Below are 59,308 nucleotides of genomic sequence, written 5' to 3' on the forward strand. Positions count from 1 at the left end.
GTAGGAGGGACAAAGAAGTCTGTACAAGCCCTGTTCTGGTCCAAAGGGTGAGGAAAAGTTTGGTCCCTGCTCTCCCCCCTAGCTCAGAAACAGATGGAGGAGACAGCAGCTAGAAACACTGGCACCCATGAGCTATTTGCTCTCTCATCACTTGCAAGGCTTTTGGGGGAAAAAAACACAAGGAGGAATCATCAAGGAGGGGCTTCTGAGGTGGGGACCTCTGGGGAGCACAGCTGCTGCTTACACTCAACATCCGCTCCCTGGGGAAGAGGCCATTCCCTCCCACCCGGCATCCTCGTCGCCTCCAGCCTTTCTGTCCCTAACTTCACACCCAGCAAGCCCCTTCCCAGTGTGTTTCTACATAGAGGATTTAAATAAAGAAACAAAAGGAAAGTACGTTTGTGGTGCTGATGTGAAACTCACAGCCCGTGCAACAACAATTCTGCTTGCACCTTGATTCGTTCCTCCCTTACCTTTGCCTACACACAGCAAAGGGTCTGGCTCTCCTATGCACTGTACAGGGACTGGTACAATGGGACCCAGCCTCAGCTGGCTGCTCTGCTCTTCGGTGATGAAGACAATTAATAATATGAGCAAAGAAGGGAGAGTTTGCCCAGAAGGAGGAAGCCAGCATGAGCAGGACCTGGTGAGCAATATCACAGAGACTTGTTTCGGCAAAGAGTAAGTTATAGGCTAGCACAGGTCTGTGTTTTACATAAATTTTATTGTGTTTTGGAGAAGACAGTGTACAGTCATTCAGGTTACTCCAGCAGCGGGTAGTATGTTTAGTATGTGTGGTCTGGTCTTTTTCCTTCCAGCTACTCAGCATAATTCTTAGGAGGATTTTATGCTCTAAAGGGTAACTAAAACTACCAGCATCTGTGGGGACATCTCTTCCTATTGGCATTAATGACATTTTGGGGAAAATTCCTAACTATATTCTGAAATAAAGAAGAGCCATCCTGCGTTTTTGTGAAAATTCAATAATATCTCTCTATCATTTTCTAATACAAGTATCTAAAAATGTTTTCCGTAGACAAAATGTACCGCCAGTGTTGGAGAACATTTTCTTCAACACAGAGCTTTTTATTTGTTGTAGTTCTTGTCATACATCACCATCTCAAGTCTTTTTATGAATAACAATTGAGTGGTTTTGAGTAGACAGGTTTTTTTATTCTGAAAAGAGCTCTGGATTTGCAAGAGAAAAAAACTCCTAATGGAGCTGCAATTGCTTTAACAAAGTAAATTTAAAAAAAAAACCTGATGGCTGAAGATTAATCATCTGACAGTGAGGAGAGTATTGCTTAAGGAAGGAACACAGACATTGTGCTTGTGAGTGCTGGCTTAAGATACATCTATCTCCATGTACTTCGCATCGCCTCCATACCATGGCACACTGCTCCCAGCCTTGTGCCAGCAGAACTATCCTCTTGTTACATTATGGTTCTGGGAGCTAAGATGGCTTTTAGATTAAAAATAGTGGGTTGAGTTATTTTCCTGGCAAAGGAGACCCCCTACTCTTTTAAATTGTGGCAACACCTAGGGCAGTGCCGGCAGAGCAAGGGCACATGTGCTATGGTATGGAGGCAGGAAGAAGCAGCTGCAGAGGTGCTATAAATTGGAGTGGCTGCTGAAGACTTCTTTTGAAGTCATGGTCTTACTTTCTAGTTTTCTGCATCAGTTTTTAGCCAATGCTTTTTCTCTGATGTCAGTGCAGTTATATACCTATTTTCCATAGGCAGAACTCCACTGACAAGCAAACATGTTTTTTGGGGAGTCCCTTTGCCCACAACTGTCTGCAATTTCCCCTGTAATTCAAAATAAGAACTTCAGTTCCAGATTACCTTCTTGTCTGTTACAACCCCAGGTTATCATTTGTACAATTATTATACTCAGACCTAACATTAAAACTAGGAATTGAAAAAAGCCCTATATAAACATAACACAGAATCCATATTTCAGTCATTAAAAAACAAAAGGAATCAAGGCTTTCCTTGATTTTGGATAGTCCGTAAATGTCTTGAGATAGTACCTGAAAGAAAATAAGCAAGAGAGTGAACCTGCACATACAAGGAAACTGCACAGTTTCAATACAGCTCAGCTGAGGAACCTTAAAACTCCTCCAAACTTCCTTGCTTTGTAACCTCTGTGTGTTACTCTGCAAAAGAGCGTTCTGAAACTATTTACACCAGGTTATTTAATTAAGTGAAAGCTGATAATACTGTTAAGGTTCTAACAGACCTAAAGCAGAAACTTGAGGAATTCAGAGCAGAGGACCATACCTACTCCAAAGGACTGCAGAGGTTGCAAAGGAACCCTTAGGAAAGGTTCACATTTACAAGGCTCAATAAAAAGAGGCTTTAACACAGCGGAAACAGTGATGTAACTCACGTCAGATTAAATGACTGTCAGGCCCACTTAACTCAACATGGGCTCCAGCCAACTGCCTTACTTTCACCCAGTCACAAATAAACAGATACACTTCATGTACATCATATTAAATTTCAATTTTATCTTGAGTCCTGGCTCTGTTCCTCTGTCCTTCCCTGGTATTTTGCAAACAGCACTCCAAGAGCAAGCAGCAGCATATGGCAAGAAACAGTTTGATACCTGTGATGGTGATAAGCACGTGGCCCAATGCAGCAAAGAGTAAAAAAGGCAAAGGCGAAGGCTGGTAGGGACCAGGTTGCTATGGCAAAACCAAACCATTCCACAATTTCTCCAAAGTAGTTGGCGCCAGAAATGTAGGTGAACAGTCCCCCTGCATCAACAGACAAAATATGTAATTTTTAGTCATCTCATGCACACGGAAAGTTCTTTCCCATAAAGTCAGCAGCACAATATGCTACCTTTCTTATTCATAGCCCATAACAGCAACCTAAACCCACTGCCCTGAAGCCAGTGGGGCCATGCCAAATGAGGATCTTGTACAAGATTTGTGTACAAGTACAAGAATCAAAGGTGACTGTAACCCAGAGGCTTTCAGCACTTTCACAATCATTTATTTTTATTTGAAAAAGGACTTAAGAAATCCCATTATTAGATTTAAATTAAAATTATTAACATTAGTCAGTTCTCTTCAGGCCCCCAAAATATTTTGCAACTCCACTACCTTTGCGGAATGCAAAATCTGGATCTCAGTTTTGCAGCTTAGCTTGCAAATCACATCTACAAGAGGCAGGTAAGGATCGGAAGTGAGAAACTCTGGGGGAGAGATATTACCATCTGTAACAAGCCAGCAGAAGGAGTCAACACGAAAACCAGGAAACTCCTGGATCCCCGTCCATATTGCTCTACAGAGCTAGACATTTCCTGGTTCACGGCTCTGGCCCACAGCTACTCTTCCTCACCAAGCCCCACCTTGAAGGAGATGGAAAGGAAATTCTGCACCTTGCATCCTTAGTGTTATTTTTTCCCCAATTTTTACAATTTGAATCTCCCTTTTGCAGTGTAAGAAGTCCACTACTTCTTCCTGGGCATGGAGAAGAATATTTCCTTCTTTGCAGTTGCCATTTACAAGGCTAAAATCCTCTTCCTATGTCCCACTTCAATCTTCTCTAAATTACCCAGCCCATTTCCTAAAACCTCTCCTCACAGCTCGTGTTTTCCAGATACTCTTGTTGCTTCTCATGGACTGTCTGCAGCCAGCTCACACTAGTCCTCGCAGCTCAGAGGGGCACCTGAACTGAGTACCTGTGCCATACTGGCATCTCTGCTATTGTTGTTGCTTTGCTGTGAATTCAGTCAGAAAACATTATCTAATCTGCTGCCCTACTTTCTCCAAGGAGGTGGGGGATAAGAAGAATATACCTTGAGGAATCTTGTAAGTGACTTCCCCAGGTTTCCTCAGCTGGCGCAGCAGGAGATCACTGTGAATGTTGATCCCCATTCCCAGCAGAAATAAGAGGAGGCCTAAGAAACAAACAAGAAATGGATTAGAAAGACAGCTCTGCCTAGTTATCCCTACTCAAGCACATATGTGAGGTTTATCTTTGGAGCAGGCAGATAGGAGACCTAATGTGAAGTGGGTGGATTCTTTTTCAAGTCAAAAGATGCGCTGCTACTGAGAAGGCTACTGAACAGGAGAAGCATATGCGACTGGTGACAAATTACCCTGTATCTCTGTGTCAGTTTGGGGATCACAGTCCTGTCCTCTGGGAGCACCTGCATTGGATAGCTTCAGTGTGGGGAGCAACTCTGGACAAAATGATGACCATCCTGAGCACACTGTTTTGCTGGTGAGATCAGAGCACTTCCAGCTGGTGTGAGAAAAAGCTGAACTTCCCAGCTGGCCATAGTCACCATTTATTGAACATCAATGGAGGGGACAAAGTACCCAACTGACACTGCTGGCTGAGGCCAGCCCGCCACAGTTGTGGACATTACTGCAGAGTAACCACTGAGCTGTAGTCAAGTACCATTACTCCCATTTTACAGCTGGGCAAAGAGGAGCACAGGGAACACAAACTTATCCAGCACATCACTGGAGCCAGGAAGGGAACCTACATCTCAGCGCAGCTCAGTCCACTGCCAGCAAGGCTGCTTGGACAGAGCTATGGGCAGGCACATGGAGCAGTTACTCGCTGAAGGATGCTGACAGCTTCTGGCCAGAATAATTCATTGACCATACTCCATTTAGCTGAAAAACGAGAGGCATTTGATTGAGAAACTCTGCAGGTGACATGCCCTACATTTAACGCCACATTAGGCTCTGAGAAAACCACCTCTGATAATGACTGGGAAGCACGGAAAGAAATAGAGCTGGTATGTGCTATGAAGTATAGAAAAAAGATTAAGTGCTGATAAAACCTCAACAATTCCAGTAGCAACAGAAAGTTGGTAAGAGTGTAGAGCAAGAATATACTGTTTGCTTTTTCTTTAATATTTCAAGTACTGCTAATGCTGATTTCCTTTTTTTTTTCATTAAATACATATTTTATTTATCATGCAAATTATGTGATGTGGTGTTTTCTTTGTTGGGTATGGGAGCTCTTCCTAAACAATGTCCAGGATTTTTAATATGTGATGCTGTCTGAAAAGACTGAACTTGCATCCACAGCCTGAAACAGGGTACAGAAAGTACCTTGGTTATTTTGTACTTGTCATATCCAAAACATTTCCTCAGACCTCCATGTGAATCTTAATTTCTATATGTGCATTTAAAAAACATTCTCTGTGCTGCACCAAATGTGTAATGCCACCTAGCTGCTCTTGCTCAGTTATTCTCTCAGGGATTTTACAGGGTGAAATTCAGCTAGGCTATTAAGGAATATAAAGGAACCATATTAGCATACAACGAGGCTGTGCGTGATCTCTAATCTTCCCATGTGCCTCACATGAGAAAAAAGAGCCCTTTGTCTCTAAAGCCTCATTTATGCTGGGGTTTTGCCCTTCCTTTCACTCTCAGTCGAAATAGCTGCATCAAGTGCAAAGCTCCCTGGCAAGGAAAAGAAAGCCACAGTTTGCCCTTGCACATGGCCACTGCTGGGTGGACACTTCTGGCTGAGCAAGGGCACATCCCCATTCAGCTGAGGCCTGAGATCGCATCTCTGCAGCCTGTAGCAGCAGGAGACTCTGGAGCGGTGTGAGTAAAACAAGGCTGGTGATTTGAGACTAACACATAACATCATAAGCCTTCAATGGTGGCTGCCTAGCAAAAAAAAAAAGTCACTGCACATTTATTTGTTTTATCTGGGCCAGCAGGCAGGTTTTATGCTGATTTCCATCACAATTGATTTGACTCACATGTTCAGTAAAGATTAGGACATAGTTCAAAATGCTTACAAATTGCTTGGAGATTAGATCTTGGGAATCCTGCAGCTGTAATTACCTGATGTAAATCTGATGTCAGTGCACCAATCGTTTGGATATTCAGCACAGTAAATCAGGTAGTACCCCTGGAGGAAGCCATTATAGATACAGAATAACATGCCAAAGAAAAGCAATTGCAGTGGGAAAGGTCTGCCTCTAGTGAAGAACGGGTAAATAAATGTCCTAAGGTAAATAAGAAAACAAAGTCAGCACATTACTCATGATAACATTGTATTTGCAATTTCTCTGCTGTAGGAAAAAAACTTTAACAAAACACAAAATATAAAAAAGGTCAATAAAGATTAAAAAAAAAAAAAGAAAACAACTGTAACAAAGTAAGATCAGCAACTAATGGGAACAAATAATACTGCAGATACCCACATACTTCTGGTCCTTCAGGACTGAACACAAGGGGGGAAGCTAGAAATCTCATCCAGAGTCACTGCTGCCTTGGAAATGTCTCTCTGCCTTCCTTCTCCCTTGTTGGCAAAATGAGGAACTTCTGCCCACAAACAGCATTTTTGTTTTAAGACCTTGGCTGCCTTTTGCTGTAATGCTGCAGAGGGCAGAGCAAAGGATGCTGTGGAGGCACATGCGCATGCTGATGTTCAAACCAAAGTATTTCAGGGCAGTACTAATTGTAATATTGATTCCCCAAATGAGCACTGCTATGCCACAAGCACTGTGGAGGAGTTTTGTTATGGAGAAGACATTTCTGCTCCCACTACAAGGACCAATCCCTGAGGGCTTTAGCCCACGGTGCCAGAAGGAGTTGAAGGCAGTGTTGAGAGCCCTCTGGCTCTCTCATCCCCTGCAGTGTATAGCCTGAGGTGTAATCCCCTTTCCCAGACTCTCCTGCTCCACTCAGAGACCTCTGCTCATCCCCAACACATAGCTGCTCTGTCCTGCTCCGCTTGGACACCTCAATGCAGAGGCAGAGCAATGTTGTTGGCTGCTTGGAGGAGCTGCTTTGCTTCCAGTCCCTGCCTCTCCTCCATGCTTTCAAACTTTTCTTTAAAATAAGAAGAGCTAAAAACCTAAGTTTAATATGGTAAACACCAAGATTTCCATGCTGTTCCAGCACCTAGGGCTTCCTTAGACAAAAGCTGTGCTAACACTAGCATTAACATGTGTAGGAGCAAATAGTTTGTGCTTGTATAGTTTTAATTTTCACATATCTTTGCTTCAGGTGGGTGTATCCCTCTTGACACATTGGACATTCCATATCATCCCTGGGAGAGCGAAATGGAAAAGTTATATTTATATTTGTTAGGTGTTTTCTTATCTGGCCAATTAAGTTCTGCATGTTATAAAATCTACACTCTTAATTTCTTTCTTTTGCCCTGTTGGGCTTTGGATGGTGCTCATCATATCAGTATGTAAGCACTGTTGATAAGTAATCCACATTCCGGGTTGCCAATATCAACTTAAGCAAGCTGAGGCATAAAATTTCATCACATTATAAATCTAGATTAAATCGTACTGAGTGTGTCTGAAAGTGAGTAAGCAGAGTACAAGCAACAACATGTTAATGTATTCACTGCTTTCCAAAGCAAGGTAAGCCAGATTTCCAGCAATTAAGGCAGTTGTGATGCAGAAGTTATAAATACTTCTAAATATAGTGAAATCTAAGAGGTATGCAAAAATATTTTTTAGACAGTGGTATCACATTTGTCATATTTATTACAGTATAGAAAGGAATGCTCTTTGGAGTAATGTTTCCAACAATTATCGGTTTTGCCCTTCGGGAATGGGATGCTGGAGTTACAAGTAGGCGAGGCCAGCTTTAGGAGTCCAACCTGCCTGTTGAAGTAATATTGACAAATTGGACCTGAACAGCCATGAGAAAAAGTGGGAAACTTGCTTATGGAAGCTTGGAAAAAGCAAATTGTATAGAAGAGAGAATAATATCAAACCGCACAAGGTTAATTTAGGAGGAAAATTTATACAGCAGATTGGAGTGGGACTCGCCCTGCTTTATCCTTTGTCAAAAACAGTTATGTTTGAGAGTCTCTTCATTTTTACAGTTGATGCAAACAGAAGTTTCTAGCATGAGCTGGCATTTCTCAGCTCCCAGCAAAGTTGATTATTGCTGTGGTGCTTCCCAGTGCTGCTGTTGCAGGATAAATGTTATAGGCCCTTGAAAGGTGACTTGTCCTGCAGTAACAGGAGGGCAAAAATCAGCTGTAGACCTATCTACCATGGATGCAGTGGATGCAGGACAGAAAGAACCAGCATGCAAATTATAAGTACAATCGCAGGGGAGCCAGGAGGCATTGGGGGGGGGGGGGGGGTGGTGGTGTTGAGGGAGTGAAATCCTGGCATTGCTGAAATCCCGCCTCATAGCAGTTTGAAAATCCAAGTCAGGAATTCATCCAAGAATCTTTGTTGTGGAACAACTTCTCCAAGGAAATCTGCTTGGGTCTGTAAATCCAGAGGCTGGATTTGTTTCTCTGTATCCAAACAATGCCCTAAGCCTTTGTTTTAATACAGTGCTTGTCAGCTTGTACTACATAGCTACTTGAGGGTACACAAACTATTCCTGATGGGTTTTGAAAAAGCAACTGAGATGAAGCAAGGACATTTAATAGGTTTAAATATTCCATGGAGGAGTCTGCATCTCTGCTAGAATTATTTTGCAGTGTGAAAATCAGAGGGGGACTGAAGGCCACCGTTTTAGAATAACAGAACAAAAACTGGCCTTTTGGATTTAGACCAATGATAAATTTGACCTTTTTCTTTCAGTGCGGTATTGATGACTAATCCTTTATTCCTTTATTGTTTTTGCTGGCCAAAGGCACTGCATCTGACTAAACCATTGCCAACAGCTTCTTTTAAATGAGTGAATAATAAATTATTCATCTTCTTTTCCATCATTTATTTTCCAGAAGAACAGGTTTTGAAGAGAAAATCATTTGACATTGCATCAAATTTCATCTTAAAGGTATTAGTCCAGTTCCTTGAAAACTCCAGAGACCCTCACCCAGACTGGGGAAACTATAGGTTTGCTCTTCTCGCCACAGAAGGTGGAAATCTTTTCACAAATGTTACCGTAATCCACTAAGGGTGGGCTCTCAGTTCTCCTCCAACAGCCTGTTGATTGGAGATGTTTATGCTGCTGCTGTGTCTTCTCCTCTCCAGGTGCCAGATGCAGTAGTTCAGATAGTAGCAGCTCATGTTTTCCAGTCTGGAAACTCGAGGTGTTTCCAGTGCTCATGAGGTGTTTTACACCTGGAGCAACTGGGTCAAGAGCTCAGGGCTGGCAGCTGGGGATGGGGGGCGCCTGGCTCCCTCCCACCCACCCATGCACTACATCACCCTGTGGGACACCAGCCTACTGCTGTATCTGCCCATCTAGCCCTCTGCCACCAGCCCCTCTCCCGGGCCTAACTGGGATGAACTAGAGGCCAGGATTCAGAGATACTGCAATAGCAGGCAGGGCTGATGAGGTGTCTTCCCCTTTGAAGGAGGTGCTGGCCATAACCCAGCTTGTCCTACCCATGCCGGGGCACTGTCTGAATGCCCTGGCCCATCCCTTGTGACGCTGGCCAGCCTCCAGAAGAGAGTTATGGACTTCTGACCAGAGCTGCTCTGAGTCCCTGCTGGGATTTTTTCAGCTCCTCTTGGAGGACGATACCCTGGTGAGGATGAACCAATGTGCCAAATGGTGCCTGAGAACTGTTTCCACAGGGTCTGGACTCCACATGCTCCAGTTCCTCACTTGTCTCACCCAGATGCACAGAAGGGGAGGAGGGCTGGTGGTCCAAGGGGGACCAGGCAGCCAGGCCCCCCTGAGGGTGATGCCTTCAGGGCCCTCACAGCTCACGTATACGCTGAGCTGACTCCCCGGCCGGCTGGGGATGTGCATTGGAAAACGCTCCACTGAGCGGCGGGTATGGCCGCAATCATTCCAGGGGTCCTGCAGGGGGGCGAGCCGTGCCCCTCCTGTGGGGGAAAGACATCGAGAGCACATGTCACAGCCCCTTCTCTTGCTCCCCGGAACCCCCTTGCTGAGGTGCCATCTGCACTTCTCACCACTTTATTGGTTCCTTCTCAACCAAAGGCCTCTCTAAGTCAGAGGGCACCCTCCCCAGCTCCTTCCCCCTCTGTCCCTGGCCTTGCCGGCTGTCCAGGGCTCCTGGAGAGGGAAGGCTGATGGGATCCATCCTGGTGGGCACAGGCCTGATTTCCTCTCCCTGTCCTGCCTCTGTCTGGTTGCTCCTTGGTTGCTTTCAGGAAGGGATGGGTACTGTGGCGGGCACTCAGCTCTGATTTCACCTTTGGTGCTCTGTTTTTAGTTTTGACCCTTTGACTCACCCAGTCCTTTTTGTTGTCACTATTTGGGACTATTATTATTTCCTCCATCATTATTTGGCCTTTCTCTAGACTCTTTGCTGCAGCTCCCTTCTTAGGGAGATGCTTTTTCTTTTCTTTGTTCAAATATCTGTACCGCAGGAGATAGATAAGCAAAACTATGTGATTTGTGTTACACTAACTACAGACCAGTCAGACCTGAAAGGACTTCCCTGGTATGAAACAGTGGCGTTCTCTTTGATCTGTCTTGTGAACAGGTTGGAAAGATTGCTGTCCAAATCTGGGGAGATTATACCAACCTCAAAACAGTTTTATTTGCACTGACAATTAACAGCATAGGAGTCTTTGCCATAGGTCATCACAGGAATCACATTGCTGGGGAGCTGCTGGCACCCTTGGCATACCTGACCACTCAGATGAAGGCTCAAGATGTTCACAGACATGATGGACTTCTACCTGGGTGTCCTAGTTTCAGCTGGGATAGAGTTAACTGTCTTCCTAGTAGCTGGTACAGTGCTGTGTTTTGAGTTCAGTATGTGAAGAATGTTGATAACACACTGATGTTTTCAGCTGTTGCTAAGTAGTGTTTAGACTATAGTCAAGGATTTTTCAGCTTCTCATGCCCAGCCAGCGAGAAAGCTGGAGGAGCACAAGAAGTTGGCACAGGACACAGCCAGGGCACCTGACCCAAACTGGCCAACAGGGTATTCCATACCATGGGACGTCACATCTAGTATAGAAACTGGGGGGTGTGGGGGCGAGGGGATTGCCCCTCGGGGACTAGCTAGGCATCGATCGGCGGGTGGTGAGTAATTGCATTGTGCATCACTTGTATATTCTAATCCTTTTATTATTGTTGTTGTTCATTTTATCATTTATTATTTATAAATAAGGGTTATTATTTATATTATTATATATTTTTATATAATATATATTATTTATTATAAGTGTTATCATTATTAGTTTCTTCTTTTCTGTTCTATTAAACCGTTCTTATCTCAACCCACAAGTTTTACTTCTTTTCCCAATTTTCTCCTCCACCCCACTGGGTGGGGGGAGAAATGAGTGAGCAGCTGTGTGGTGCTTAGTTGCTGACCGGAGTTAAACCACGACACTGGGATATCTGTGATGTCCTGCACAAAGCCGCTAATTATTCTGAAGAATTATGGATGCCATATGACATATCCCAAAGACACCTGCTGCTGAAGAGTCTGTGCTAAAATCTGCACAAACTTTCTCTTTTTAAACCCAATCCTGTAGGCTATTTGTGGACTGCAGTCTGAGGTAATTTTTAACTTTTACTATTTTTGAGTTGTGTTACACTGACTCCCATTGAATACTTTTAGAAGACGACTGTCAAGTCTATTCTCCATGTATAGTCAACACTAGGGCACAATCTGGCACCTAATTTTCCTGTGCCTAATTCAAAATTTTTCTATTATCCCAGATTGGGTTTAAACAAATGTAACAGTTAAGATGTCAGTTCCAAGCAGTAGGCCATCTTGCTATCAGTTGAAAGGGAAAGTAAAACAAAATATCCCAATATACTTTCAAAAGTGAAACGAAGCATTTTAACGCTCACTCATCACGACATCTACAGATGACCTAGTGTCACAAAGTGACAAAGTGGGGTAGACCCTCCTCACCCCTCATATTCCTCTCCTCAAATATCTTACCCTGAGGTGCTTTGCCCTTCCCCACTTATTCTTATGAACTCTGCACTAGCCAAAAAATGTCAAGAAGCCAGGAGTATTTAAACAAGGAGAGCAAGCAGGTTATTAGTAGCCAGTTGTACTCTGCAGGATAGACCATGTCCCTCTTGCTAAGAAGGTGTGCACAGTGAGACATGCTCTGACACAGCCTCAGGAACAAAATCTCAGCTACGACCCAGGTCACACACACACCAGCAATGCTGGCAGGCAGGAATGCCAGACTGACCGTTAAGCCTCTGGTAATACCAATTGCAGGTACAGGACAGATGACAGATCTCTTGACTGCAGTATTGCAGTTGTATCTCAGCTCCTGATGTAAGGAAGGCTGTAAATTCAGGAGCTGGGCTTCTTTCTGGAGTTGATGTCTAGCTGCAGCTGCCTGCGGAGCCCACCAATGCAGAGGGTTCGCACTGGCTGTGCGTGCCCCTTGGTGACTGCCAGCTGCAGGGCACATCTTCCTCGCTGGGGTGGGGGCCGCTCTGTGCCTGGTTTCTGCATTGCTGGGAGTGTATGAAACCATCAGATAACTGTAATCACTTGCTGGTCCAAGGCCCGGTTTGTAAACTCATCTTAAATCATTGTCTAGTGACTGTGACGGGAGCAAGAGAACTCCCTTTTTATTTTAATCACACAGATTTACAGATCTAGCTATGACTTTCCAAAACACAAGCAGAACATCCTACTTCCATGTTCCTCCAAAGGTCTTTGGACAAACTTCTGATGACTATAATTTAAGGAACAAGAAAGATATACATATTACTGAAAAGCTTACAATTCAGCTGTATAAAACAATAGTAAACCTGTCATGTCAGGTTCATTTCCAAGTATTCTGTCTAAAAAAATGTGCTCAGTCTACAGTCCTTGGGGTGTTTGTGGCTCACTTATGAAATTCATCCTGAAGCCTGTTTGTAGGGACACTCTTTCTTTGTGGTCTCTTAGTAGCAGGTTCAGGGTTGGATGAAGACTTCTGGCAAGAGAAGACACTCATCTTTCCTGGGCAAAATATGCAGGCATATGTCTGATCAAGGGATGGGAAAAGGACTGAGGAAACCCTGAGACAGATGGCACCATGCTTGGGTTTGAGGAGTTCTTGAGAAGAAGGGCAATGGTGAGCAGAAAGTCTGGGCAGTACTGATTTAAGGCAAAGATGGCAGAAATGCAGAAGCATTCAGTGCCAAAATAAGAAGAGGAATGGAAGAGACTGCCATACTGAACCATTGGGGCTGCTGAATTTGGACTGGAGATTAATAAGAACAGACATATTAGAGATAAAAAATAACATACAGTAATAGAAAATAATTTATTTGGGAGAGCTGAATAGCTGTGACCAAGAGTTTTCATGATACTGAACAGAAGTAAGTTTGAATGCAATGAAAAGAAATTTCTGTTAAATGTAATACAGAAACAACATTGAAGTAAAGAGCTTGGTAGGACTGGGAGAAGAAGGGGGATAACCACAGGTTACAGACACAGGCAGGTCCTTTAATAAAGACAAGAAAAAGTCTAAAGGTTTGGAATGTGTATTCATTTTCATATTTCAGGGGATAAATTGTATTCCATTTAAGAGAGGCAGAAGGTAGCAGCTGCCCTTGGCAACTGACCACCATTTACTGCACTTTCTTTTGAATGATCTGATATCAGCTTCTGCCAAAACAGAATGCTGACTGTGAAGGACCTCTGCTCTAATCCAGGATGATAACTTCAGGGTTTCATAATGTCTCACGAGTCTTCTAACATTACACACAGACTGAACGAGTTAAAAATTACAAACTCCCTAGAACAGATAAGCAATAGCTTAACACCAGCATTTACGAGCAAAGCTCCAGGGTGATACTCACTATCCCAGGAAGGCTGACGCCATGGATGACAGCACTTGCAGAAGCCAACTTCATCAAAGACTGACAGTCAAAGGAATCAGCAACTGTGCTTGACTTCTGGCCACACAGTTAAATACAGACTTCAGATTGAATCCTTGGTGCTGGGTTGGAAAAGCTCAGTTGCTTACAACTGCATTTGAATAAAGTGAGATTATAGGAAAAAATATACAGATATTTGCAAAAGCATGTGTATCTGATGTGAATGGCTAGAAATAAAATGCTGCTTCTATATTACTGCCAATCATTGATGAAAAAAAAACCCGTGGTGCATTTGACCTTGGATAAATTTAAGGAATCTGAGCTACATAACGCTCAGTTCCAACACTATAAACACCTGAAGTCAGTCATTCTGATCATCTAGTACTAGTCAGTAATGCCTCATTGATTGCTACAAATTTTAGGCATGATACACAATCAGCAAAGTAAGAAGGACAAATACAGTTTAGGGACGAAACTGAGTCCTCTTCACATTGCATAGAGGAATTACTAGATATGCTATACTTAATAAAATACAAGTTGTTGAAAAAAGGAAAGCAAAGGGAAGGGACAGGACCTAAGAATGGGTATTTGGTTTTAGTTAGTAAAGAAGAACTGTGTAGGCTTGACTGCAAGGCAAAAATTTTTGGTTTTCTAAATTCACTACAACAGCAGGCAGGTTTCAAAAGTGTTTTGCAAGTTTGTTTATAAATTACTTCCTTACTCCTCTTGTTCTTCTTCCATTATTTCTTACCCTGTCACTGGAAAAATCTGGTATCTCCCAGTGATCACCAGCATCCAGTTAGAGCCAACAAAGGAGAATTCTTCCTTGTCACTGGTAAAAAAGGCATTGGATTGTGAAAAGCATTGATCTTTTCTACTGGCCTTAGGAGGTATAGGAACAAAACCCTATACTGCAATTATTATGCATTTTCTAAAGGGAAATCAAGAACAAAATTGTTGAGTTTGGTGCATTAACAAGCTGCATCAGCAAGTCACAATCGTTCAGCAAGTTACACTCAATATGCATTTATATTGGTATATTTGTTTCTCAAATGTTTCAATTTTGGTGTACAATAGGTTTTAAACACCCTTAACTACAAAATATTATTTTTTTTATATTTAGAGTTAGCTAACCACTTATTTCTTCCTTTTTGTTTGTAATGTGAAAAGGAGATCTGAACGAGAGCTGAACTAAACACTGGAAAAAATTGATTGAATGCCCATAACCAAAGGCAACTAAAGCAAGAGCCTAGAACCAGCAGTTAGTGTCTTTCTTGCCATCACCTGCCAAACTGGGCAAATTCATTGGAAAGATGGGGATTTGTTTTTAAAATATTTTTCTCTTTTATAGCCAAGAAGGTAAAGTGAAGCTAATAGAGCAAAGGAGATATGTCCTCTGTACAGATCCCTGTTGAAATCAGTACCATCCCATACAGACCCACAGTTTGTCCTCAGACACTGCACAGCCAAGTATGGGAGTCCAGGATGTACAGCATGATAGACATTTTGTCTAAAAGCCAAATACTAATACTTGTAACAGCCTCCTTGACTGGGAGTGCTATATATCTGCAACAGCAGGAGGCAGGACTCATTTCTATATTTAACTTAGGTAATCCTATTTTCTTAAAATAGGTTTGTTGTGTGAAGGAATTAACATAAATTGGATATATTATAGGATAGGGACAGTAGCAGCAGCAGGTGTCCCCCGTCTTGACCTTAGTAAGATTTTTTACACTGTCTCACCTGTTATTCTTATAAGTAACTTGGGGTTTCCTGGTTTAGAGGATGTTATTTTAAGTGGCTGCAAAAGTGATTGATAAATTATATCAAGGGATAATTAACAATTGTTCATTATCAAACTAGAAGGATATTTTGAGAGGTTCTGCAAAAGACTTTTCTGATACTAGTCAGGTTTTTTTTCATGACTGATATGCCTCTGGGGAAAAAAAATATTATTCCTAATGTTTGTGGCTGGCACAAGTCTGGGAGATGCTGAGCACATCAAGAGTGAGGGCTAGAGTTTATAATAATCTTGAAATATTGGGTTTGTAGTTTTAAAACAGTACAGTTGATTCAGTAAAGACAATAGCATAATACTACACTTGGGTAAGACTGACCAAATGTAAAAGACAAGCTGGAGAACAGGCTGGATAGTAGAAGGAGTGCTGGTAGGTAGCAAACTGAGCATAAGCTAATGACATCAGGCTGTTGTTAAAAAGGCAGAGGTTAAAATGTAATGTGGGAATGGGAGTACTGTTGGAGACACCAGAAGTGATCTTTCCCCTTTGCATGGTGTTAATAGGAACTTAAATTATACTGTGTCCAGCTGAACTCTGCACTTCAAAGACAAGGACAAAGTGGAAGCAGCCCAGAGAAAAACAAATGTGGTCTAGGAAATGTGACATGTAAAAAGACTGAAGGACTCGGGGTTGTTTAAGCTAAGTGAAAACCAGTGAAAGACATTATAACAATGTACAACTGTATAAAATGTTGCTGCAAAGAAAAAAGGAGTAGAACATTCTCCTTGTCTACTGGGAACAAAATAAGAAGTAACAGGCCTAAACAGCGGTATAGAAAATGCAGCTTAGACATTAGGGAAGGGCAGAGAAGCACTGGAACATACTAGCTGAAGGGTTGGAGGAATCTCCATCAATGGCAATTGCTAAGGACAGGCCAGACAAATGTCCATCAGGAATGAGAAGAAAATTTGAGGACTACACATGGCCAGGAACTGGCTGGGAATGGGAATTTGGAGCTATCTTGGTGAGAGAGAGGCTCTGACATGAAGCCGAGGCACAGGAACAAGATCTGGAATTAGCTGAAAAAAACCCCTAGCATGAGCAAAACCTCTTGCTCAGGCTGCAGACTGAACTCAATGCCAGGCCAGCTATCTCAGTTGAAACCGTAACTAAACTTGGTCCAGATTTATACTTGTATGAGGATTAGAGGACAGGACAAGGGTCAACATGACTAGGTGGATTGTGGTGACGACAAATGTGCAGATCTCACGGTGCTTCATGATTACCTCTACTACTTGATAGTACCTGAAGGGCAGCAGTACTTAAAGATTATGAGAATATTTGTTGTTTTATCTAAGCAATGGTGTGTCAAAAGCTTAGCCAGCCAAAGCATATTTTTCAGCAAGGTATCTCACTCTTTTCTTCTCCAGAAATAACCACTTGATATTTATGAAGACAGATCATTTTGTTCCTATTGCTAAACTGTGGGTGTCTGCCAAAAGCATGAAACGTGTGCCAGAGTAACTTAACCAGACACTACGCTATGCACTTCAAAAAGCTCACTGCTCCACTGGAGCAGAGTTCAAAGAGTTCACAGAGGCCGAGAGTGTGAGGAGCACAGAAGGATGCATCTACATGAAAAATGGTACAAAATCCAAGGATGCACAAATCTGTGCTCTTACAGCTGCACTTATCAGAGAAAGGGTAATTATTTTCCAGAACTGGTCCACGTGGGGCTGAGAAATGACCAAAGGAAGCCTGACATTTGGTAAGCTCTCCCTCTCCAAAGCTAAATCTTGCTCAGACCAACAGACACTAGACTCTAGAGTTGCAAGACGCATTGCTAATAGTCTTTAAAATACTCTTAACTGGCTTTTTCTACTCCAGTAATGCCTTCTTTTCCTCTTTTATGCCTGAATTCCTACTCTGTCTCTATTTTGCTCTTCCACCCTTCCGGACTTTGTCCTTTCTTTGTCTTTCCTTCTTCAGATTCTCACATCCTTTATGGCTCTTTATGTGGTTTTTTTCCAATTAGGAGTTGTCCTTGTCACTACCCTACCACTGCACTCTGCCTCTCTTTCATTGTAGTTCTTTCACCTTTGTCCCTCTCCCTTTGCAGTTACGACTATGTATCTTTAGCAACAGGGCTCCTCTTGGGCTTCCTAACAGGTCTTTGTTCCCTCTGCAGCAGCTTTTCTGGATCCTCTAGCTGGACAGGACTCAGCAAGGACACAGGATTAGTATGGTTTATATTGACCTGTACATGAAAATACATCACACTTCCTCTACTATTAAATTCCACATTCTGTTGGCTTTGCACTGCCTCCATAGTGTCATGTTTCAATAAACTACAAACTCTTTGCACAGTTGGGACATATAACAGCATTGATCCACACAGTTGCTGCAATACAAGCTGGCTTTTTGTTCCAGAGCAATGTTGGGCACTTGTGGACGTCAGGGGAGGTGCAGACCTCCTGGGTTTCCTCTCTCCCAAGTGCCCATGCAATTGGTTTGTGTGAGGCAGGAACAGGTGAGGTACTTGGTGGTAGAGGGTTTCCAGTGCCAGTCTCTAGCTGGGGTGCATGTCCACCCTTGGGGACCTGTAAGCACTTGTTCAGGATCAGAGGCAGCATGCTCAGAGGCAGAATGCTCACTACTCCCACGCACAGTGAGCAGGCTCCCAGCCTCTTTGCTGGTCAGCCCAAGCAGCCGTGTCTGGCAGACGGGGTCACAGAGCAGGACCGATGATTTGGGGCTACAGGAGACTGAGATACACACCTAAGGACATGGGTGCATGAGGTGACAGCCAGCTACAGAAGTCTCACCCTCAACACGGGAGACTTGACACATCTGGGTTGTTTATTCTGCTACGTGAAGTAGTTTGAGATTGTAAGCTATGTGTTGCTGTAAAAAAAAAAATCTGTGAGAAAACTGAGGTTGTAAACTAAAGCAGTTTCTCTCTAGCTCTGTTTTATAGATGCTTGTGACAAAAACAGTCTTAAGTCCTGCCTCTGCTGAGAGTGCTTCTTTCACCATGCAGCAAGGTAATGGTAGAAGGATTCTTGACCATTTCACCACAGTCCACAGAGTTCAGAAGTGCATCACTGGGTCATCTTCTTCCTTATTTGTTACTGTGCAAAGAAATGCTCTAAGAAACTGAAAGATTGAGCAATAAACCTCTGCAGCAATTTAGGCCTGTTGTGTGTTGGGAAAGTCTTCTTCACAACTGAAATGGACAGAAACACTGCATACATTTTTTTCCAAAACAGTAAAAAATGTTAAAGCTGAAAATTATAATTTCTAAATCCTTAGGCTCACACTTCGAAGAACATTGGTTGAAATGTCTTACATTTGGAAAGGTAGTAATCCAAATGTCTTCTGAACCTGTATGAACTCATGGCATCCATGGTAGTACATAGACCCAGAGAGGAACAAAATTTGAATTGGCCAGGTCAGGTCCTGAGTTTGTGCTCACATTAAAATGATCAGAGGACTAAATGTCCTCTTTTTTTCTAAGGAAAACTACTACCATTGGCTGACTCTGAGTCACAGTCATCTTTGCTCCCTCCCAAAATGTGTCAAAAGATTTCCTAGCACTGAAAGTTGCTAAGTGAGACACTCAACACATAGAAAGTGTCATTATTAAAGTGTCTCTTGACGTCTGGATACTGCCCTCTCACATCATCTCCTTTTTCCTTTCATTTTTCTCACTCTTGCCCCACCTTCTGCCGTAGCTGTTTTTAACAGTTCTCCTACTTGTCCCTTCCTGTGCTACTCTCTTTCACCTGACCTTTTTATCTCTCCCCACCTTCTAGCCCTGACTGTAAGCCTCACAGTGCTTTTTACTTCTCTGCATTCAAGACAACTTGTATTTTCCTAATCCATGCTGCCAGAACTCCAGCTAGGAGGCCACTTCTTCCCTGTTGAGTACCCTACCAGCCAGAAATGCATGAAGAGTTCTGCTCTGACCCTACAGTGCCGGCCTCGACAATACTTGGCTGGATTGCAGACTCACACGCTGTGGTCCTGCTTATAGCCTCAGATGAACCAGAGGAACTCCTCTGCATGAGCAGACTCCAAAGATGTTAGCTGACAAACTTTATGTTTGAACAGATACAAATGCATTTCTCAGAAAAAACTCTGCCAAATTTAAATTGCTTTTCCTGGGAACAGCCAGAGACACATCTCTACACTTCAGTAACCTTAACCCAGGCCAAGTTTGAAAACATGAACACTTTAATGATTCCTTTTTTAAAAAAGGATTCTAAAGAGAAGAAAAAAACCACAAAGAACTCAATAGCATAATGTAAATATAACTATTTTTTCCTCTCCTTCATTGTTCTCAGGAGCCGCAAAAGTTTCAGAGATGCACATGCATTGTTCTGCCCCAGATGTGTGACAGGAGTCACTGGAAGGTTTACTTAGGACTACACTGTCCAGAGGTATTTTCATGTGCATCTCTAGCACGAGACCATGCTAATGTGACTAGACTGCTTTGAGTAGCCCAGCTAGCTTATTCAGAGCTCTCTTTAGACTTCCTGCCCCACGCCAAATGATGCCATGAAGGCCTAGCTCAGGGGGATTTAGCTTTCTAGGAAAGCCGCCCAGCCAATCTTTACCAGTACATCAAAGCGCTGCAGGTCATCACTCTGCCCCAGGATCTGCTCCAGCATAGTCCTGCCTGGGAACTGAACTGTTTCTTAACATCTTTGATAGGCAAACCCTCTTTCTCTAGTAGACAACACATCTCTTTGCAGACAACCTTGATACAGTGACATTTTCCAAAGACATTTCTGTGAGGCAGTCTTCCAGCATGGGAAGTGTTGGATTAAGTTGGTTAACTCTAGCACAGTTCTAAGCAAAACAGTATCTTATATATGGCAAAAGTTGACTGTGGGTGTTGCTACTCTATTATGTGTTTATAAAGAGTAATTAGGAAGGAGGAGCTCAAAACCAACTTCCTTCAAACGTGACCTTTTTTCATTGTTATTGCAGGTCACATTTTGATGCACCTTTCTAGGAATGGTGAAACTTTCTGCCCATCCTTAGCTATTAATATGGCAGCAATTGATGTTTCAAAAGTTCACAGCTAGATAGAATTTAGCTGGGTCTTAAAATTAATTTGGGTCTATAGAAAAATATGCACATTTTTCTTCTTATCAGTTGACTTTTCCCATCTTCCTGCACTGAATATTTTAATCCAGTTTTAATATTAAATTTTTTAGTGAAATTATTTAATTGCTATTGTTGTATATACAAGATGTTCTAAAAATAATTACAATGTCAGCTGAGTGGTCAGCAAAGATTAACACAGCTCTTCTGTTCAAATGGTGTAGATGTACATGAATTTAATTATTTGATCAAACTCACTAAGGATCACCCTACTGATCAATTCACTTGCCACATTTAAAACAACATCTAGAGGGAGAGAAGGACACTTCAAGGTGTGTAGCTTAAGAATAGTCTGTTGACTTATAGTTTGAAAGTATTTATCATAATTCTTCTTGACCAAAATGACTTCAATTTTGAAGAACATACCAAGAATATAACTTACACCGAGGGGAACAGGTACAGTGTCTGGGATGGACATTTATTTATAATTATACTACTAGGAGGTTATTTCATAAATTTTTATTCTTAACTGAGCTCCCCAAAACTGGGAAATTACCTAATTGTATAAGCTTTTGAGTACACAGAGGGGCTTGTGAAAATTTGTCCTTTTGTCAAACTATATTTATTGGCTTAGTAAAAAAGTGCTACCTCCCCCCACAATGGCTGCTTCTCTTATGATAGGAAGTCAAACAAATAGACTTGTGGACCTTGAAAGAGCAAGGTGCATAACAAATTTCCCACTGTGCATATGGAATGAACCCTAACAATTTCCCCCTGCTTTTTATATCCCACTTAAAAGAGCAACCCCAATAAGGGAATACTACAGACATCCCATGATTAAAACAAGTGATTTCCTTGTTTGGTAAAAGCATTATTATTTTTAAGTAAAAACATTTACTGAAGCTCCTGTATATAATTTAATCTTTTTTCTCTCTGTCTTAGTATAGCCCTTTATAACTCTGCTTTTCCAATACCAACAGCAGGAATCTGGTAATGCAAATCCAGATCTCTACATCCTCATCAATCTTACCAAAGCTCAGTGGAGATAGGTGCTCAGAATGTATCGTCCAACAATGCTTTAAACTCCCAGGATGTCAAGTGTTGTAACTTCCCCACTGAGCCCAAACCTCACATACGTGAGGTCAGAGGGGCCTACTTGTGCCTTGGTGACAGCCTCCTGGCTGGGACTTCAGGTCTCTGCCCAGGGACTGCAATTTGAACAGCTCTCTGCAGAGCAGCTGGGACTGAGCACCCACCAAGCCCTTCTGTATTTATCAGTGACAGGCAAATAGAAGTGACAGAGAAGTTTTGGAGCAAACATGAATACTCCTTTACCTATGGCCCTGCTCCAGGTAGCAGAGATGGAACAAAGAGAAAAAACTTCAGTGACATGCTCTGCGTGTACTGTGCAGTGTGTACTTTACTTCTGGAGGACAGAACAGACATTCCATGTATGGAGCTCAGGCCAGTGGACTGACTGCAAGACAACAAATGTCGTCTGGAATCATAAATTGTAATACTGTGCAGCACACAAGCATACAAAACCTTCTTGAACAACCACAGTAGGGAATTATGGCCTTAGGTGGCACAGTAGGAGCAGTCGGTATGATGGGGAATGGAGAGCAGGAGCATGGCACACAATAATGCTTATCTGGGAAGAAAACCTGGAGTATAAATACAAAACCAAAAAGGATTGTAAAGGTGCCTGGTAATGAAAAAGTAGCACAAATTAAGTGACATCAGATAGAAATATACTGTTAACAGGCATGTTGTCTTGAAAAGAAGTGAAGAAAGATAAAAGTCTTAAGTTATCTTGGCAGAAATTCTTCCAATCCAAAGATAAAAGGGAAAATTATGTGGGTATAGTTTGGGCTGGGCAAAAACTATAAGTTTCTGTAATGTCAGCCCACTTTCCAATGGGAAAGGAATGTAGTGCTAATAGCTAGGAAGGCAATCAGCTAGTATTCTATTTTGAGAGCATAATTAGGAAGGTATTTAATAATGCTAGAGGAGACAGCAAAGAAGCAATCTCCATACCAGCACTGGGAACATGAACATTTTACACTTCTGTGGCAAAGCATACAAAGAGATATTTTTGTTGACTATTCATACATTAATTTGAGGAACCTGGGTAAAAATAGCAATGAATCTAGTATTTTCAGTGAAGAGAAGAAATTAGATATTAGCATTTACTGAAACGCACTGGGATGAATCACAAAAAGTTAAACTCAGTGACTGGGGAGCAAGGAATGCACAAAAAAGGCAGAGCAAACGGCCAGCCTCTGTTGGGGATATCGCTACCAGACCTAGAGTTACTGCTAAGTCCAAAAGGGAGGAGAGAGGACACAAATGTATTACTGTGTAGCTGGTGAAGGCCAAAAGGAATCTGGTTAGGGTCTATTGCAAAGCATTGAGGTGAAGCAAAACAGAGAACAGTATTTGTTACTTGTCAAATACCTGCATGTTGTGCATTGGGAGATTAATGACAGAGGTTTCATGAGGCCAGTATAAAAATGTCTTTAGTTATTGACACTTAATGATGGTAACTCTCTAGGACAAAAGGATAAAATAACTATTTCTATGGGGGAGAAAAAATAATCTCTGGATTGAATCTGGTGATTATAATGTCTGATTATATTCACTATTAGCAAGGAGACTACCACTTAGAAATATATAGCTACACTTCAAACTTAATCTAATCTCTCTGTTTATCCCCTTCTTGTTTTGAAAAACATAACTAAAACTCCTCATGAACTAACATAGAACACCTCTAAAAATTATGAACAAATAAATGACTCACACATCTGGGGCCCACACCCATCTGCATTTCTCTGGAGGCTTGAGCTGCTTTTCTTACCGATCACAAGTAGGCACACCTACATAAAAAAATGACCAGCATATCCAGGTAAATGTTGCACCTGCCTGACCAAGCAGGCAGTACAGGTAGACTTAAAAAGGGACTACATTCTGCAGAGCCTGGGGAGAGGGAGTCTTTTTCTTTCTCCCCGCAACTTAATTTTGGAGAGTGGGAAACTGGACAAAAGAAGTGTAAAAAACTTATGCAGGGATATTGTTTTCAAATGCTCCTGGTTTCCCATTCTTTTGCCATGAAAGCCTGCTTTCCCTGATCTTTTTAGAAAGATGTCAATTCGTAGAAAACCAAGTACAGCTACACCAAAAGTCACCTACAACCAAAGGGGTTTGGGGATCCAGCTGTGTCTGAAAGAGCAGCCTACTTAGTGTCTGTCAGATTCACCTGAGCGCACTTCAGAAACTAAAACAGCAATTATTTTTTTATATATATACACTAACAGAGTAAAAGATCATGGTTTTGATTGGAAACAAAGTTGCAAGAGAATAAAATAAGTAACTAAATGTAATTCTAGGTGGTATTTGAAACTGAAATGCCTCTTTAAATTGCTGGTGCCTCAGCTATTATGGGCAGCAGAGCGGGGAGCAAATGCAGCATCCTGCCTTTTACATGAGTACCTTCAGCATTAGCTTTGTAGGTCAGTGAGACAAAGCCTCAGACAGGGGGGCCCCCTGCCACTGTGCATGGTGGCATCTCCTCTGCTCCCTCACCACTCCTTCTCCCTTCTAAGAGAAATGCAGCATTAAGGTTCACATGGAATTTGATTGCAATGGCTTCCTCTCATCACCTTATATTTGTTTCCCACCTTGGGTTTTTGAAGCTGGACTGCCAAAGGGAAATGCAGCAAACAGGCTTCTCCCTGCCACCTGAGGGCTTCAGCTGGCATTCTCACTGTATTCCTTAACTGGCACAGCCCCTCTAGCAGGAAAGGCTGTATTACAAACTACATTTCCAAGCAAAATACTTCGTAAGTCATTTATCACAAGAAGTATTCCTGCACATACATCTCATGACACTTGTCATTTTCAGCTCATGGCCAGCTTTTCACAGAGATTGCACGTACAGATGGCAGACTTGGCATTCAGTGGTTTTCTCACTTTCTTCCTCCTTTTCTCTGTCTACCCACCCCATCAGTGTTGGAGGCCCTACCAGCACAGGCCCTACCTTATGAAACTGAAGAAGCTATGAGCTTACCTAAACCAGATGTGACAAATTCATATTTTTATAGGATGTTTGCCTTAGCACCATAGAGCATTTGGATTTGATTAAATTCACACCATGCTCCAGTAATAAAGTGCACACTGAGACATGAAGAGCTGGCTAAGGATAGCAAAGAGGCAGGGGGTGGGATTGGGAATTCCTCCCTTTCCTCCCCGAAGCAGCAGCGGCAGCAGCAATCTGCCTTCAGCCCTTCATGAAAGCCTCAAGCAACGCACCATCTTGTGCCTGCCACAAAGAGAGAGGCTGCTGCCTAGTGGTGGCAGAGAAAGATGGAGAGCATACTGGCTGTCACAGTTCACTACAGGCTGCTGGACTGCTGCTCCTGGGCTCCTGGCTCCATCCACCTCCCTCTGGCATCCTCTCGGGCAGCAAATCCTTGTATAGGCCTGCACTAGGGCAGGGTTGGCTCTTTGGCCAGCAGTTGGTACCCAGATGACCATCTCCTTTCTCTTTCAGTAGCGGGCTGGATGAAAGCACACCACCTGCCAGACCTGGCTCACGGGGCTCCACTGGGCAAGCAGAGAGGTTCTACAAAGTCCTTGTCAATGAGAAGCCATCTGCATTAACCCAGGGAGTTTCTAGAAAAGGATTAGAGTGGTCCTTACGACACTGCAGCACATTCCTCAACAACCTGACCATAAATACAAAATTACCACTGATAAAGCTGGCATATGGCACAAATTCTACACAACTGGTGAATATCAATGTGGGTAGGAAGCATTACTGAGCACTAAGCCCATGCAGAAAAGTTACTTTAAAACCAAACAAATATAGCCATACAAACACAAACCATTCCTAAGGAGTGGTAGATTGTAACCTTGGTTACAATTGTGGTTACACCAGCTCCAGGGTGCTCAAAGTAGCCTGGAAACACAGGGCTTCCTAGTGTGACTCCAAAACAAAAAGCACTCTTCCAATCTGTAAGCATGGAATTAGCATATGACAACAGGAATGTGATGTTATCTCTAAATATGCTACAACTCTGGTATTGTATTCTACACCCAACACGCATGTCTTCATTTTAAAATGGATATAGGAAAAGAGGAGAGGAAAAAAGCCACCGAAATTATCTGAGAACTGAGGGAAAAAGTGTCTTGCATTGAGGGCCTTCAGCTGTGGTTCAGTGACATTATAAATCTGGTTTAGGATACCTCAGTTCAAATAAAAAATGTTGCAGCTACTTGACACCATGTCCAAAAGCAGGACAAATTAATTTTGCTGGTTTAAACCTGTTCCTAAATTCATAAAAAGGTAATTTTATCCTAACCAACTTCATGCTGCATGAAGTATCATGTGTCTGCACCACTCTAATGCTATGTCACATCAGGTAATGTCTGTTCCCCTCTAGCTGGCATAAATCCACCATAAAAACATAAATTCAGCATAAACACCATATCATGTGCAGTAACTAATTCATCAGAAATATGATCATGTGCTCCTATATTCTCTGGATCACACTAGTGCAGATGGAGGACGTGACAGCTCTGTAACAAGCAAATCAAAAGTTGATATGATTACTGTATAAGTGACATCATGGTAAGAAAATACTAAAGGATACCAAGGAGGGCTTTAAATTAGGACAGAGTGAGAAACAGCAAGCACCACTGGGAGAAAATCAAGGCTAGTCAAATTCAAGCAAGACATTTTAAACACATTGTTAAAGTGATAGTAAAAGAGTTCAGAATACTACACTACCAAAGAAAACAGTGGATTCTCCATAGAAAATGATGGATTCTTCATCTTCAGGGGTCTTCAGATCAAGACTTGAAGTTACTCTGAAATACATGCTTCAGTCAAACACAAGCTACTGGGGCAGCACAGCTGGTCATAACATATAGGAAGGCGGAACAGCTAGCATAGCAGTCCTTTAAAAATCTATGTTTCTCCGTTATGGACTATACTGTCCCTCTGAGCATACCTCTAACCAAAACTTCCCTTCCGCATGCATGTTTGGTATAATAGATGAGACAAAATTAGGAATGAAAAAAGCTGCCCTGTGGAGAGAAAGAAGTCACTAAATTATGCAACAATATATGAAGAAACTTTTCTCTGTTTCATACAAACATAAAGGAACACTTAAATACAGGTGTCAGATGATCAGTTGTACAAGTAGGAGTGGATTAACAAAATACATCTTTAATTAAAAGTAGAACAGCTTTATTAAAAATTTTAAAGTCAGAAAAACTGCTACATCCATTAAGTAAATGTAATTTTATTATTGATCAATTGTGTGGTTTACACATTATACTTGCAGTCAAGTTTAATCATGAAAGTATTTAAAACTTGTTAGATTATTTCTAGTAAAGATAACAAATTGAAAAAAATATCAAGATAAAGTTTGGCTGTTATAGCAAAGTACTGAACCTCTTTTCAAATACTATATGCCAGTGAAATGCCCTAACCCAGTGTGACCAGTACCCCCTGCTTCAAACCCCTGGTAATATGGTTAGCATAACCAATGCCATTTTATAAGGCAAACAGCCATAATACGTAAGCATGCTGATCACACATCACTCCCTTCTTTCTACCCCTTTTTCAACATTGCGATAAGACAGTTTGCCCACCAGCGCTGTCGCCAGGATGTGGTGGCACCTGTTATGGAGCAGGGAAGAGTAACAGCCCATGAGATATTGCCTATAAAATCCAGCAGCTGCAAGTGGGCTTAGATGGGAACCACTGCTGGACAGCAAACCTCATGATGCCCCAGTGGTCAGGGACGCCTCCATCACCATCATCTTCTTCCTCTGAGGACTGAGTAACTCATGTTCTTCTAGCTAAAGTCTGAGTCCAGATTACAATTACTGTATCACGCACTGATTATTAAGAACTTGACATGAGCTGCAGAGGTCTAGGTAGCTAAAAAGTCTAGGTAAATAAAAAATCTAGATAATAAGAAAGCTATGCAAATTATTAGAAATTCTGTTTAACTGTAAGCTACGCTAATTGCTAAAAATTCTGCGTAACAATAAGCTACGCTAACTGCTAGGAATTGTAAATAACAATAAGCTATGCTGATTGTTAAAATTTTTATGTAATAATAAAGCTCTGATTATAACCATAACCCTGTGGCCATTGGTCACTCTACCAAGGATACCTCAAAGAACCTGCCTGTCCCAATAGCTTCAGGTGACACCACAAAAAACTACTAATTTTTTATTTTTGTTGCTCTTTCACATAAAAATAGAGCACTAATATTTAATACAAAACATTTCAAATATTAATTGATTCAGTAGAATCTCAGAATAGCTTGCATGAGAAGAGACTGCACACTATAAGAATAATACTGGAGCAAGAAGCAGTATTAGAAACAAAATTGTTTGTTATACAGACTTGGTTAAAATGAGGGCTTTTATATTTACAAGGAAAAAAGTGTACTCCACCCACAGATAAGAAGACCCCCCAAATTATTTGGGAAAGGAAATGTATGAAAACACAGTGCTTCTACCTAAGTCTAGCAGTAATGTTGAAAAAGAAGCCAAATATATATATATATAACAAATATATCACTAACATAGTGGTTTAGCACATTAAATCATTCTCCGTTTTAAATTTATCTACAACAGCCTAGAGTTTCTATCCCTAAACTGTCTGTAGAGATACTGGGGCTGGATTTTCAACATAGTGATTTTGGTTGAGTTGCACATAATAACTTCTGATAAATTATTACATGAATGTCTTCTATTTCTAGGAAGCAAAATAAAAAAACAGGAATAGGAATTGGGGTAAAAAATGGCAAACCAAGTCAGAAAAAGTTTTGCCTCAGAAGCTACATAGCTCTTTACCACGTAACGGCATAACGTTGTCCCATGCACGTGCCATTTGTGAAAAGCCAGTTTTTTCCATGAACAGAGAACCAAAAGGCAAATTCCTCATGAAAGAGCTCCATAGAAGATGGAAGTGGAGCAGAAGATAAAACACACTATGTCAGAAGGTATATTCTGGTGATATACTCCAGAAGCAAGTCCCACTGACTGCAGAACCAGGGGACAATTGTAGAGCTATGTCACTTGAAAGGTATCACCAACAGTGGGTCAAAAGTCTACTTTTTCTTTGATCTCCTGATTAGTAAATACAAAATGAATTAGAGTTACAGTGTTCATTGACATCTGATATGACAAAGTTTCTAAAAAAAAAAAAAGGAAAAAGAAATGAGAGAAGAGGGAAAGGGAAAGGATAAATTGGTACTTTGGTAGTGAAGTGGGAATGACGAATTGAGCGTAAAGAACGAATTTTTGTGTTGTGGTACAGAAAACCTGCAGTGACTTTGTTTTTTTCCTGTGCTAACTGCACAGCAGTGCGGCTCGTTCAGTCCTTGCTCTCTCACTGCTGTAGTGGTTTTGCATTCGGGCCATCCTCACGCGTGTTCCCACGGCTTGCTTTGGCGGCCGGCGCTGCTCCCGGCGCTGCAAGTGCTGCGCTTCTCCTGCCCGCAATAAGCACTTCGCATGTCCCTTTACACAACATTTGGATTAGTTTCATCCAAAACTTTGCTCCATCTTAGCGAAGCCTCGTTCTATTTTTTTTTTTTTTTTTTTTAAGCTAGAAATCCAAAGCACACGCCCTCTCCCCTGCTTCGAGTACCACCTGCCCCTTCCCCCGGCGGCCAGGACGGGGCGGGGGGGAGACGCCGACCCGACCGGCCCCCACGTTTCGAGCAAAGCCCGCGGCCGCGGAGCAGCCGCTCCCGCGCCCTCCCGCCGGCGGTCATCAGAAGGACCGCGTCCGAGACGGAAGGGAGCGATGCTGCGAGCAAGACCTGCCCCAGCCCCACCGCCCAGCCGGCCGCGGCTGCGCCCGTTCCCGCAGCTTCCCCCGTTTTCCGAGGAGAGGCCGCCGCTCCCCGCGGCCGCCGCTCGCCCCCGGAGCGCCGCGGGCCGGCGGCGGGGCGGGGGCGGGGGGAGCCCTGCCCGGCGGCCGTACCTGTAGAAGTAGTGCCAGCAGAAGAGGCAGCAGAGGAGGCGGCAGCCGAGCGGCTCGAGGCGGGGCGGGCTGCGCAGCGCCAGCAGCAGCGCGGGCACCAGGAAGGAGGGCAGCTCCTGCAGGAACCAGGCGCAGCGCGCCGGCAGCCGGCCCCGCGGCCGGCACAGCCGCTCCTCGTGCTTCCCGTAGCGGGACGGCACCCGGAGGTACAGCGAGAGCTGCAGCAGCGCCAGGGCGCCCAGCAGCGAGCTGAGGGCCAGCACCAGGCTGGGGAAGCACTGCATGCTCGGGGGCGGGCGGGGGCGCCGGGCAGCGCGGGGCACCGAGGCGAACAGCCCTCGGCCAAGCTCCGGCGCCGGCCTTTTTAGAGCCGCGGCGGACACCCCGCCCCGCCGCGCTGCCTCCCGTCGCCCGGGCTCGTCAGAGGGCGCAGCCCCTCTCGCCGGCGCGGGCGAGGCGCCCCGTCCCGTCCCGTCCCGAGGGGAGCTGCCCCCCGCCCCCCGCGGGGGCCCGCTCCGGCCCTTCCCTCAGCCGGCCCGGTTCGGCCCCGCGGCCCGGTGGCGGCCCCTCCGCCGGGCGCGGCCCAGGGGCGACGGCGACGACGGCGGTTGGCGGGCGGCGGTTGGCGGGCGGCGCGAGGGCGGCGGCCGAGGGGCGCGGGCCGCGCGGGGGCCGCGCGGCCGGGCGGCTGAGGGGCGAAGGCGCAGGCCGGAGGTGTGGGTGCGGGACTCCCAGCGGGAGGCAGCTGCTCCCGGCAGGAGGGGAGCGGCGGCGTGTCCGTCCCTCTCTGCCCCGGGGGTGTGTTGCAAGGCTTGGCTCATCGGGGCCTGGCGGTCCCACCCCGGGTCGCTGGGCGACTTTTGGGTCACCGGGCACGAGGCTCTGTGCAGGCCGCGAAACGGTAACTCGGCCTGCAGTGCTTCTGTCACCGCAGATGCCGCGCCGCGGCTCGCCCGGTGATCGGCGATGTACTGGCCGAGCAGCCTTCGGGTGGCAGGGAGCGTCGCTCCGTTTGCGTGCCGGTGGAGAGTAAAGGCAGAGAGGTGCTGAAGGCCAGATGAAGGTTAGCAAATGCAGATGCCCGCGGCGGGACTAGGGAAACCCAGTCCGAAACCTACTCGTCTGACAGCTCCAGCTCATATTTGGCACAACCGGACCATGCTTAAACTTTTTAAGTGCCCCAAGTTTTAGCAAAGATGGTCCTAATGTCAGCGCTAGCTTTGGGGTATGCTCAGAAACCCTTCAGTCTCAACGACGTGAAGCAGTTTTGACAACAGTTTGCCTAAAACTACAGTCCAGGAATTAGGCTTTTCTTTGCCTTTTCCTCAGGGATCTTCATTTGGTAAGGATTGTCAGGGTGTTGTTGAATTACTTCGGGAAGGCTAACAGAACATTAAACTCCGTATTGTTGCTGGCCATTACAGCCTATCACCTCAAGGCCATGAATTACGGTTGCATCCATGTCATTTTGCAGCTTCGCTGAGAAAGCAAATTAGACCCAGCTCCACAAAGGATTGGACGCCACACGAAATGCTCTTGTGGAGCAGAGGTGGTAATTGTTTTTTATTCAAGGTCTGAGTGGTGAATGCACTAATCTAGGATGTGGGAGACTTGGGTTCAGTTGCCTCCTCTGCTTAAGGGGATTCTCTTCCTGCAGAGGCTGACCAAACCACCAGGCTACAGACTACCCTGTAGTCCAGGAGGCACTTGTTCTGTTCTGCTGGCTATTCCATGGGGCAGTTAATTAAAACAGAGGAGCGGAGCTCTCTTAGCCATGGACAATTTCTCCCTTATCCTTGTAGAGTGCTGTAGTCACTAAGTTCATGTTTGTTGCAGTAAGCAAAACAGGTCGAGGCTTTTCTGGCCTCAGAGATGTGTGGCATATTATGGCTGTCAGCCACATGCCAGAGCACTCTTCCCCCCCAGAAGATGCTTGTCTGCCTCCAGGCTGCCTGCTGGAGACAGTGTCTGGCACATGCCGTCTCCCAGCTGTGTATAAAAGAGGGCTAGCTGGGCTGGACCAGAACTGTGCCAGGCATGCTAGCTGTAAAACAGCATAGATGATAGCAGGCGAGTGGCATCGGCACCTGTGTTCAAGCAACAGTTCCTGGCTGTGAACCATCAGTGGAGGAAGGTACTTGTAGGAAAGATTTTAGAAATTTAAGGCTGTATCTGAATTAGGAAGAAGTGCAGTCCAGAAGAAATGGCTCTGTAGCGAAACAGGTGGATATGAGGACCCAGCGTCAATAATATGCAAGTTTCATGGGGAATTACTTCAAACTACCTCTAGTCTGATCCCATGAACTGAACACACATTAGTGAAAGAAGCACATTAGGGGCATTCATGGAGTGCATCTTCTGGCTTAGTTTCATCTGAAGCAGAACCAATGATGGACTCAGACTGTTTAAAACAAAGCTTAGCAGTTAGCTGGGGATGACTGTGGGAATCACTTCAAAAGTATGCTTTGGATTCAAACTGAAACTCTAAAGGAGGCACAGCATAAAACTAGAGGGGTGTGTGATATCAAACACAGCACTGGTAGCTTCAGGTAGTCCCCCGCTCATCGTCCTGGTTGGTTGGATTCAAGCTGAAGGGGCCTAGTTCTACTCATTTACAGGGGCAGACAAATGGGGTGGGAATTCTAATGTTTAAACTGTGAGCTAGTCACATAGAAACCATTTCCAGTCCATGGAGAGAAGGAGGCACTTTTAAGGTGAGATTGATTTAATCCAAAGAGGTAATAAAATGAATAAATGAATCATAATGTAGAAAAGCCTGTTTCTCTCCATTGGCTCTAAAAGATGTCTAGGTAAATGTGTCAGGAGAACCAAATCCCACTCTTGCTCTGTAAGTTAGAGCTCTGAAGTAATTTCTGTGGACAGACACTTCTCCAAGTTAAGTATCACAGTGTTTATGTTCATTGTTGGAAACAAACACTGCGAGATTATTCATCACATTCAGCCACTGAACAAATCTTCCCCTGAGAATTCCTTCTTCCTGCATAATGTCATATCAGGGATTGCGAGGAGAAAGGTGAAAGCAGTGCTGCAGAAGCATTCTTTGTATACATCAGTGGGTTTTGAGAAGGTGGCAAGGTGCAGTACTGAAAGAGCGTGGTCTGTATAGGATCACCAAAACTTTATTTTAAACCAAACTTTATTTCTCCCATGCGTGCATATGTCGATGTTCATTTCACCAGCCCAAAGGAGCATCAGGCAGTAATGAATCTTGCCCTGAAATCGTCTTGAGCCAGCATGATCAAGCTCTAAAACACAGATGATTTAATTCAGACTTTTTCTCCTCCAGTAAATTACAGGTATTCTGAATGCTTTTTTATGTCTCAACAGTAAATAATTCAGTGGGAGTATTTGTTGGAAAAAAATACTTCAACAGTAAAGTGTTTGCAGGCCTTCTGAATTTGAAGGGAGAGGGGAAAAACATACAGTCTAAGCCCTGTTTGCATATCTGATAAAACTTCAGAACTCTTGGCTTATTTTATCTTTGAAGAGAAAAATCTAACTCTTCTGAAGAATTGAATTGTACAAAATATACAGGACATGTGAAATGAGGTATGTCATAGGTATAAATTTATAAATAAGAATCATCTGGAGAAAAAACATGGCTCATTCATAAATCTAGAGGTCTGTGGATTTAAGAGGCTCTTCGGAAGAAAGTTATAGATGAAAATCAAGACAGTTTTGTACTATTGCAGGTCTCTTCCCTGAGTTGAGGAAGTAGCCAAGAATCGGTATGGCCCACTGCAGAATCACAGAATGGCTGGAGTGTAGCATTCCCAAAGCACAGCCTGCCTTCTTCTGACACACCTGTGGCTCATCTGATCCCATGCTGTATGTCCCTGCTCTGGTAGCTCTGGGTGAGAATAGAATGGCTCTGTTTGATTGCCTTTCTGCAGTCCAGGGAAACTTCTTATCTGAGAGCTCCTGTAAACCAGAATCAGAGTACAGTGGAAGTAAGAAGTGGTCTGTCACTTTTACCAAAAGGACCTGGAGCTTGGGTGTAGAGAGTACCATTAGGTGTGTAGTCCTTGCAGTTGCACATATATAATCTTTAGGAAGGGCTGCAGGATTAAGTTCTGAATGAGAACACTCAATAAGATCAACAATTGCGTAAGGTTGTTCCTTAGATCTCCCAGAAGTTATATGTGCACTGGTGCAATTTTGAACAAATCTCCTTCCAGTGCTGACATGAATGTAGCTAGACTGAAGTTAAGAAACATTGAAAGCCATCAGCTGCTGTTGACACTTTGTTTTACATCATATGTATCCTGTGCTGAATAAGAAGCTGTTCATCTCCTCGTAGTTTATTTCCTATTGTGCTATCCTCATATAACTTTTAATGCTGCAAGAGCACAGAGTTAATTTGATGTAGACGTTTCCCTCTCAGTCACAAGCAGCCTTTTACTACTTAGCAGGAATTGTCATCTCCTGACATAAGAAGCAGTGTGACTATCACTTTGCATCACACGTTAGATCCAGCAGGTGAAATTTAAAACATTTAAAAAAAGACAAAATTCTTTTCATTTTCCTTCAGTCAAAGATGTTGATGCATAGAAAGAGTAGGAACCAAACAACATGTGGTTAGTAAAATTACATTACTAAAGGCCTGTTCTGTGACTTGTGCAAGCAACTGTAGAAAAGCAATTAGAACTGCAGAAGTATGCATTAATTTGGCTTGAGAAATTTAATAAATAAGCTGCTGCTGTTGCTTGTACTCCTAACACTGATGGAAGTGTGAGAATAGATTTTGAGGAAGACAGGGCAGATTACTCCAGCATGCGTGAAGAAGGAGGAATAAATCTCTTGCAGGATTAGCTTTAACCTAGTGCACACAGAGTTTTGCAGCAAGTTATTTTTAATAGTGTGTTTGCATCATGACTGGAATGAATATAAAAACTATGACAAACAAAAACCCACAAACAATAGGGAGAGAGTTAATATTTTAAGGCTGGTTTTCGTTTTACTTCAGATTTTCTTGAACAGCATCTACATAAATCAGCCACGAGTTCAGAATCTAACCCCCAGTTCTCTCCTTTAATTTATCTTATCTAGTGACATTCTTGCTGTGTTGTCTGGTTTTTGTATTCTGATCCCTGAGAACACAGTTCTTTCAGCAGAGAAGGAAGATATCTTTACACCCACACTGCCCCACCTATTCCAGTTTGTTAGCACTAAAACATCCTAGCCACTGAATGTTACAAGAAGATGTGGAAATACACTCAAGTTAACTGTCTGGCTCACTGAAGCTGAGCCAGAGAATCACAGAATGAAAAGCAGGGGGAGCTTGAGGAGCACAAGAGAATCTTCCTCATCTGGTGTCTGGTGTAAAGCATTGAGTCCACACAGCACAGAACTGCAGTTTCTGTGCTTACCGGAAGCTGGGATGTTGTCATTGCAGGGAGTTTCTCCTGGGAAATTAGCTATAAACTCTAACATGTTTCTCCTGATCATTGTAAACCATGTATTTTCAAAGATTTCTTGCTCGGCGTCCCAGATGGGAAGGCCACCTCCTGACAAATTCCATGTGAACGCTGCAGAGCTTGGGGGTGCTAGCGCAGCTCAAAGAAAATGTCACAATTTTTTTTAATGTGGTTAGTTACTTTCTTTTCAGAAACAGTTGAATTGTTGGCTGACCTTTTCCAAAAACTTTGAGCTGGCACCAAACTTGGAAAACTGCAGACCGTATGGTTAGAGCTGGCAAAGTTATAAACAATGTAAGATGGGGCCTAACAACGGGAAATGCCAGGCATCATTAATGATTTTTTGTTATTTTTTCCCCCTTCCTGCCAGGTATGGAGGTAACAAATGAGGTAGAGCAGCCCCTGTGCTGCTGCGTTTCCCTGCCTGAATCCCAGCAGCAGGGGTTGCCCCTGTACCACTCTTGTTGCCTGCCCAGCCTATGACTCAGTGGCATGGGAGGTCTGAGCCAGCGGCACATGCACCCTGTGGAAACTCCAGCTATGCTGGATGGCAGGGCAGATGCCTTCCCTGGAGGTCCTAGGCCCTTTCCTCTTAAAATCAGGGACCTGCCTGGAGTGTGCCACAGCTTCCTGCTGATGCAACTGGGTTTCTCCTCCATGGAAATGGAGAATCCAGGAAGCAGATAGGACCTGCACAGAATAGGGCTGGCATCCTTACATAGATTGGTTGGGTAGTAAATTCTGAGTGCCCAGGTCCTGCAGATACATATTTATACCTCAGTTTCCTGTGTAGGGTCTGTTTCCAACCAAGTAAATTAGAGAGGTTTGGGGTTCTGAGCTCTTATGATAGTTAGCAAGTTCAGAAACAGGAAATTTGATGAATAGTTTAGGTCTGTGCCTTGCTTAACATCTAGCAATTGTTTTGTGTGACTGGGAGGCATGCAAAGTTTTCTTTTCTCACCAGCAAGCACCCACCTTCCTAGCTGGCTGTACTGTTTCATTCTGCCTGTTTGGTCTGCACTGAGGCAGCAGTCCCACTTTGGCTTCTCTCAGCCACTCTGGTATCCAAATTACCTCCTGAAGGCTCTCCATATCTAAGGACACTCCACAGGTGGAGTCTGAACTGCAGCAATCCTCACATGCTAGAAAACTGTAGGTAGCCTGTGACAAACCAGGGTAGACCAAGCCCTTACTCAGAGAAAGACAGAATGGGCTGCTTGGGGTAATTCAGTGTGATGCACAAGACCAATGTCATGAGTATCTCCATATGATCATCTGTTTGTATTATATATATATAGTATCTTGAACTCTCAGAACTGTGAAAGCACAGCAGTATTAGAGTTCTGCCTGTCAGTACTGTATGGCAAGTCAGGTCTAAATTGGGCCCTTGCGGCCAAGAAGGCTGATGGTATGTATCCTGGGCTACATTAGGAGGTGTGTTGCTAGCAGGTGGAGGGAGGTGGTCCTTCCCCTCTCTTCAGCACTGGTGAGGCCACATCTGGAGTGCTGTGTCCAGGTCTGGGGTCTTCAGTGTCATAGAGATGGAGTTACTGGACAGAATCCAGCAAAGGGCCAGTAAGATGACGAAGGGACTGGCACACCTGTCGTGTGAGGACAGCTCAAGAGAGCTGCGACTGTTCTCCAGAATCTGGAGAAGAGAAGGCACAGGGGGATCTCATCAATGCATATAATATTTGAAGGGAGGTTATAAAGAAGACAAAGCCAGGTACTTTCCAGTGGTGCCCAGTGCCAGGACCAGAGGCAATGGGCACAAACTGAAACACGGGAGGCTCTGCCTGAACATCAAGAAAAACATTTGCACTGTGAGGGTGACTGAGCACCAGACAGGTTGCCCAGAAAGGTTGTGGAGATACCTATCCTTGGAGATAGATATTCAAAAACCATCTGGACATGGTCCTGGGCAGCCTGCTCTAGGTGACCCTTCCTGAGCAGGAGGGGTTGAACCATATGACCTCCAGAGGTCCTTTCCAACCTCAACTATTCTATGATTCTGTTAAATTCTGTGGCAATTTCTTTTACACAGAGGTAGGGAAGTTACCAAGTGAACCATTTACTATTTGAATGTTGTTAACACATTTATTTTAGTAACTGGATGGATTTGTTTGTGATTTCAGTGTATTTTCATTTTACCACAGATTTTGTGATTATAATCACAGTATATATAATACATTTATACATAAAGACCACTAGTCTTTCACCGTATTTTGTTTTCCATTTCCAATTGTTTACTCTGCCAGAATTACAAGACTTGAATGAAGCTAATGTCTTCATGTAATCTCTTGATCCTAATATTTAGGGCATTATGACAAACCTCAATTAAAGTAAAAGTTGCAATAAAATTAAGATGATAATCCTGTATCACTGATATAAGTTGTTTAGTTTGGGCAAGTGCATAAGCCTCATCTAAATCAGGACCGAAACAACTATTAGTGAAGCAGCTGAGAATACTGGCATGTGAATTGCAATCTCAAAGTATAGCTTGGAGTATGACCTGTCCCATTGAGAGGAATGGCACAGATTGTATCTTTCAGTGATGATACTCCAGGCAGTCTGCAGACTCCTGGACCTATTTTGCATGCAGGCTGTCTATAGGGAACAGACCCTTGCCAACACTAACTGCCAAACCATGCATTATAATCCCAGCTGAGAGTTATTTGGTTTAGGCCAAAACTGTGCCAAGGATCATTCTAGCAATTTAACAGTTGCCCTCTAGTGCCATTCATGGCATTCAGCAGAGTAGGTGCAGCCGAAGATTGCCAGAATGTGTTTATTTTTAATGAAAGACTAAATTCCTCTACATCAGTCTGAAGCCATTAACAGTTTCTAAAACAAATTTGATAGTCACTAAATCGACATGTTATTGTTATGTTTTTAAAGAGGTGGGACAATTGGCAATTTAGTAAGTCAAATCAGCAGAGTGCAAATAGTAAAAGAGAAATTTCTCCTTGAACTGTATATCTGAGCAAGAAGAGTAATTACAGGTGTCTCTCATTCCAGCCTCAACTTCTGCAGCACCACCGAGGCCCCATGTGTTAAGTTGACTCTTGAAACCTGGATATCTTCCCTCCTACCTGGCAGCATAGCTCCTTGCTGATTTTTGGCTTCTTATCATCTTTTGCAAGTTTGGTCTTCACGAGCTATGTAAGATCAGCACCTCACTTGTTTCTCTAAAGAAAATATAAACAACTGTTTCAAATAAATTTGCTTTCTCTTGGTTAGACCTAATGGGATGCCTTGTAAGGTGAGGACCTTTGTTTCCTGACCTCGCAGGAAACAGCGTAAAATTCTGTTTTCACCTTCTCAACTCTTTCCACCTTCCTCTGAGTTACTTTGGGTACTTTTAAATCCAAATGGTACTTACAAGTGATTGTGCCAGTTACAAGGGCAATTCTGTTTCCAAATCTGTCATTAACATTATTATAAAGAATGTTTCCAAAAGTGCTGAAATAAGCTATAAAATGACTTTAGGACTGAAAAAATCATACAGCAATATTTTAAGATTACTTGTTTTTTAAGATTGAGAGGTGACTTTATACATGTGAAAGTACCTTCATAGAGATAAAATACTTGGTGCTAAATGGCTCTTTAGCTTATTAGAAAAATGTGTAACAAAAAACAGTATCTGGAATTAAAAACCAGCCAACTTCAAGAAAAAAGTCATATATTTTTAAAGCTGGAGGTGGCTCTCATAGAATAAACTTCCAAAGAAAAGCAGTTGACTCTCCATTGTTTAAAGCTTTCCAAGTAAGACTGTCTGCATTTCCACAAGGTATGCTTCAGGTGAATATAATTACGGAATTCAATACGTGAGTAGTTGAATAAAATAAAGTGGCCTCTGTTAGGTACTCCAATAAGGTGAATTACACTCTTTCTGGCCTTGAAATGAGTGAGTCTATGAGAAGAAAGAAGAAGCCATTGCTGGATCTAGTAAATCCACTTCTGTTCTGGTTATAAGCATGAGCTTATGAAGCTGTACTGCCCATACCAGAAACATTGTTCTTTGGCCATTCAAGAAGTCAGGATACAGCCTAGAAATAAAGTGTTGTCCAGGACAGTGTGACATGCTAACAATACCCAGCCACCTCCACCTGTCATATGGAGCATGGATGAGTTTCTCCAGCAGAAGCCAGAGAAAGTAAATAGAGGCACAAAGCCACAATGCAACTACCAACACATATGCTTACCAGCCCAGCCTCTAGAGTTCAGCTTTTCACATACTGCATTGAATGGTTCAATTAGATTTGCAGCAACAGTAAAGATAATATAATATTAGATTATTTAAGAAAGTTTATGTGATGAAGTAATCAGGTGGATTGTTGCATGCTTACGGTTGTATACCTACTTGTAAATAATTGAATGTATTTAATTTAAATAGGGCAGTGGTGACAGTAAAGATTGTGTGATGTAGAAGATGGAAGAACAGTCTCATTTGACTCTCCTAGAGTCTGATATCCTTGATTACACCTCTAATTGTTTCTTTGTGTGTTTTTTTATCCTCACAGTTTGTTTTAATTTTGGCTTATTTACTCTTTGGCACTGATCTAGTAACAGGACACCACATGTTGCTGTGTTGTGACTTCTAAAAGCCTGGCTGGAGAATCACTATTTGCCAATTTCTACTAACTTTCACTTCTGTCAATATAATAAGCGGTGGATAGACCCTTATGAAAGTATCATGCAGAATGAGAATCAGTTGTGTCTGGCAGTTACAGTAAGAATCTGGGTAACATGCCATCTGGATAATAAAAGGCACCCAGACCCTTGTGTTACCTTTATACAAAAATCTGGAAAAAGTAATTAGATTTCTGTCATTACAGCTAAAGACCTACAGTCCAGCATCTGAAGTGCCAGCAGGAACTGGAGAGGAGACACAAGGAGTGTTGGTCATGGACTGAGCAGAGAGCAGTAGCTGCTACGTCTGCAAGGGGTAAATGTGAGGAAGGAAAGGTATGTGACATGGGGGCAGAGCATCTGTGTACTGAACGTATGATTAAATATGTTTGTGGATTCAAGCAGAACGTTTGAAGTACCTGGTATGAAGTGGTCAATACAGGATTACCAGGGGACATGATTTAGCCAAAAGGACTGTTTCCTGAACTGTAAGCTAACACCAAATGCTAGGCTTTTTTTATGTACATGTCTGTGGTTTTTCATAATTTAATCAGCATGGCATCTGTTTAACATGCGCTTAATCTCTGCTACATGCCTCCTCCCTGCCCCCATAAATTCATTGAGGTTACTTGGAAAGACTCCTCTTGACTTCAGAAAGGTTGGATATGGCCTTTTCTTAAATGTCAAGGGAATATTATAGTAGTCACTGGCTACCATTTTGTGTTAGATTTAATCAGTACCATTCAAGAGGAGACCCTGGGGACATGTATTTTCTCATATTGTTTCTTCAGACTTTGCTGTTGTCCTAAGTAAATGCTTGAACAGACAATAAAAGTTTAGCAAGAGAAAGAATGGTTCAGTATTTTACCCAGCACTTGGGAGATCTACATTTACTTCTCAGATCTACCAGAAACTCCCCAGGTAGTTTTGAGCAAGTTATTCAGTCACTTTTTCCCTCAGTCCCTGTTTTGTGAAATGGCAATTATAGCACTCTATTAAGTCATGATTCCCTGGTTTATAGGAAGGCTAGTGTGTTCAGGACTATTGAGTTTCAATACTATGAGCTTCTTGTTTAAGATAGACCACAAGGAACTAAGATGAAGGAAGTATGGATCACCAACCTTGCAAGACCTTGTCATTAGCAGCAGTGCTTCATGGCACAGCCCATACACGTATCCTGGTGCACAAAGCAAGCTGTACCAGTGATGAAGCATTTCTGACTTCACAGTCTGTGAGGCTGACATATTCCTGGCACGACCTTAAACAACATAGGCCACACTGATTTTATGACTCTACTATTGAAACATAATTCTTTTATTTTACCCCCAGCAGTATTCTTTTAGGAATAGTTTGTCATTTTTCTTACTTATGTTATGAGCAGCTTTGGTTGTTCTTCTATTTCAGCATTTCCCTTTTGCAAGCCGGGTACACAAGTACTGGTAATGGAAGGGCCATAATACTGTTCACCTGTTTTGCCAGGCTGCTCTGACTATCATATAGGAAGTAGAAATCTGTGTGTTTGGTTTGATTGCTTTCTGGTTGCTTCCTTTCTGGAGCTGCTGAGCATGCCTACCTAAAGGATTGGCTGTAGCTAAGGGATGTGTCAAGCTTACACTGACTGTTCAGATTGCTGTTTTGTTTGATGTGTCTCATGAGGGTGTCCAGTGACACCATCCATCCTTCTGTCCATTTGGGAATTACAAACTGCCCCAACTCTTGCAGAGGCCCTTCTACCCAACACTGACATCCTATACTCCCTGCAAACATGCTGCAGAGCCCTGGGGAAGGTTCACTGCCTTGTCACTTTCACTAACCCCCAAGGACTTGTAGCAAAGGTGGGGTGAGTGGAAAGCAACAAGAGGGAGGAAGCATGTGAACCAAAAATTGCATGTCTGGAGTAGTAGCTTTAAAGTCACGTTGTTCCCTGTAAGCAGATTTCCTGCCACGTAAAATGGGCTTGCAAACAGCCATTCCCAGAGGCTTGGCTTAGCTTGAATGCCTGAGCAGAGCAGGAAGGCCCTTCCTGCCAAGCCTTCTCTTGGGTCAGAGTGGCAGGATCTGTGGCTTTCCTCTACCATCTCCCTATCAGCTGCACTCTCCCTCACAGTGAGCTTACAAGCCTGGTCCAAAACCAACACAGCTCAACAGCACACTGAGACTTGGCATGGCCTGGGAGAAGAGAAGGGCACATGACCTCTTCTTGGGGTTATTCTGGCAACATACTCTTTAAGTTGTATCTCCTCCATGGTTGGAGACAGGGACTTGCTATTTGGGAGTACTTGAATCTAGGCTCTGTTTTAGAAATGTGGCATTTGCCATTCTCTTGAAGATCCACAAACATTTGTTCAAGTTAGAAGTGTTGTTATCATTAACTAGAGCTAAAATCAAAATTTATGGCTTTTATTAAGAGAATTAGAATAAGATCAACAAGATTCTGGTAGAATTAGAGGACAACTATAGCTGAAGTACTGACCTACATAAAGAAAAAGAACAAACTAAGAACATTTGGTGTCATTGACAGGAGAGAAGCAACCTTGCCTGGGTTAAGCCATATGCCAAGTCCCATAACTTAGAAATTCTACATATTGGCAACCATACAGAACTCATACACTTTTAAAACTTAACAAATGTCTGCTTACAGCTTTATAGAAACTCTAAAAATGTCTAATTGTAATAACAAGTGGAATATGAATTCCAATGGACTAAAACTAAAGTTCTAAAACTAGAACGAGCACTTAAACTTGTGCACACCTAGGAACAGTTCAGGGCAAATTTCAGTTTCTCTTAGGAAAACATTCTGAATTCCTGTATTATACATACAAAGTAGCATGTATTTTTACAAATATGCAGGCAATTCAACATATATGAAATTGTAAATATGTGTTTCTACATGATACTTTAATATAAATCCCATCAGTCCCATTGAATTTATCTAATTGTTTACTGTTACCAAGTGAGTGGCTGACTGACCTGTGGACTTGCCGTATTGACTCAGTATGAAACCATGCCTTTTCCTTGCTATAAGACAGAACTGGATACAGAAACATCTACTTCTCTTGGACAGGCACAGACGGGCTGTTCAGTCACCAGCCAGCTGTCTGACTACATATGTCAGCTGTAGTTTAATTAATGCACATAGCTAATAGATAGCTTCTGGCTGCATTAAGAACTGAATGAGAACTGATCTGCACACAGGATAGAGTATGAACTGGAACCAGTTCATTACTCTGGAATTAAAAGACTATGATTGGAAGCCTTGGGGAAAAAAATCTGATTTAAACATCCCATTCTAACTTGAACACTGAAAAAGACAAATGTTTTCATGTGGAACTAACTGAACTGCCACAAAGGCAATCAGCACAATTGGGATCTACAGAGCCACAATAACTGAACATGCCTTTGTTGCTTGAGTTGATGGAACCAGTGTTGCAAGTAGCAGCTAGCCTTCGGTGTTGACCTACTGCCTGTTGAGGAGGGATTGAGGCATCCACACTGCTGTCACACACCATAGGTGTTTGGCAAACTCCATGAGAAGGATGAGAAAGCTCTTACGTAATTTTCAGGCATGGGACAGAGGCTGTTGAGCCGTTTGGTGGAGATCAAGTATATTCAGCCTGCTGGGAGGGACTAGGCCATAGTCACTACAGACAGGTGTTTGAAGAATTAGCTAGCAAACTTTAAAAAGTTTCTAAAGAGCTTACAAGTCATTGAAAGTATGAAATTGGGACACATTTCACTATATTTCAGTGGGGATTGGCACCAGGATAAACCACTGCCAAGCGAAAACTGCCAGCCCTAAAATATGGAGGGTTTTTCTCTATTTAACAAACTAGTTTTAAGAATTTTCTATGAGGGAAAAGACATTCATTTTCACTTCACCTCATCCTCAGAAAGTCTGGTATCTTTCTCAGAATTGATTTTGGAATGATTTTACTTTAAATTACCGTATTTTAACCAAAATATTTTGGTTTTCCTAAAACTGGAGGGAAATGTATTGTTTTTCCCATATGAATGATGTCCCCAAAAGTGCTGAACATTTCAGCTATTCTTTTAATCAGTCTTTGGCAGATACCAAGCAGGGAAAATATAGGAAGAAAGAAAATAGAGAAGTATCAGCAACATTAAGCAGAGGCATTATTGTTGGCACTGCTTATAACAGCTTCTGGAATAGTGGAAACAAGCTGGGTCTATGTATTCCCTTTTCCACTACGCTTATTTTATTTTACTTAGGCAAATTAGTTTTCTCCATCTATGTTATAAAATTAACATTTGAACAGAGAAGAGATACTGCTGAAACATTATAGGCAACTAAAAAGGAACACAGTAGTAACTGGATTGTTTTTTCCTGTAGGAAAAAAAGGACTTTTACTGATATTGTCCCTTTTTTTCCAAATTAACCCATATTTTCTTCTCAAAATAATTGGAAAGGACTCTGCTGCTTTGTTAGGAGTTGAAAGCAAAATATATAAAAATGTCATGCTGATGTGTATCCAAGCTTGAGCAACTGCTGCTGCAATTATTCCTCCTTCTTCCATCCCACAAGGCCTTAGCTTGTACTAGGCTTGGCCTGCCTAATCACATTGTTCTGGCACAGCCTGGGCTGAATGTCCCACTTTTTTCTGAACATTATTGGCATATGCCAAAGAGCTCATGGAGGAACTTATGGAAGATCAGACTCTATCATAACAACTTGTTGAAGGGTCTTTCCATGGAGATATGCCTCCCCATTGGCTTCTTCCCAGCAATCACAGAATGCTAAAATATATCAAGAGCAGTAAACCATATGTAGGATAAAAACCACTCCTGAAATGCACCAGGTGTTGTGATGAAACCAGTGAACTGCATTAGGTCTGTACAAAAAAATAAGGATAATGTCATCTAATCTTCATCATCAGAACATCTCCAGTAGAACTCATCTGACAAAGGAGTGTTAAATTAGGGCACATAACAATGGTAGAAGAAGTTTGCCAGGAGATTTGACTGGAAAAATGCCTTTCCATTTTCAGGCACTCCCCACAATGGCAAGAGCAAAAAGAAATTAAATTCCAAAACTGAAAAAAATTAACAGAAAATAACATTTTATCTATGCTGGCAATTGGCTAACATTGTTATGCCATGTAACTATGTGGTTTCTCTGTTCTGGTAACCTCTGGCTGGGCATGGCCTATACAGAAATGCTTGTTGATCTCATGAGTCATTCCCAAGAGATGGCAAACATGACTAAAAGACTGGAAGACAAGACACACGCTACAGAATGAGAACCAAAAGAACTGGAGGATGATTGAAAAGCTGTCAAGAGAATATCTATGCAGTGACTATGCAAGGAAAAGGACATGAAGGAAAGATGCAGAACATGATCACAGCACCCTTTTGCTCCCATTTCTCTATAGCTGCTGTTCCTGTGCAGGGAATCCTTTGCAATCCCGTGTAGAACTGAGGGGAGAGACAGTTGTCTCACTGGTCCCAGCCCCAAGACAAGGACACCAGCAATGGTCCCCCTGGCATATAACTACCATTCTCCATTATACACGTACCATAGCACTTTAGCAAGCTCTGCAATAGTTTGCTTGGCTCAGGGTTGACATTGTCTTGCTATTTATGAAATCAATAAAAGCTTTTTGTTTATTGAGCATATGTTCTTGGTTAAAAGGTTTATTGAAGCACACTCGTCCTTCATAAAACATGTGGATGTCTTTTGGGACGGACAGTCAAATTTTTAATGTCACAGGAGGTCATATTCAATTACAAATACCATGGCATATTAACAACACATGTATAGCAGCTTCAGAATTGATAATGTGCCATAACAATCTATTAAAGTTCATTAAAAAGGTTGGATGCTTTTTGTGAATCCATGCATGAAGAAGGACTGGGTCATATTTAATACCCGTACACCCTGCTTTTGAAGATAAAAGTGTCTCCACACTTGCCCAACTGACAGAGGCACTGAGTAGTCACCTCTCCTCTCCTTCTGTACTCTGCTAGGAAGAGCTTTCTGCTATTCTGCCACCCACTGAGTAAGCATTTGCCTTTAGAAACTTCTGAAACACAATATGCATTGGTAACACAAGGCAAAAATTTCTCAAATGCTTCAAGCCATGCCCTGACATGATTCCATTTTTCTTTCCCTCTTCCAGAATTCATGGTCATTCTTCAAACATTGGTACTGTAGCTCAGAAGATATTTTTCTCAGATTTCCACTTACTGAAAAGCCTATCACCCTGTGAGCAGATAAAATCAGCATTCTTACAATAGTAGTACTATTAATATACCATTTAATGTCTACAGTATGGGGCTGTGGAAACTGGGGGGATGCAATATTTATGCAGCCAAATGAGCTTTGAAACATCTTGGCATCAGAGACTATTCCAGTACTTTGTAGACCATGTAGCTTAAAGCAATTCAGGGAGAGAAATATGAAAACATGTTTTCAGGTTCAGTTCAACATTTCAACAAAAGAGAAGCAAATGAAGAGAAAAAATTAGTCAACATAAGTCAATTATACATTTCAAAAGAATGTTTTCATTTAAAATCTGAAAAAATAGTGTTAATACTAAAGTTGCTTAAATCTACAAAGCATAAGTTAATATATCATTCAAATTTTTTAAAAAATCCTATTTTGCCAAATTTTTTTTGTTGAAAAAGAAAAGCCACTAATCAATTATTTGTATAGATCTATCTGAGGCTGGCTGCTGTATATTTCCTGTTCCTGTTTCAGTTTTAACACCTTTTTTGTACTTTCATAGACTCCATCCTATTATCTCCATCTCATTCTGCAACTTTCCTTTTAGATAAAAAAATTGAATTTTTTTACTTACTTTTAATCTAGCAGTGAAAGATGATAAGAAGCAGCTATTTTATATGGATGTGTTTGTTTGTTTGCTTGGACAACAGAGATAGCATTCTCAGCTATGTTCTTTAAAAACAGTTCCTGACCCAGAATTCTGTGTAAAAAAGCAACATAAAAGTTGGCATTGAAAATTAATTCTACATTACCAAAAACAAGTTTTAAAAATACAGCAGCCTATTGTATGTTATTGTATTGAGTAACTTCAGCCAGTGTGGGCTGTTGATTTTATGTTATAAGCTTTTGAGAGGTGACAAAAGTATACTAACTATATTAGAGATAAACATATTACTATTGATTTATTAATTTTAAAATGTGGATCAGTTGGGAAAAGATCATTTTCTCTTTCTTGGTGCAAAATATAATAAGAACAAATTGTAGTAGATCTAAGCACCTGCTGTGTTTTGTTTGTTAGCACAATTATATTCAAACCTTTGTCTTCATTTCCTAAAGGCCAAGTTATACATACAGCCATGGTGTCACTGGATTTCCATTTCTGTCAGTAGTAGAACTGATTGAAACATCACCACATTCTTACATTTTTCTTTGTGGTAGAAAGAAAAACAGATTTGGCAGTAAAGGAATGTCGCAGCAGAAAGGTTCACAAGATAATAAGAGCTGGATGAAAACCAGGGTTGTCATTGTGCCAAAAAAGTAATCTAAATTGTTTTTATTTCAAATGTGGTTTAAATTTAATTGCATGTTCAGGGCAGAATTTCTTTGCTTTATGTAACAGTGACTAGTAATAGTGAGTTTTACTTTGGAAAAATAAACTTGGTTTTACTTTGAGTTTGTGAAGACTTTTTTCCTTACCATAACACTGTCAGTATGGACTAAATAGGGTTTCCTTTTGTATTTTTCCATGCTTTTTGCTCATTTGAAAAGTGTCAAAGAAATTGTCGTTTTTTGAGAGACTGGCATTTAATGGTCACTGTTACAAGTCAAATGTTAAACATACTTCTCCTCCACACAGAATTTTCATTTTTCTAATTATAGTAATTTCTGTCATGTGTATGGCAGGATGCTGAAGTAAGGTTTGTGAGGACTTCCTAGCTCTAGTAGATGTTAAACATAGGATGACTTTACATCTTTTGTTTGTTTCTGAATTTACAGTGCTTTTAAAAATATTTTCTTTTGGATTCTTAGAAAACTCTGAGAGTCTGACCTGAGTCCAACAGGGATACCTGTGTGGGAGAAGGTGACACTGGACTTCAGCTTTGTATTCCTGTTTGCTGGAGTAGTGACTCATGAAATACCTGTACCTACACCACTCTAGCTCCTGTGGAAACCCTGTTGACTCCCTCCCTGTGAGTGTCCCAGTGGGTGGCCTTTCCACTGAGGTCTCAGGGCTGTGCAGGCTTGAGGTGCAGGGACAGATGTGGGATGATGCAGTGACCATAGCCCTCCATGCTGACTAGTGGACACAGGGGACTGCTGGATCTGGGCCACCCTGGCAGCTGAGCTGTCCTAGACCCATGTGGCTTAACCCCCCTTTGATAAGAATATTAAGTTGATATGCCTTCCCACATCAGAAGGAAACATGTTCCCCCCCCAAAAAAAAAATGTATTGCCTCTTTCCAGTCATCAATATCAAAGATGTTGAAAGGATTGTAGGAAAGCAACATGCCATAGTCCCACTGGATGCCAGTGGGAAGTGGGTACCTAACCACGCGAGGTGCCTGGGAAAATCCCAGACAATTGCGAAATCAAGCAACACTCAGCTGTCATCACACATTCCAACAAAGGCTGTACGTCTCTCATTTGCAGGCTCCAGACTGTCTCTAACAATTTGTGTCTCTCTTTTGAGCATGGGAACAGTGCTGCTTCAAGGAACAACGACACGTTCCTGGTGCATTACAAAGTAAACCCCTTGCTGTTCTGAAAGAGCCCGTGGCCTGCAATGTGGGGACAACAGATCCCACTAAAGTTAGGTTCATACTCTGGGTGTCAAAATGTTTCTCAAGGACTGGGCTTCCTGTTCACGTTTCTGCTATATTCCCTGGTTTGCATTTTGCCCATCATTTTTTCCATTCTTCTGCTGCTAGCTATTTTTCATTAATATCTAGTCAGCAGGAACCTACCCTTCTTCAACTTTACAAGAATTTTGACAATTGAAATTCACCCCATCATGTGTTTCAAAGCAAATCTCAACAATTCTTCATCTATTCCTAGCTGTGAATTGCCCAGACATCTGACCCAAATTATGGCTTCAGCTGGCAAGAACAGGAATTTGCTGAATGCAAATCAATTGCTTCCAAAGACTTTGTTTCATCCATGCAACATTTTAAAATGCAAGTTTGAAGACCAGATTGGTAAGAACTCTTTGTTATCACTTCTTACCAACTAAAGACTGTGATATCCTCCACTATTTTCAAAACAGATGGAAAATTAATTTCCCTGAAATTTCATTTTTTTAATGGGAATGTATCAATTCCAATGCAGACTTTCAAAAGAATAATATTGGAACGACTTAAAATGAAAATGGAAGATTGCAGCCCAACCCTCTCAATTTATTTTCAGTCTTCTCATTTCCCTTTCACTGTTATATTGCAGGGTTTTTTATGTCAGAAATGCTGTTGTAAGGTGGTTTCTATGTCTTTGGATACATTTTTTCTCATTCTCTCCAAATTTTTATTCTAGATTTTGTTTATTCACTTAAATTTTGACTTTTCGTCCTAAATTAGAATGAAAACAAAATTCAAAATGCAAGAATTTGTCTTGGGATTAAATTACTTCCTTTCACCAGCTCAGAATTTGATCACAGCTGAATCATCTCAGTAGCAGGTCTTGTATCACACATCAGATTCCAAAGAACTGCCTGCAGTTCATCTCCATCTCCAGATAAATGCGCTATCTTCATCTTAGGCTGTCTGAACCTGGGTTAGTACCCATCTGCCATACTGAGGAACTTTTAGTGAGGGTCCATGTGCCTTGAGGCAGATGGAGTGTAGTTATAGCTCATCACCGATTTCAGCTCTCGGGTGCCTTCTGCCAACCTTTCCTTAGGATGTGAAATGCCATATTCAAGCTCTCCCATGTACTGAAACTAGTGGCACAGGTCACTTAGTGCCCTTCTTGCCTCATCTCATTTCTTGGAGATCCGCCTATGCATGGGAATTCACATCTCATCACTTATTTCCTCCAGGATAACAGAGTAAAAAAGGATGCAAGGCAGGTGCAACAAAGGATGCCTTAGCCACTTTAATACCCTAGGAAATTATACACAAAAGTATCCTGAGCTGTGACGTCCCGACAGCAGTTCTCATCCCTGTCTGTAAGTCTGAGACAGCAGACATAGCAAGAGCTGTGATGGAGACCTCACTGTACTGTAAAGCCCCATTTACATGCCCTGTGCATGTGCATATGCACAAACTCACTGAAAAGTAAACACAGTTCTGCAATGACTGTTCAGACCCTTAGGGTTTGACTTGTGTCCTGCATCTCTTTTTTATTGGTATCTCAGTGTCTCGATAGTTTGCCCTGGGTTTCCAGACAAGAGTTCACATTTTGCTCAAATGCTGTGCTTTGTGACAGCAAACAAATCCTAACACCTTGTAAAGTCTTGTGAAAGCAATACTGTCAGGTGCACCTCATTACCTGTCCTGACAGCTGTAGCCTTAGGAAAAGACTTGATCCAGCACCATAAATACTAATGTAAACAGAGCAGGGGCTGCCACAGTGTGCAGCCAGAGTGAGACAGGGTTGCTGGGAGGGCCACCTGTGCACAGAGGTGGAGTAACATGATCATCAGCATTTCTTAGCTCTTTGCCCTCTTCAAGTCAGGATATCTTTTGAGGTTAGAGGAAACCAGGAAGTATAGGAAGGTTGGGATGCAGGTCCCTAAACATAGGTGTCTTCTGCCATTTTACACATAGGACCTACATGGGCTTGTGTATGACAAATAGACATAGGGTTTTATATGTCTCTCTCCCTCTCTAGGACACTTGTCAGTCCCACTTGGCTTTAATCCACCTGCACCAAACTCTAGGTATATGCCACCCCTCGTGCTTTCACAGCATGAGTCCTCCACCAGTGATGGCTTCCTGGTGCCAGATCAGGTGCTCATCAATACTCTCCCTGCCTGTATGGGATCAAACCTTTCCAAATCATGGCTTATCTGCCAAGGATCATCACCCAAACAATGAACAGAGGTTGTGGCTGGCACAAGGAATGGTATTTGGTGACACCACTTGCATTTCTCTCTTTCCAACCCGCCTCCATGTTTCTGAGTGCCTACCTTGATGCATGGATTATTCTCAAACCTATTTCAGAAGAACAGTTCCACTAAGCATGAATTTAAGAGCTATTAATTTACTTGTGCTGCAATGATAAGGTTTAAAATTAACTTGCTCAAGCAAATCCTTGTACCAACATGTCAGCATCATGTTTCAGCCAACAACTGGTGCCATGTCTTACCTAGATCTCCAAAGCAAATTTCCAGCATGTTATTTAGGAGTGAAGGAACTGCTGCATGGAAGAAGGTCCAGAGTCCATTGGCCTCCAACAGCAGGTGGTGCTGGGTGCATCTGAGGAACCCTGCAACTGGGACTCCTCACACCCACCCAGGGCTTCTCTTGACACATGAGATACGAGAGGTCTGATTTTAATGGCAAGGCCCAAGGATGCTGCTTTAGAAACTTTTCTTGTGATTAATGTTAATGAAAATATTCTCCACATGTGTCCACTCAGTGTCTAATTTCTGCATGAGTTGTGAGTTGCTGGTTTGGGTGACAACTGTCTTGGCAGAGGCTTAGAACTCTGAGCTTGGGAGCAGGGAATCAGGGATGCTTTTGGTTTCACCATGCCCTGAGGAGGATATGCTCAGCTGTTTTTTTGGGTGGATCTGAGGGTGGAATAGGCATGATATTTGTTTCTGGATTTTACCTTGTTTTATTTGTCCAATCAATGTATTGTGGGACATGTCTCTATACCTAAAGCCTGGCAACTAGAAATGATACAGGCTAAAGAGAATGATAGCTGTCGTGCCTGTTGGGCCAGTGATGATGCTGGGGATTAGTGACTATCAGCTGTTTTAGTTTCAGTAGTTTGTCTGAAGCTTGGCAGTTGGCTCCTTTTTAGTCTCTGTAAAAAGTCTCTTGTGAATAACTCAAAGTATAGGTCTCTGCACATATGTCTTTTCAGATAAACTCTTCTTTTCATAACACATGTTCCAAGAGATGATAGATTTATGTTTTGTGCCAGAGGTGCACTTGGGTAAAGACAATTATACTGACTGGTTTACTGAGTAGGGAAGGGAAGTTTTTCTTACTTGTGGTGCAGAGATTGCAGCTCTGGCTTGATTTAGTTTCTGTTCAGGAAGATATTTCAGGTTGTTTACTGGTGGTTTGAGTTCCTCTTTTGATCAACATATTTTCTTTAATTAATGTTTATGTTTCTTCCATAGGGATAATTCATTTTGGCAAATTGTTTAATGACTGACCTTTTATTCTGGAGCAATTATTTTAAACACTCTTAACTAGAAGTTACACAGGAAACATTTGGAACTGTATCCTCTCTGCTCAGTGATTTAGTCTTGGCTGATGTTTGGTGACATTTCCACCCCGAGGAAAGACAATATAACTCAGAGTTTTAGTGCCACTCTCTTTGTGGACCATTGGACAGGTTTTAATGCAATGGTAGATAATTTATTTCCTATCTTTATTGTCTCTAACAGACCTGTAGATAAGAGTTTGAACTGGTACTTTATAGCTCGTGTTTTCTTTCAAACCTTTTCCTCCCATGACTTTCTAACACTCACCTCATATAAAACATGTAATTGTGGTACTGTTGGGATTTCTCCTAAAGAGATGGGTTTGCTTTGAGGGATTGCTTTTCCTCCATTTTAGCAGTGCTGGGAAGTAGGAAAGTGAATACTAATTTTCTGTAAGCAGCGCATGGACTAGACAGGCCTGGTTCTTTGCCACCATGTGGAGAACTTCTGGGATTCATAGAGCTAACAAAAAACCATTTGATGTAACCTTAGGCACTACTAAGAATACACAATAGCAAAAAACAATCTTATAGGAGATGTGGTATGACAAAGTTTGAGGTAAGTGGTCTGGGCTTGGCTGCTGAGCACCGCAAATTTCTGCACTAGCTCCGTTCTGCCTTCTCTAGGCTAAAGTGTGGGACACAGAAGGCAAATGGCTGTCAAGGGTCCTGGGAGATCAGCTTTTCTTGGACCTACATTTTGCAGAATGTGTGTCCACTGGTGACTCACCAGAGCTCATCAAGGTCCTCACAGTATCTCAGCTTTAGACCTGTAAGGATTGGATGGGAGTTGATTCTCTCCGTATTGACCCTTGACTCAAGCAGCTGCATTCCCGGGATGGCACCCAGTGCTAGTGGTTTCCCACTTGAGTTTCACAAGATCTGTTAGTCTCTTTTTTCAGGCCATATGAAAGAGACTTGGGAAAAAGTTTTGCCACTTAGTTATCACCAGGCCTTTATCCTGAGGCTTAAGGAGAGATAGAGGAACCTCTGGGGGATGAAGCAGTGAGGGGTTTTGTCCCTTCTCTGGTTGTCATCTTTAGGCAAAGAATTTGGCAAATAGACTGCAAACTGTGTGTGGTTTAGCTATAAACCCTCATCATTCCTCCTTTGTTCTCAGTTGGGTTTTCTCTCTGGAGCATGCAGCTTCTGCCTGAAACACGTGGTTCTTCCACTGGGTTGATTTCTGTTGATGGGGGCTGTGTTTTGATTATGGGGATTGAGTGTTCTTGGTCTGTATTCCAGGTGCTTTTGGAGTAAAGGCTGCATTTGTCTCCTGTGTTCAGTTATTGTATAATGCCTAGGAAATGAGACAGGGCTTGGCCCTCACTGAGTTATTACAGTCTCTTTTTAAGTGAGTATTGGTTAGGAATATTGTGAAATTGCCTTTGTGGCCTTTTCATATTGCTCATTTTAGGTTGCATCTGAGTGAGCAAAAGTCTCTGAAGCAGGTATCTGAAGAAAACACTATCAGCTGCAAAGGAGAAAGTTTTCACTCTAAAATAGGCAAAGAATGAGTTAGAAATTATTCAGATAATCTAGAAGTTTTTAAATGAACTAAGACTGATAAATCTCAACCTGAGTTATCCTGAAGACCTTGTGGAAGTAATGTCAGAGTGATGCAACCTCTGCAAACCCACTTAGGGCAAACAAGGTAGATTGAAGATGAGAAAATGGAGAATGTAGTAGATAACTTTAAAAAGTGTAGAATGGAGATGGGAAATCATCCACTGACCAAAGGAAATTTTCCTGAAAAAGTCTTGATGGAAAACATTGAACAAACTGTATCTGGAAGACAAAGAAGACGAGTATCAGTTAATATAGGTTTGTCAAGTACAAGTAACATTAAACCAGTTTGCTTTGCTTCTGCAATAAGGATAACAGGTCTTGTGGAAAGTGCAAAAGCAAGAGTTCCCACATTCCATGATTCTAGCCAGGCCTTCCTTAGCACTGTTTCATTTGATATTCTTGTTATAATTTAGGGAAGCATGGTTTAGATGAGTGGTTTTCAGTCTTTTCTAATGTAGATCCGTGAGGAAGCTCACAATCCTCCATAGTAAATTTTAATTACTGAAAATATGCCTACTTCTCTTTGCTACATTTCAGAAACCCCTTAAAGGTAGCCTATATCAAAGCCTAAGGACAGTAATTTCAAAATCACTGGTTTACACAGAACTACCATAGGGCCAGTACAAAGCTGGTTGCACATGTGACTACAGAGTAGCCACTGATGGCCCACTGTTAAAATGTAAAACGTATGGAGGTGGTTTCTTTGGAATCTCTTCTAGGTTTGCTCTGTCACTAGGTAGTGAACCAAAAGTACATAGGTCTCTAGAGTCACAAATCGTAGCTGGGAATGCTATGAAGCATTCTCCAGAAAACAATCTGAGAAGATTAATAAACTAATTGGAGAAACTTAACTCGTATCAACAGTGTTGTTCTGGAGGCAATAAAGCAAATACTATTCTTGTAAAAGCAAGACTGTAGACCGCAAGACATAAGAAATGACCGTTCTGCTCTACTCAGTGCTCGGTAACAACTCAGCCTGTGCTGGTCTGGTTACATCCCTGCAGATGGAGAAAGTCAAGAGAAGAACAGCACAAATGACTACTGAGCTAGAAAACATGACTTAAGAAGAAAGATTGAATGAACTGGGTTCTCAGGCCAAAGGAAAAGAAGACTGAAGAAGTCATGAAGATCTTTTACGCCCTTAAATACATATAGGGTTGCTGTACAAAGAAAAGGAATAAAGTTTCCCATAGTCACAAGGAAAAATAATAGGCTTAAGTTCTGCAAAGGATATTCAAGATAAATGTTAAGAAAAACATTACAATACTAAGGGTTACAAAGTGGAGCCTGTGGGTTCCCCAGTGCTGCAGGTCTTTGAAACACAAGTTTGTCAGGAAAGGTGCAAGTACACTTTGATGCAGCCTTAGGGCAATGGACTGACTGGTCTCAGAAGTCCCTTTACAGCCCTAATTTCTAGAAGCCTGTGAAGTTGTCCAATTTAAGCTAAGATAATATTTGATAGTGGATTTCATCCAGCCCACATGACCAGCTGTCTCCAGTTTAAAGAGACAGAATAATTTACAATAAGCAGTTCTTTATAATACAGATTTATAGTACTACAGTCAGGTTTGTAGATGATTTTACTTGAAAATTATGTAGATGACACCATTTATAACTCCAGATTGTAACTGCTATTTGTTTTGCACCTGGGTTATATTTCAGTTATGTCTTGAACTTTTTATTACTTTGTGCATTTTCACTGTTAAGGATCTGCTTGTAAACCATTACGTGCCTTGAAAACCTTGACTGAACTCAGATGGGCATAGTCCATCTGAATAGCTTTTATAATCAACAAACTTTGTTGCCTCACTGTTCACACACTTGTGGTTGTTTATGTGTATGCTGAAGAGCACAGGCCCTACCACTGATTCCTGAGAGATTCCACTGATGTCCTTTCTCCATCAAGAAAACTGTCTTCTATTATTCAACCAGTTACTAATACATAAATTATCTTCTTTCTAACCTCCTAGCAATTTAACTCTTTTTCTAAAAGCTTCAAAGGAATCTAACACACATCCTGACTTTTCTCTGCATAGTATGGGACCTTTCCCAACATACCACATTTAACTATGTGACTACTTCTAGTCTTATCTTGTGCCATGTCCTTGAGTGGAAGACAGGATCGCTGATCTGTTTCCTGGATTAAAAATTAGTGTCACATCTGTCATCTTCCATTCCTGTGGCTTTGCAGCTGGGGTATTACACCTGGATGGATTATATATCTAAGTAATAGTTTCGTGACTTTGTATCTGAGTTCTAGCTATATTCAGAACTCCTGTGTGAATACCTTCTGGCCGGGCCGGCCAGCCATTATTCATATTATCAGCTCTGAGGTCTCATTTATTCATTCTTTAGTTTTAGGAAGTTTATTTGACATAAAGAAAGGCTAAAGTCCAATGTAGCAGACAGCAAAGCTTTTTCTGCTAACCTTACTGCCATGGCCTGTTACCTGTCTTGCTTGCTGCTTTTACTCCTTGTTATCATATCAGTTCCGTAGACTTTTGGCTGGTTTCTGTTAGGAAAATTTTCTGAGAAAAATATATCATGCTGGATCTGACAGCTCGAGACAGGCGAGGCTGCCACAGCTCCATGTCCCAGGCCAAACCACTAGCGAGGCTGAAAATGTGTTCCCAGTAGGTACATCCACACAAAGCACCCCAGGTCACCTAAATCCCTGCCTTTTCCCACCTTTGGTTTCTCCCCTAAATATCTGGTAAGAAGTCACATGCAATTCCAAACTGCTCTTCCCCAGCATCCCATAATGTGTCCTACAGCCCCAGGCAGTGACCTCCAGAGTCCAAAAGGAGATCCAGAGAGCTGTTCCCATGACACCTTGTGATGGGTTTCAAGCCTGGACACTGGGGCTGAGGCTTTCCTGGGACAGCCCTGTGTGGGGCCTGGAGAAGTTGCTCCCTCATTCCTTAGGGATCCTTAATTTGGGTTCCCCACCTGCCCTTGTGCCTCTCTGCTCCACTGGCATGTGGAGATGGGCCTTTGGTGGGCTGACAGCTCCTGTGATGGCCCTGGGAGGAGCCGGGCAGGGTATTATATGCCCCTCTGCCCCGTCTCTCTGTGCTCCTTTGTGGGTATGCAGACAAGCTTTTATTACATAACCTAACAATTTCCTCCTTCTGATGTGTTTAGCAACAGTTAGTATTAGCTTTTGCCTTTAGTGACTTGCTCTTTAAAATCTTTTTTCTGGCCCAACTTTTTTTTGTTTTCACATTTAACTTGACTGATATCATGCTTTATTCCTTGCTTGAAATAACCTTTTTTTTTTTTTTTTTTTAACCTCTGTTAGCTTGTGCTGTTTAACCACACTGACATCTTTGGCTTATCAGGGGTCTTTCAGAGTTTTTATTCATTAGAAAGGCATGTTTATACTCAGCTTCTAAAATAGTGTTCTTAAGCAACCTCTGTGATGCCTATAAGCATATTATCCTCAGTTTCCTTTTAATTTCTTATCAAACAGCTTCTTCACTTTCACATGAATCTCTTTTTTAAAAAGTTTTAAGTCATTATTGTGGGATTTGTGTGTGTGTGTGTGTGTGTGTGTGTGTGTGTTTGTCTTTTTTTGTTCCTGCCAGGAGGCTAGATTTAATACATTATGATCCCTTGTATGGGGTACTACTTAAACAGTTACCTCTTGAACCACGTGCACTGCTCAGGACTGAATCAAGAGCTGTGTCTTTGCTGCAGGTCCTCTAAGGTCGTGGCTACAGTGTGACTTCAATAACTTTAATTAGTTTGCACTGCCACTGAAGAGGGTGGTCTTGCCTTTCCTCCCTGCTGCTGCTCCTTCCCTCCCGATCAGGAAACAGAGAACTAACTCAGTAAAACTATGTGACACTTTTAACAGTGCCATTTAAAATCTACTGCCTTTCGCTTTGGGAACAGCGTGTTAAGCAGGGGGTTGAGCTGTCAAAAGCTCCAGCTCAGATCCCTTTCAGGTTTGGCTGGGGCTGAAAGTGTTGCCAACAGCAAAACTTTAAAAACATGGCTTAGGCTCAGCTCTGGTCCAGGTTCCTGGTCCTAGCTTACTTCAGACTCTTTGGGCAACATGTCTTTTGATCTGTCACTTGCCATGCTTGAACAAGAGTGCCTAAAACTGACTTCTGAAAAAGCCAGTCTATAAGTAGAGAAGATTTATCAGGAAGAGGATCAGCACATCTTGGAGGAGCAGCCTTTTGCACTCTTCTGCAGTTGGTGGGGAAAGGCTTCGGCCTCTGCAGCTGGTAATTTTATTACAAAGAGAAGGAGATAGATAGAAAACATCACACTTCTTACCAGCTTTGCCAAAAGCACTTGAAAACAACTTCAAAGAAGGACACCCCCCCTCCATGCTCAGAGTGCAAAACATCCCTTTGCAGGGAGTTAAACCACACCAATGAAGTGGGGGAGAGACATCTTCTTTGATCATTTGTTGCACAGACAAACTCCTCAGTAACAGTTTCTAGGTTAATTAAATGTTACTTTTGTACTGTCAACAGCTGAGCTTGTGTTCAAGCCTCAGAATTTGTTTCTGTGGCTGAAAGCTTGCACTCCCTCATAGTCGCAGCATAAGACACAAGCCTTCCAGCTAAGTAACACACAAACATAACAGCAAACAGCAAGGTGCGAGACCTGCCTTCCTAGCTTAAGTATTGGTAGTGGGGGAATGAGCTTCCCATGTCAGAGAATCAGTTATTTTTTCTAATTTATAATCATGAATGCGTAACTCTCCAAAATCCATTTCTTTTCTATAAGGGAAAGAAGCATGCATTCAGTTTTTATGAACTTTCCCTTTTTTTCCCCAACTGCTCGATTATCACACTGGCTCGGTCAACTCACTTCCTCTACACAAAAGAAGAAATGGGGAGAGAAGAGAAAACAAGTCTTGCCTACTCCTTTTACGATTAGGAGTAAGAGGAACGAGTGGATATGTGTGGAGGGCTCTGGTTGCTCTGTTACTTTCCCATGTCTGTATGTCAAGTCTTACAAAGCTTAATGATAGCACAAAAATCCTGCTGTCATGGGAAAACCATTATTTCTATGAAGTGCTACTTAGAGTCTATCTGAAATAGTTCCTGTCATAAGGGAACACTTAAGACAGAAGGTCAGCTGTCACTTGGGCAGCCTCTCCTTTAGCTGTACTTTGTTCTGGGCAGTGGTTCCAAAGATTTCAAAAAAGGCTTCAACTACAGGAATGAACTGAGCTTAAAAATACCCTGTGGTGCTATGAATGTCAAGCCCCTATATTGCCAAGCCTGACTGTGAATGCTACCCCTGGAAAAGTGCTTCTTTCTATAGCTAGAGACACCACAGGTAGCATCTGGTGCTACAGTGTAAATACTGACTAATGCCCAGCAGGTCTCCAGAACAGATTCAGTGCAGCCAGATCTAGGGAGGTTTAACTGACAAATGGACATCACAGTCCTAATTTCCAAAATGTGCATATGGTGAAGCACACACTAACTGAGCTAGCATATGCAGGGTAATCCTATTTACAGAATTGCCAACTACACATGTCCAAAAATCACAAATCAGGCTTTTCCTTTACATAAAGGGGCTAGTTTTAAAATAATGAGATTAAAAATTAAAATACTCATGACCTTTTGCTTGTTTGAACCCTTTAATCAAAACCAAGTAACAATTTCCAGCTTCTCTCCAGCTCATGACAGCTAGAAACTGAAATATTACTTCTAATCAATTCTGGGCTTGTCCTGTGTTCCCTGGACTGTGGGAGTCAGGGCTCTAAGAGACCCTCCAGTAGCACGATAATTGCAATAAAATAGC

The 59,308-nt window shown here is 42.3% G+C and overlaps 1 protein-coding gene across 1 annotated transcript; it reads right to left on the reverse strand.

Moving 5' to 3' along the window:
* Positions 1-712: 712 nt before the first annotated feature.
* SRD5A2 (steroid 5 alpha-reductase 2) lies at positions 713-29,841 on the reverse strand. The gene is made up of 5 exons (XM_075042040.1): positions 29,558-29,841; positions 5,831-5,994; positions 3,811-3,912; positions 2,611-2,761; positions 713-2,032 (listed from the first exon to the last, which is right to left on the reverse strand). The coding sequence occupies exons 1-5, from the start codon at positions 29,839-29,841 to the stop codon at positions 1,966-1,968; spliced, it is 768 nt and encodes a 255-aa protein (XP_074898141.1). The 3' UTR covers positions 713-1,965.
* Positions 29,842-59,308: the final 29,467 nt, after the last annotated feature.

Source organism: Buteo buteo, chromosome 12 (assembly GCF_964188355.1).
Source record: "Buteo buteo chromosome 12, bButBut1.hap1.1, whole genome shotgun sequence".
NCBI lineage: Eukaryota > Metazoa > Chordata > Aves > Accipitriformes > Accipitridae > Buteo > Buteo buteo.

Bases quoted from the DNA above. Each gene is read 5' to 3' on its own strand.
- SRD5A2 (XM_075042040.1), bottom strand. From the start codon at position 29,841: ATGCAGTGCTTCCCCAGCCTGGTGCTGGCCCTCAGCTCGCTGCTGGGC. The intron at 3,913-5,830 runs GTAATTACAGCT...TTTGTTTCTTAG, and splicing joins TGACATCAGATTTACATCAG to GCCTCCTCTTATTTCTGCTG. The intron at 2,762-3,810 runs GTATATTCTTCT...CTGTTGATGCAG, and splicing joins CACTTACAAGATTCCTCAAG to GGGGACTGTTCACCTACATT.